The sequence below is a fragment of the Lactuca sativa genome, chromosome 1, assembly GCF_002870075.4.
Source record: "Lactuca sativa cultivar Salinas chromosome 1, Lsat_Salinas_v11, whole genome shotgun sequence".
NCBI lineage: Eukaryota > Viridiplantae > Streptophyta > Magnoliopsida > Asterales > Asteraceae > Lactuca > Lactuca sativa.
Window position 1 is genome coordinate 182,191,036 of NC_056623.2, and position 72,089 is coordinate 182,263,124.

At 36.2% G+C, this 72,089-nt stretch overlaps 1 protein-coding gene across 1 annotated transcript; it reads right to left on the bottom strand.

The window, feature by feature from the left end:
- Window positions 1-30,628: 30,628 nt before the first annotated feature.
- LOC111910824 (protein HIGH CHLOROPHYLL FLUORESCENCE PHENOTYPE 173, chloroplastic) lies at window positions 30,629-39,294 on the bottom strand. The gene is made up of 16 exons (XM_023906642.3): window positions 39,136-39,294; window positions 38,354-38,581; window positions 37,827-37,988; window positions 37,293-37,343; window positions 36,781-36,915; window positions 36,664-36,687; window positions 36,100-36,211; window positions 35,278-35,403; window positions 34,398-34,447; window positions 33,958-34,116; window positions 33,271-33,366; window positions 33,077-33,192; window positions 32,349-32,472; window positions 32,158-32,271; window positions 31,802-31,882; window positions 30,629-30,883 (listed from the first exon to the last, which is right to left on the bottom strand). Exons 1-16 carry the CDS (start codon window positions 39,199-39,201, stop codon window positions 30,737-30,739), a joined length of 1,791 nt encoding a protein of 596 aa, XP_023762410.1. The 5' UTR covers window positions 39,202-39,294; the 3' UTR covers window positions 30,629-30,736.
- Window positions 39,295-72,089: the final 32,795 nt, after the last annotated feature.

The following is a 72,089-nucleotide window of genomic DNA, read 5'->3' on the forward strand; positions in this document are numbered from 1 at the left end:
CAAGCTATCCAAACTTCCAATTCATGCAATCCACAAAACAAATAGCCACTTGGGCTGTCTCCCTTTCTGACAACGATGCGAGACTTACCCTTTTTCAACATTGTTGCTGCTTCTGCATCTCGGGACGATTCTCCCCCACTTAGCTTTGACTAAGTCTTCACAATACATGATAATTTGGAGAATTCCTGACCCTTATCACTTTCCGACGATTGATCCGATCACAATTAACTCTTCTACACTAGTACTCCATTACTAGCCAATCCCAATTGATCACACACTCCTACGAGCCAGATGATCACTCCCTGAATCCCAACTGAACTACAACAGCTAAAACAACCTCTACTCTCTGAGCTGGCAACAACTACTTCCCAATACATAGTATGTGCTCATCCGTGCTGAATAATATCCCCAATCCCTGCAACCAATTGTCCCTAAGCTGGAATACAACTTAATCATGGGTCACGAGTCTGCTCGTTTCTTCGAGCTCGAAAACTGAAAGGCACAATCCCTGCCCCTAGAAACGACAGCCCAATCCATCAATTAACCCTTCCACATCCATCCGCCATAACCCTAGCTGAACATAATCAAACATGTAACAATCATATCACCAACACTCATACCCGGCCCAATCACCGTAGAGCTGGAATACCAGGCACGTCTACGACGGGTCCAGTCATCCCTAGGATGGAATACCCTCGTATCACGCACACGTTTGGCCCAATCAACCCTCAGGTTGGAATACCAAACATGTCAGGTTCAATCAATCATAGGGTCCGGTCATCCTCATGATGGAATACCCTAGATTGGAATACTTCAATGAACATAACTCGGGTCTACTCATAACCTGAGCTCCAAATCCAAACTCCAACACCCATAAAGTCATTGACTTGGTGACTTATATGACACACTAGAACCCAGTACTCAAAGTACAACAATCTACTTCCATGGACAAGAGGCCGTAACTCTTGCATGAACCCATTAAAACCTCCAAGATGGCAACTGTCCCCGAACAATCTCGATCACCTCCCCCCGGATGATCTTACCGATATGTTCCTCTGACAACACCGGCCTATCCTGGATGCCAGCTCTCGATCCTGACCTGGATCCGGTCTCAAGACATCTCGTAACCACCATTTTGGTAATACACCAGAAAGGTCTCTGATAGCCCATATAACGATAGGGAACCTACTCGCAACCAAACCCTAGGGGTTGTGACTCCCTTGATACGCATATGGGTCTCGTGCTTTCAGTAGCACGGGCCCATACTACCTTCCACACCTACCCATATTTGTCTCGAGTATCATCACAACACCCTGAAAACATACATAGACATAGCGGGCGCTCAATCCTCACTCCTAGAGGAGTACTAAATATCTCATAACTGACCTACCGCTCCCACACAGCCCACCCATCCATGAAACTTCCACCAACCCTGTAACACTAGTGTATGCTAGTCATACATAACGCTGGACCCTATAGACTTTCGAATATCCAATCCTACCCTAAGCTCCCAATCATACAAGACCAGAACATAAGGCTAAATCCAACATTCTCAGGCTATAAGATCTTAGTTATGTATAACCGTGATGCATACACTAAATAACTACAGTAATGATGTCAATTTCATATAAAGAGAACCCTAGGCTAGCAGGCATCATATAATCAGGTAATTCTATCATGCAATTCCTGAAGATCCCTAGCCTAGTACTAGTATGTTGTTCTAACATATCACATAACCAAATAACAATATGGTATTTTGGGGTCTACTTACTGGCTCCGACTGATCGTACACCCTGCATCCTCCTTTACTTATTTTGAAAACCATTTTAAAATTTATTTCGAAAACCTTTCCTTGATTTGAGACTGGATTCACACGAATGTTCCTCCAATTCACTCAAACCAAGGCTCTGATACCAACTTGTAACACTCAAAAATTTCAAACCAATTTTAACTTTCAAAGCAAATCAAATTCCATTAGTTATTACAAAAAGGTTTCCAAATAGTTTATTATCAGAGTATCCCAGAATCAACATCATAAAGATGAGGAGCGGTACGATCACGCCTTTGCCTTGCCACGATCTCCTGATGTACCTGAAACAATAACTGGAAATTGTAAGCCCGAAGGCTTAGTGAGTTACCCCCAAAATACCCATACACGTACAACCATACACATACAACAATGAACAACATATTATGGGTCCAGTCAACCATCGGGTTGGAATACCCCTGGCCCTCAACCATCAGGTTGGAATGCCAATATACTACGAGTCCACTCATCCTTGGGATGGAATACTCTCGTCCCACAACCATCGGGTTGGAATGCCCACCTACTATGAGTCTAATCATCCTACCGGGATGGAATACTCCTGGCCCACAACCATCAGGTTGGAATGCCCACCTACTATGAGTCCAATCATCCTACCGGGATGGAATACTCATGGCCCACAACCATCTGGTTGGAATGCCCACATACTAACAAACATGTACACCTATCGGATAACCATATAACAGTCTATAGAGACAACATACTAGGGCCCTGTCATCCTTGGGATGGAATACCCTCCACTACCAATCAACCAAGTGCACATATAACATGTAATCTCCTACCAGCATACAGACAATCAGACCTAACTATAGGTCACTAAGCATAACCACATCCAATCTACCAGGATACTGATCTATCATGTCACAAACGTAACTATCTCAAATACAAATCAAAGGGTCAGCCTTGGTGCCTTAGACCGTTGAGTATAGTGAGAATAACTCACCTTGCAAAAGCCGAACTGAAGAGATGAGATCAAAACTCCCGATCACCTCCACGAATACCACCGCCTAGAACTTCATTGAAACCATAACCATCAGAGCCCAAATTAACAAACCACCCCTTTGAAGCCAAACTGGTCAACTCTTGGTCAAAGTCACAGTTCTACTCAAAGTCAACCTTCCTAGTTGACCCGAATCGCCGAGTCATCCTAGTGACTTGCCGAGTTCATGAACTCAAAACCCCACAATTTGCGACTGGACTCGCCGAGTCACCCCATGACTCATCGAGTTCTTCAATCGGAGTCCTAGCCTGTCCAACTCACTGAGTCACCACTCAACTCACTGTTTTGCATCATAACCAGTTAGGTTTGGGTTTGCGACACAACTCGTCGAGTCCAAGAACAGACTCACCGAGTCTACTTAAGTCATCCCTATTCAGACGATTTCAGACCATCTCACTGCTTCCAACTCATAGATCTGGACTCCTAGGGCTATTTTCACATGTAAAGTTTCCAACTTTACGTGTATTCAAGCCAATATAGGCTCAACACAAGCTAGAAAGAAGGTTCAAGACAAGAATGCAAAAGGCTGATGTTTTATGCTTCTATGGACCAAAACCAGCCTAGATCTGAAGTTGCAACCTCAGATCTAGTCCCTACCCCCGAAATGGATCCCAATCAAGGTAAAAAGCCCCAAAACCTTAACCATGAATAGATCTAAAAGGGAAAAGCTCAAGGTAACATCTTGTTACCTCATAAATGTGCCCAAAATAAAGTAGATTTCGGATCTACAAGGATTCTTTGATGCTAGCCTCTTGATCTACAAGCTTCCTTATCTATATTCCTCCTCCAAAGCTCAAATCTCTTCAAAAATGGAAGCTCACATGATTTTAGGGTTTAATGACTCTCAAGGGTAACAAGGAGGCTGAGGGGAGGACATAAGGTCCATTAAATAGGGTGCATCTTTACATGGAATCCGTACCTTAGGAAGCTAGATCTACAGTATGGAGCTTGAAGACGACTTAAAAATGTCTGGATAAGAAATGGACTGCATGAACTCGACGATTCGCATAGCTGACTCGGTGATTCGAATGAAGATTGCCCGTATTTGATTCTGCATGGACTCGGCGAGTCAGTAAGAGAACTCGACGAGTCAGTTATGGTTTTCCCCCGACATCTAGACACGCAAAGACTCGATGAGTTGGTTGGAAACTCGGCGAGTCAATTAGGGTTTTGGTGATTTCTGAGTTCTTAAGGATCTCGAGGAGTTGGTAGCTGCACTCGACGAGTCGGGTCAACATGGACTGTTGAATTTGACCGTCGACTTTGACTTTGACTACGCCTTGATCAGTTTGACTTCTGGGGGTATTTTGGTAACTTGGGGATTTATGGAAGTGAACAATTGGTGGATGTAGGTGTTGGACTTGGAGTTGCATTTGCTGTAGTTTGATTTATCACTTCGAGCTGCTTGTGAGGTGAGTTTTCCTCACTATATCCACTGGCTCTAAGGCACCAATGCCGACCCTTTTTGGATTTGTATTCGGGTTATTGCATGATATGCTTATTGATTTACATCCTGGTAGTTAGGATGTTGATATGCTTAGTGACCTGGTTAGGTCGGTATCCTGGTATATATGATGATGTTATGTTATTGATCAGTTAGGTGTGTATCCTGATTAGAGGATGTTGCTATGATTAGTGATCTGTTAGATCAGTTTAACTGTTATATATGCTAGCATATGATATTTATGTGCACATGATTGTTTGATTGGGGGTTGGGTTGAGGGGTTCCTGCTTTGTGCTGAAGGCCAATATACCCAGGGCGGTTTGGATAGATTGAAGGCCCTGCAAGGCGGTCCAGTCAGGCTGAAGGCCCGACGAGCGGTTCAGATAGACTGTAGGCCCTACGAGGCGGTCCAGATGTGCCGAAGGCTCGGAGAGCGGTCCAGATAGGCTGAAGGCCTGCGAGGCGGTCCAGTCAGGCTGAAGGCTCATTATGTATGCTATTTGCTTATATGTTATTGATTTGTTTTATGACGTTGGTATTTTGGGGGCAACTCACTAAGCCTTCAAGCTTACATTTATCGATTATTATTTTAGGTACTTCTGATGATTGCAGGAAGGCGAAGGCGTGATCGTACACCTCCTTATGTTTACATATTTTGATTCTATGATACTCTGACATTATACTATTTTGAAAACAAATTTTGTAATAATCATTGGTTTTGAAGTGTTTTTAAAAGTTTAAATTTGTCATGATTTTTATGGATGTTATAGGTGACTGAGGCTTCACTGCTTTGTGCGTAAGCCGACGGGCCGGGGGATTCCAACCCGATGGTTTAGGGCCTAGGGTATTCCATCCCGAGGATGACTGGACCCATAGTATGTTGGCATTGCAACCCGATGGTTGAGGGGCCTAGGGTATTCCAACCCGATGGTTGATTGGACCCATAGTTTATTGGCATTCCAACCCGAAGGTTGAGGGGCCTGGGGTATTCCAACCCTATGGTTGATTGGACCCATAATATACTGTTATTGTATATGTGTTATTTGTTGTGTTGGTATTTTAGGGTAAATTCACTAATCTTTGGGCTTACAGTGTTGGGTTATGTTTCAGCCTTGATGATCGTGAGAAGGCAAATGCTTGATCGTGCACCTCCTCATGTTGTGTTTTGCAATTTTTGGGAAAACTCTAATATTTACATTGTTTTGAAAATAACAATAAACAATTATGATTTCTTGTTGGTTGAAAAAGTTTTAAATTTTAATGAATTTTACAGATGTTACAGAGTTTTACTCTGACGGCTGAACCAAGTGCAACTGTCCAGGGGCAGGATCATGATCCTAACGATTTTGACGATCAATCGGAATTTGAGGAAGTTGTTGCTAAAATTGATCCCATTTACGATCAAAGCTTTCCTCCATAAACAAAGTGGACTAAATATCATCCAAAATCCCAAGTGATTGGAGACATTTTCTCAGGGGTTCTAACACATACATAGCAAAAAGCGAAACATAATGCTTTATTTTCCAAATTAGAATTTTGCATGTGTAATTCTTTTGTTTCTAAAATTAAACCTAAAACCATTAACATTGCGCTTGATCATGCAAATTGGGTTCAGGATATACAAGAGGATTTAAATGAGTTTGAAAGGAATAAAGTATGGAGATTGGTTCCCACTCTATAAAATGCTTTGGTTGTTGGTATAAAGTGGGTGTTCAGAAATAAAATGGATAAGGAAGTAAACGTGTGACAACCGTCAAAATTCGAGTCAGTTATAGAATTGATAAACTTAGTTTCACATGTAGGCATGACACATACTAGACTTATTAACTAGAAGCTAAGTTATAACCTTCTAGATACTTGGAAACAAGTATAATCGAAGGATAGTGTACTTGGATTTCACATTGGTATGTGAATTCCACAACTAGTTAACTGTAATGACTATCCATATTCGATTCATTCCTTGACTTGAACACCTTTTCATGAATCTTATACACACATCATGCATTTTGACCTAGTAGTAGAAATTAGGTTCGAGTCTCGTTGGAACTTAAGTCAAAGTTGAAAGCTAGGACTAGTATACTTGATTCCTCAATTTCACTTGAATCTCGAAACCACTAAATAGAATGCCAATAAACCGATAAAATAAGTTACAAATATTATTTATAACTATAAAAGAGTTATAATACCATAAGATAAATTTAAGTCTCAAAGATTCTATTGATTTTGATAACCAAAGATTTACAAACTCTCAAAAACCCTAAACGCCCTAAAAACCAAAATTTATGAAATTTAACCTTAAAAATTCTATAAAAATAGTTATGAACCTTATAATATGATATTATAATAATTAAAATTATGAAAATGCATTCAAGGAAAATAAAATTTAACTCATTAACATTTACCCTTAATTTATAAATCAAAGTTTTATGAATAAAAACTTGATTTTAGTGCACATTTATATAAAAATTGAGATATTTTATAAAAAAACTTCAATTTTATAAAATAAAATGAATGAGAAAGGGGTATTACACCTCAAAAATTGAACCCCTCTCCTCATTTCACTCTCATTCTCCAACACACACATCTCTTCTTTCTCTCTCTAAAAACTTCTCTCTTACTTCTCTCTAAAACTGATGAACATAGATGCAGAATCTATGGGAGAAAATTTTCCATTTGATAATTCATGAGTCAACATGCATCTCAGTATTTTGATAGATGATTTTGGTGGAGTATAACCCTAAAAAGATGACGAGAGAGATGAGTTATCTAGAGAGATAGAATCCCTCTTTTCTCTCTTTTCTTCTCTCTAAAACTCCCATTCCTTCTCTTCCTTTTGCCCACGAAAATTTCCAGCAAAAAACCACCATTTTGCATAAAAATATTTATCATCCATAAGGGCTCATCAAGGTAAATGCACCTAACTAAATCATGTATGCAAGTTTCTACTATTTTCTTATGATTTAATGTGCAGATTACTTCAAAAACCAACATTTACTTCATCTTCTTCAAATTTGTTTCCTTTTGGTTAAAATGGCTTTTATAACATCATGGATGTGTTTTAACACCATGCATGCAGAAAAACATGGTTGCATGTTCATGATCTTAACACAAAAATAGGTTTTCATGTTAAGAACATAAAACTCATTTTTAAGAGTTCTTGAGAAATAAGATTTTTGTATTTTAATGCATGTATGTAAATTGTGATTTTTAAATATATTTGATCTCCGGAAACATGACCATAACATGCATGGATCATGATTTCATAAAATATTTCAAAATATTTACTCAAAGAAATGATGAAAACTCACTTTTCTAACCAATCATCAAGCATGCAATCTGCCAAATTTCTTTACCTAACTTTAAACTGCCATATCTCACTCATTTGTTAACCAAAATTCGAGATTATTATCTTGAAATATAATATTGTGAGTTAGACTTGAAGCCCATCTAACCTCACTGGAAAATTCCAATATTTTGATTTTTAGCAATTTTTACAAAACTATTGCTCAAACAACACCTTTTTGTGAATACAAGTTTTGTATTGCATGTTCAAAGGTCTTATTCCTCACTAAAAATCTAGGAAAAATTAATTTGAGAACTTATCATCATGTATTAAGAGGGACAAAAAGATCTTGATTCAAAAGTCTTTGGAATTGCAAAAATTCTCAAAGTAACATCAATAATCTTTACCAAAATCACAAGAACCACGTTTTCTCTATAATTTATAGAGCCTTTAGGCATGTTTTTTGACATCAAAAATAAGAAAACAGTTTTTATTTGTTATTAAATTATATGAAGATACATTCTGGAAATTTTCAGCTCAATATATATTTTATTTATTTTTACATGAAAATAATAAGAAAATAGAGTGTTAACGAATATAAAATACTTGAACTAGTGAATAAGTTCTGGAAAAATTCATGAATGACCTATACTATAAAAAATCACCCCCCCATGAAGTTTGAAATTTTTTTATTACTGTTTACTATTAGTTTTTATTTTATTGTTATTAAGCACAAATAAATAACAAAAGTTGGGTTCCAAGTTATAAAAGTCATATTTATTATTTCTAGTAGCCTCTATATATTATATAAGCTTCATAGAAAATTTTGATGAATTTTCCATAACCTTTTACTATTTTTCCAAGATTTATTGTGTATTAAAAGAATTAAATAATTGAAAAATAGTTAAACTTATCCAAAATTCACAAACACTTACCAGGAAATCTTTTATTACATTATAACTATAAATAAAAATTTTGGAGATTTATCTTAAGTGTTTACTATTTATTTCTATTTTCTTGGTATTAAACACACTTAAATTCTAAAAATAGGGATTTTCTATTCAAAAATGACTTTCAATAATTTTCCCAGATTATGTACACTGTATATGAAGTTTATAAAAAGTTTGGTAATTTTTCTTAACTTTTACTAATTATTCACAAATTAATGCTTATTTAAGTAAATAAAACAAAGAAAATATCTAAACTATTTGGAAACCAACTTTTATATTTTTCCCAGCTTTTATATATGTAATAACACTAGTAGAAAATGTTTGGGGAATTTTGAAACTGTTTTATATTTATCTCTATTTTTATAGAATAAATACACAAAAATCAGAAAAATAATGTTAAACTATTTGAAAATACATCTTATTATTTTTTCCAGATTATGTAAGTTGTGATGTCTTGGTAAGGACAAAGACGAACTAAGACCAATTGTGTGAAGTGTTTATCTTGCTAAGAATCCACACTAACTCTTGAATATGTATTTGTCAATGAATGGTTCATGACAACAGAATCTTATATGTCAAGAGGTCAGTGGGAGTCTTAAAGATCTTGACAAGTTTCAAGAACTAACCAAGAATAAATCTATTATAAATCTATGAGTTCTCAGTTGTTTGCATAAAGCAAAGCACCTGGATCAATGAAAGTTTCATTGATTAGTATGGGTGAGCTGCTTAACAACTTGGAAAACATGGTAGGCCCTTGTGGTGGCAAGAAATTAAGATGGAACAAGTTCAGTCCATATGAGTTTGGATTTGTCATTAACCTTGTCTTATGATTATGGTTTGACAAATTCACATGGATAGGAACACATACACCATAAAATCTAAGTGTCATAAGGTTTCTCTCCAATTCATGAAAATGAATGTGAGGAAACGCTTTCACTAAGTAGATTTTAAATAGTTAGCAATTTTCACATATGCATTCTCAAATTCGATTATGATTACGGCATCCCTCTTCATAGTTTGAATTGTGAGAAATGGCAAAGGTCTAAACATTTGGGACTTATTGATGTAAGTTCTAAAATTGTTTAGACACACATGTGAGCTATCTAAGGAAAGGTGTATGAGTTTGAGAAGACTATATAAAGTCTTATCAAAGCATCTCGTATCAGAAATGTGAACTTTGGAAAGGAAGTCAATAAGTATTGATTTCTAGAAGTCCAGCTGATTTCTGAATATATGTCAAAGCTAGTGGTAGCATAAGTGTTATGCTACTAAGATAATAATTATTATGCTAGTGGGAGCATAATTATTATGGTAAGTGTTGCAAGTTAGCAATGTTAATTATAGAAAAACAAAAGGTTTCAAATCGCAAAGTTGCAGGGTTTGAAAATATGTTTTGTTATAATTAAGGGAGAGGAAATTATACTTCATTTCAAAATCTAAAAGCTTAGATTGAGTTTTTAATCAAATTTAGTCAAATATATATATATGAATGTTATGTTGGAATGGTTCAACATAAGGAAATTCTATATATGGAAATGTTAATTGCGTTCTCAAAATTTGATTATAATTACAACATTCCTCTTCATAATTTGAATTATGAGAACATGGCAAATAGAAATATTGTAGCAAAATGCTGGTCAAGTATCATGTCTTTATGAATCGTGTCCAATATGCTTCGGGTATAGGATCGATTACATGTGCTATAATATTCATCTGTTCTAAATTTTCCAAATGCCTAGGGCATTAAGAGGGAAAAAGGACTAGAATCGGATATGACTAAAGTGGTTAACAATTGTTAAGGACAATCTAAGGTTTGCCAAGGATTGGTTGTTTGTAGTTGGAAGTATAAAAATGGATGGACCATATTGACACACTCTGAGAAGAGATAAATCTTGTTCAGAAGTGATAGTCAAAATGGGAACATGGAAATGTTTCCATAAGTGGAAGTTATTCTTTACATCTGTGTAAGATTAGGAAACTTAATGCAAGAAGGATGTTCAAAAGAATGTACTTTGAATTTGAGACTTTGTTTCCATGGGATTTCTCTCCATTGGAATACTTTGTAATGTCTGTTGCCAAGTCTCTGTGACTTTTGTGCATAGGCATTACAAGAGGATCATTTCATATAAGTTTAGAATCTAACAGATTACAGTAAATGGCAAGAATTTGATATTCTTACATTTACGGTAAGGATTTGGAATTATGAAACGAGTTTCATTGAAATGTTGTCAATTGATATATTTCACAAAGTAAGGATCATAGATAAACATAGTGTACATGCTTGGAGCATGGGGCATCTATTGTTTTAATTGAAGTATTAGGTTGATTATACGAAACATTATACAATGAATAATGAGTAATCAATATGGCACTCAAATGTTTTAAGGCCATATAGGATTAGTATTATTCTTGTGTTTCACTTTTCATGTTTTAACTTCCCAAATAACTAGGTTATTCAAACCATCCATAGTCGATCATACTTTGGAAGTAGGTATTGAGGCAAGACAGTTTGTCTAGGTGTTTTAGACATAGCACAAGTTTGTTGTAGTGTTCATGAGTACTCCTGGAAAAAGATTCGAGTATTGGATTCAACCCATGCTCATCTGAATCACTTCATAGACGACAATATCTTATATTCTTGAAACCAAGACATGTGAGTTGTAATTTACAAGTCGGTTGCACATTGACATATGTAAACGCAACAGTAAATTGGTGTTATAAAACATATTGTTGTGTGTGATTTGATGAGTAAGTACAAGCAAGCATTTGAGTTGAAGTTGATCCGTTCCTTTTACCCCATGTGGTTAAAAGCGATATCTGTGGGCCCCTCGATGATTTAGTGATGACGCCCCTAAGTGCCTGACCAAGCCAGGACTGATTTGATTTGTTCAATTAGTCGGTTGTTGTGACAACCCAAAAAAATTTGTCTTGTAAGTCCAGCCAATCAATCGAGAGTCAGACTCGTTTTTGCTATCTTTTAGCATTGTTTAGGGTATGTTTGAGTGTTCTAAGCCTAGTACATTCAAGTTTTGGGTTGAGGGATGAGTTAGCTTAGGTTCATCATGTTGCACTCGAGCCAAGCACTCCATTAAGAGGAGTGTATGGCCGCACACATGAGTGTACGGCCATACACCCAAGATGGCCGTGAACTCATCCCCCCATAAGTATCATATCCCCTCATTTTCTTCATTTCTTACACTTTCACCTCAAGAACTTCCATTCTCTCTCAACTATCATCAAGAACACTCCTTCTAATCTTCAAAAGTGGTAAGTGATTCTTCCATCTTTCTTGATATCCTCCTTAGTTTTATAACATCTCATGATTCATCTATGAAAACATCTCTTTATGATAGATATTCAAACCTTCATCCATTTCACCAAGAACACCAAGAACACACACTAGTTCTTGGTGGCCGTGAACCCCCTTCAAGCTTCCAAATCGTAAGCATCCTTTCCATATACTTAGTATACATTAGAAACTCGTAATTAACACCCTAGAAACAACCATTTTAGCATGAACAACAAGAGTGTACGACCGTACACCCTTGCATGGCCGTAAACCATTGTTTGGTGCATGTCTTGGCCACAAACTCATCTCATGTTCCAACATAGGATTATGAACCATTAATGGATACTATATACGGCTGTAAACACCTCTTTTTCATGCTTCTTCCATGAGTGTATGGCCGTACACTCCTTGACCGTACACCCCTTGTCCGTATACTCCCTTGTGTGGCCGTAAACTTCCTTTAGTCAATCACATGTGATTGTAACACTTAGTTCAAGTGTTTCCTAGTCCCTAAGGGTGTTTCCTTGCATGTTAGTTGTTTAAAACACTAATTACATGCCTATATATGTCATTATATGTCATTTAGGACTCGTTTGTGTCTTGGGAATTCATTCATGGAACTTCTCATCCTTACACGAATCTGTAATTGAATCACCCACATAAGGTGAGTCCATACCCCTATAATCAATCTTTTAAATGTTTGAAATGCTTTTAAGGGGGGAATACAAGTTGAACACAATGATATTGTGTAAATTTTATTTGTGATAACCATCAGTTTAAAGGATTTCTTATGCTTTTATAAGTGATCAAAACAATTTCAAAAACTCTTTTTGAAGCTATGTTACTTTATTGTTTATAAAACACCGTTTTTAAAGTACAATCATAACTCAGTAGATAAATGAGTCTTTTAATCAAGTCAGTAACAATTCAAGTAAACATACTAGTAAACTATAATAGGTATAGTTTAGGGGTTCAGTACATACTATAACTAGGACAGGGAGGAACATACTATAAAGAGAAACAGGGAGGAACATACAATATACTATAACAGAAGAACAAATCATGATTAACACACTTATACTAATAATTCCCAGTAACCTAGGAAGGGAAAGTGTCATTAACTCACTGTTCTAAAAAAAATGATAATAAAAGTGGTATAAGGATATATATATATATATATATATATATATATATATATATATATATATATATATGTATATATATATATATGCCATGATTTATATATATATATATATATATATATATGTATATATATATGCCATGATTTATATATATATATATATATATATATATATATATATATATATATATATATATATATATATATGGGGTACATCTACAAAGTACCAAACAATAATAAATAAAACACATAACTTCCTAGTAACATGAACATTCACTTAGAAAGGGGCCTATAATGCTAACTTTATGATTCCTTAGTGCATACATCATGGATATATATTAATCGGGCCCGATAGACAGTAGAGTGTATGTTTTTCGCTTCATTTCATGTTCCTTGTTTGGTTGTGGGCTTAGAGCAGATGCACCCGGTCTACTATCTATCCGATCTTAGTTATATATATATTCCATATATACCAAGTAATCATAAGGAGTACCAGGTATGGGTCAGGTCATAGTATACAAATTTTATACACCGTTTTCTAGTTCAAAAACATACTTTTCAGATAGAACATGTAGTAGACTAAACTAGAAACTTATCAATAAAAGGGTTTAATCCATTTTATTAAACCAAAATAACTTAAAGGACCTTTAGTGGTTAATTCTATAATACCTTAGTTTGTACATCAGGGTTATATATAATTAATACCCGATAGGTAGTTGGATGTGTGCTTTCCGCCTTACTTCCTGTTCTTTGTTTGGTTGTGGGCTTAAGTCAGATTCACACGATTAACTATTTATTCGATATTAGATTATATATAGCTTGTATAAACTAAGTGATTATAGAAGGAACTATTGTGGTTACCATTTTTACTAAAGGAAATAAGGGTTTTTCTTAAAGAATGTTTTCATCAAATAAAGGAACTATTACAGTTAACTCCGTAAGTACCAAATGAATATGCCAAGGTTGTTTACAATGAAGATCTAACAAACAACAGAATGTGTGCTTTCCGCCTCATTCCCTGTTCCTTGTTTGGTTGTGGGCTTAGGGCAGATTCACATAATCGATTGTCTGTTTACTCTAAATTGTATATAACTTGTATCCATTTAGTACTCATAGAAGGAATTGTAGAGTCATTTTTACTTATCTTTCATTACATCAGAAGATATAGGATTTTCTGATTCATCATCAAATGTCAATTACACTTAACACATTTCAAAAAACTATCTAATTACTAAAACTCACAGCATCCTTCAGCCCTATGCGCCTTGCATGCTGGAGATGCTTAACCCTATCACTCTTTGCCACGAGGGGATCTGTTGGGTTCTCATCTGATGATACCCTCTTTGCCACGAGGAGTCCTTCTTCTATTCGATGTATGATGAAGTGGCATTTTTTGTCGATGTGCCTGGATCTCCCGTGATCCCTTGGTTCCTTGGCTAAGGCAACTGCACTTTCACTATCACAGAAAATCTCTATAGGCTCCTTTATATCTGGTACAACTCCAATGACTCCAATGAAGTTCTTTAGCCATATAGCCTCCTTTTTTGGCTCGCTTGCCGCTATATACTCTAATTCGCAAGTTGAATCAGCCACTGTCTCCTTCTTGGAACTTTTCCAAGAAATTGCTCTTCCGTTTAAGGTAAAGACCCAGCCTGACCGAGAGCGGAAATTATCCCTATCAGTTTGGAAGATGGCATCACTATACCCTAATACTCTCAAGTCATCACTCCCACCGAGGGTAAGGACCCAGTCCTTAGTCATCCGCGGGTACTTGAGAATGTTCTTTACCGCAGTCTAGTGAGCCTTGCCAGGGTTCCCCTGATATCTGCTGACCATGCTCAATGCAAAGGCCACATCAGGACGAGTACAAGTCATAGCATACATGATCGAGCCTACAACGGAAGCATATGGAACTTGATTCATCTCTGCTATCTCATCCTCTGTACTTGGGCTTTGAGTCTTTCTCAGTCTGGCGTTACACTAGATCAGTAACTCTCCTTTCTTGGAATTCTGCATGCTAAACCTATTAAGCACCTTCTCCAAGTAGGTACTCTGACTAAGTCCAATTAGTCTTTTACTCCTGTCTCTCAAAATCCTTATCCCTATGATATAGGCAGCTTCTCCAAGGTCCTTCATAGCGAAACACTTCCCAAGCCAGGACTTCACTTCCTGGAGAGTTGGGATGTCATTTCCTATGAGTAGTATGTCATCCACATACAATACCAAAAATCTAACTATACTCCCACTAGCCTTGATATATACACAAGATTCATCTTCACTTCTCGAAAAGCCAAACTGTTTGACTTTCTCATCGAAACAAAGATTCCATCTGCGAGGTGCTTGCTTTAATCCATAGATGGATTTCTCAAGCTTACACACTCTATTAGGGTGCACTATACTGACAAAAACCTCTAGCTGACTCATGTAAACATCCTCAACCAACTTTCCATTAAGGAAGGCGGTTTTGCCATCCATTTGTCATATTTCATAATCATGAAATGCAACAAAGGCTAACATAACCCTAATAGACTTAATCTTCATTACTGGTGAAAAGGTCTCATCATAATCAACTCCCGAAGTTTGATAAAAACCCTTTGCAACCGGTTGCACCTTATAAGTGTGTACATTACCATCCATGTCGGTCCTCTTCTTGAAGATCCATTTTCACCCGTCTGTCTTACGACCTGGTACATTGTCAACCAAGTTCCAAACTTGATTGTCATACATGGATTGTATCCTGCTGTCCATAGCCTTTTTCCACTTAGCAGCCTCAGGGCCTGCCATGGCTTCCGTGTAGTTGTTAGGTTCATCGAGACTTACCAGTGTGCTATCACTGATAAGTGTATCACCTTCCGCAGTAATATGGAAACCATAGTAATGCTCAGGTGCATTCCTAACTCTCCTGGAACGCCTTAGAGGTACAGATTCTTTTGTTGAATCAACAGGAGTTTCCTCCTCAGGTTGATTGATAGGGTTTGAGGTTCCTTCACCACTTGACTCTTGAATTTCTTCAAGGTCATTTTGCCTCCCACTGTTTCCTTGGCTTATGAACTCTCTCTCGCGAAAGACTCCTCTCCTTGCTACAAAGACCACATTATCACTGGGTCTGTAGAAAAGGTAACCAAAGGATTTATGTGGGTAGCCGATGAAAATACACCTCTCACTTTGAGGTTCGAGCTTATCGTGAGACTCGTGCCTCACAAAAGCCTTGCAACCCCAAATCTTGATGTGGTCCAGATTGGGAACTTTTCCGGTCCACGTCTCATGAGGTGTTTTGGCAACCTTCTTTGTATGGACTAGATTAAGGATATGCGCGGCAATCTCAAAGGCATACCCCCAAAATGAGATTGGTAGCGAAGCTCGACTCATCATGGAATGAACCATAACCAACAAGGTTCGATTGCGCCTCTCAACCACACCATTAGGCTGTGGTGTCCTGGGAGGTGTCAATTGTGAGATAATCTCACATTCCTTAAGATAGTCAAGGAACTCTGTACTAAGATACTCACCACCTCGATCGGATCAAAGCATCTTAATGTTCTTGCCCAAATGATTCTCCACTTCCTGTTTAAACTCATTGAATCTTTCAAAGGTCTCTGACTTATGCTTGATTAAGTAGACATATCCATATCTGCTAAAATCATCAGTAAAAGTCACATAGAAGCGGTTAGAATCCCTTGTGGCGGTTCTGAAGGGTCCACACACATCAGTATGTATGAGATCCAACAAACCCTCACCTCTAGCACAAGTACTACTGAAGGGTGACTTTGTCATTTTCCCAAGCAAACAAGATTCACAACTATCATCTGACTTTAGGTCAAATGATTCCAAGACTCCATCCTTTTGGAGTTGGCCTATGCGTTTCTTGCTTACATGTCCAAGACGACGGTGCCATATTGATGCTTTATCCAAGCTAGTGGAAGAATCGATACACAATACATTATTTCCTAGGTTATCAACAACCGACACAGTTTCATACACACCATCACAAGGTAATGCTTTAAAATAAATAACATTATTAAAGAAAGCATTAATACCACCACATTCATTATCAAACGAAAAGGTAAACCCTTTTTTATACAAACCATGAAAGGAAATAATATTTCTCGACATTTCAGACGAGTAACAACACTTATTCAAATCTAACACTAACCCACTACTTAGCAACAAAGAATAAACTCCAATCTTGGTGACAGGTGAAGCTTTCATATTCCCCATGATCAAGTTTATCTTCCTATGCTCCACATTCTCACTTCTTCTTAGTCCCTGCAAATCAGTACATATGTGAATACCACAACCTATATCAAGGACCCAAGAATTAGAATGGGGTGAGTTATTAGACGTTATAGTGTATATATCTGCATGGTTGGGTTTTGCTTTCCCATCCTTAAAATTTTTCAGGTACTTTGGGCAGTTTCGCTTCCACTGCGACTTTTCATGGCAATAGAAGCATTCAGCCTCTTTAGGGTTGGCAGAAGGAGTGAAGAAATCTTTCTTGGTTCCACTTGAAGAGGACCCATCAAGGGGATTTCCATTGGTACCTTTCGAAGGGCTCTTCCTCTTCTTTCCTTTGCCTTGCCCGATTGCCAAGACAGGGGCCGCGGTAGGAGTAGGAGTGGTATCAACCGATTTACTCTTAAGACCAATTTGTGTGGTCTTCAAGAGTCCTTGAAGTTTGCTGAGTGTAACTTCCTCCTTGTTCATGTGGTATGTCATTCGGAATTGATCATAACACGAATGTAAGGAGTGCAAAATGATGTTAATTACCAACTCCTCGGGGAAGTTCACATTCAGTTTCAGCAAACGGTCCACATACCTTTGCATTTTCTGCATGTGGCCCGTGATGGGTTCACCATCCTTCATCCGAGTTGTTATCATGGAGGAGATGATTTCATACCGCTCTTGACGAGCACTCTGATGGTAGCGGTCCATCAAATCTTGGTGTATCTCAAAAGGGTAGTAGTCTTCATAGGACTTTTGGAGCTCGGCTATCATTGTGGCCAACATGATACATGTCACTTTGGTAGCATCTCTCTCATGTTCCTGGTATTCAACGATCTCATCAGGAGTAGCAGACGACTCAAGTTCCTTAAGCTCCTTGTCGAGGACATATTCCTTGTCCTCATACCGAGTGACCATCCTGATGTTCCTGATCCAATTCATAAAGTTGGATCCATTGAAGATGACTCTCCCACAAAGGTTCATGAGAGAGAAGGAGCCGGTAGGGTTTGAGCCAGAAGCAGCATTGTTGGAAGACATCTAAAAAAGAAGAAAGACAAGTTTAGATTAGATATAAATATGGTCCTTAATAAGACACCCAAATGTAATATTAAGGCTAGGACCCAACATAATATTTTATAACTTAGAAGAGCGATGTCGTAATCCAAGCTATAAAATATTTGAAGGTAGGTGAATGACGATTCACCAATTTCCACCATGAAAATCGAAATAAATTATTAGGTTTTAATTGGTTTCGAAACTCCTAGATTCTTTGAGATTCATTGAACTTTTCAATGGTATATTTCAATCTCGAGTGTGCCCTTCAAGTTTTGTGACTGGGATGCCGAGGATCACAAAACAAGGTGTGAAGTAACCATGCAAATTACTTAGTACCCTTAATGTTTATCACTCAATCGATGTGCTGGTTAACCACACGCGCTCCATCGACATATGATAAACCTTAAGTCACCCTTTGCCTACCTTGTTAAGTCCAGGTTAGTGTGCCGGTTAACCACACATGCTCCACTAACGACTTAATCAAAGTGCAAAGTGTAATTTCATGGGTTAGCACCTTATTCATATTTTCTTAAATTCTCGCTCAGTACACTAAACGTCTGCTTGGGTATACAGGAGGTCATGGTGAAGACTCGTAGAGAATTGAGTAAATGGAGGAAATGAAAAGGCTTATGATAGTGAATGACACCTATCGGAAGATATCGTAAGAGTGGTGTCTTGCCTTTAGTATATGTCTGGTAAAATAATGGAACGTTTAGAGGGGTACGATACGTTTGAAGTACACCTGCGATTGGCAGGATGATGGAACGATTGGTGTAATTCTTGAAGTTGTCCTATAATCTGTAATTTCCATCACCAATTAAGTTGAAGCATGATTGATGATAGAAGATACGCATGGAAGGAGTCCTAGTAGAGTCTAGGAAATTTTGTATTATTAATTGGAAACATTCGTATGTGTTAAATTGTTTTGTGATTTTAGGACTTGGGGACTGCGAGACAATACTTGGGACGAGTATGAGTAGGTGTGAATAGTAGTAGAGATATATACTACTGGAAGCACAGGACTCACACTTGGATCAGGGAAAGTCGCAAGGTTACCAAGAAGCTTGTAATTGAGTTCGTTTTTATTCAAGTATGTCATTACCATTGTTTTGGTAATGACTAAAAAGATTACTGATATCCTGACCCTAGTGGTCATATGAAATTGAGTCCGACTACGATGAGTTTGTTACGTGGTTCAGAGAACCGAGTTCAATGTAGCATTTGACTTAAGTCAGAAGATTGGAATCATTTTGCAAGCCTTATTTCGTTGATGATTCCGGGACGTAATCATCCTAAGGGGGAGATAATTGTAACGCCCATAAATCCGGGCTAGTCAATTTAGAGACGATAAGCGTCAAAAATGACTTTTTGATGGAAGATTATTTAGAAGGTGTAATCTTAACTAAGTTGTAGTATATGTTACAAGGATTTCATGTATATAAAGAACGTCGAAATCCGAATTATAACAAAGAAGTTATGACCTGTCGAAGTTTCGCGACAGAACCGGCACGACACAACGCGTCGTAAATAGTGAATTTACGTTAGAGTTATATTTATCCAAAACAATCTAAATGAGAATTGAAGATCTCATCGATAGTAGTGCAACGACGGAAAGACGGACGAAAACGGACGTCAGACGAAGGAGTTATGAGTTTATAACGGAGTTTTTCTGTCCCGGTCTACTAAAAATAATATATAAGTAATATAATTATAATATATTAAAAATAAAGTCAAAATTAGTGAAAGTTATGAATTTCTGAAGTTCGGGGCGCGAACCCCAAAGCTATTTCAGAGACCACGACGTGGCAGCAGTGGCCACGACGTGACAGGACTTCTGACGCATTCTGGAGCCTGACAGAGCAAGTGGACGATGACGCATGCAGTGACGATCAAGCCCAGGACGTGGAAAAAGGTGCCACGACGTGGCAAGGGCAGATTTTGCCCTATAAATAGATTTGAAGGGCCAACCGTTTAGGGTTGCTATTTTATCTTTTCTCTCTCCTATTTTATCTCGATTTACGTGTAAGAAATATCCTGCAGCCCTGGTATCAACCCCGAGACCCGAAGCAAGTCCCGAAGCTCGAAGATCCCGAGAAGAAAAAGAGTTTCCGAGCCGCAGCTCTGCCCGCGAGAAGCCCGGTGTGTGAAGTGATCCCGATTTCACCGAAGAATACTACTCGTAGAGCCGTAGTGCTGCCCGATCATCTTCTGATCAAGTGAGTGTGTGGTTACTTTCTTCTTACACATAAATATTAAGTATTTGCTATGAAATACGTGTTATTTGTTTATATATATTGTTGTTTATATCTGTGAGTGTATAGTCCCTTTCATAAACATGATTTTAATATAAGTATTGTTTGGAGGTATTAATTATATGTTTTGTGTGAGTGTGTAGTTACTTTCTTCTACCGCATAGATATGAAGTATTTGCTATGAAATACATGTTATGTGTTTATACGTTGTTTGTTTACTTGATATGGATGTTGAATGAATGTTTTATACAGGTTTTTAAATGATTTAAATTATATGTGAGATTATATATCTACGAATATGTCGGGTAAAACATGGGTAGATAAGTGATGTGGTATGAAAGATGTTATAGATAATCTTAGCAGATGCGCTTATAGCACAATACTAGCAGATGTGCCAAATAGAGAATATCATAATACTAGCAGATACGCTTATAGGATAATCCTGGCAGATGCGCTTATAGGATAATGTCGGCAGATGCGCCAAATAGAGAATGTCATAATCTTAGCAGATGCGCCAAATAGAAAATGTCATAATACTAGCAGATGCGCTTATAGGATAATCCTGGAAGATGCGCTTATAGGATAATGTCGGCAGATGAGCCAAATAGAGAATGTCATAATACTAGCAGATGCGCCAAATAGAGAATGTCGTAATACTAGCAGATGCGCTTATAGGATAATCCTGGCAGATGCGCTTATAGGATAATGTCGCCACTATGTCGGCAGATGCGCCAAATAGAGAATGTCATAATACTAGCAGATGCGCTTATAGGATAATCCTGGCAGATGCGCTTATATGATAATGTCAGTAAATGCACCAAATAGAGAATGTCATAATCTTAGCAGATGCACCAAATAGACAATGTCATAATACTAGCAGATGCGCTTATAGGATAATCCTGGCAGATGCGCTTATATGATAATGTCAGTAGATGCACCAAATAGAGAATGTCATAATCTTAGCAGATGCGCCAAATAGAGAATGTCATAATACTAGCAGATGCGCTTATAGGATAATCCTGGCAGATGCCCTTATAGGATAATGTCGACAAATGCGCCAAATAGAGAATGTCATAATCTTAGCAAATGCGTTAAATAGAGAATGTCATAATACTAGCAGATGCGCTTATACGATAACATCGGCAGATGCGCCTAAAAGAGAATGTCATAAACCTGGTAGTCGCGCCTCATGTAGCAATGGACTTTATGCCAATTCCTTAGGTCAACCCTTAGGAACGAATGAATAAAGGATAGATGATTCTTAGGGTAAAATCCTAAGAAATAAAGAAGATAATGGGGATTGGTAATTGGGTTGATTGTTTGATAATTGAATATAATAATTATATTATTGTGGGATGAAAACCCTATATGCTCACCAGGCTCCCAAGCCTGACCCACTCAGTTTTCTTTGTATCACAGGTATCAATGCGAAGATTTATTTCACTGAGAGATTAAAGGAGATGTAAATCATTAGTGTAAATAAATGTAAGTTTTGTTTATGCTTATGTGTCTGTATCGGAACATGACATCCCGAGATTTTGTTATTTAATGAAAATACATTCTCTTTGAGAAATGTTTTGATAAATGGTTATCATATTTCGTTTTTTTTTGGGACAAATTCCGCAACTCTTTTAATCAAAGGATTACTCTGATTTTATAAAGCAAAGCATAAACAAATCGGTCTTTTCTGGCCAAGAAATTGGGGATGTCACAGTTGGTATCAGAGCATTAGTTTAAGCGAACTAGGAATTTGTAGGATTTCTAGACTTAAACTTAGAATGCTAAGTAATGATCGTGAGGATTGTGTCTAAAATATGTTAGGTGGTACACTTAAATTGACACAAGCACTAGTTTATATTAGGAAGGATGCCTAATATGCTTTTATGTGCTAAATGTTATATGTTGCCATATATGATATTATTTGTTCGGATCTATGGTCTGTTGTCGACTGGATCTGGAAACCTTATGTGTGTAGGATTCTAAGCGTTTGGCTACGATATTAGAACTAGCATGTAAACGTTTCGAAGCGATTAGGAGAGTCATACGTTTATCGTAAATAAAGCTTTCTTATCTTAAATTCTCGCTCAGTACACTGAACGTCTGCTTGGGTATACAAGAGGTCATGGTGAAGATTCGTAGAGAATTGAGTAAATGGAGGAAATGAAAAGCCTTATGATAGTGAATGACACCTATCGGAAGATATCGTAAGAATGGTGTCTTGCCTTTAGTATATGTCTGGTAAAATAATGGAACGTTTAGAGGGGTACGATACGTTTGAAGTACACCTGCGATTGGCAGGATGATGGAACGATTGGTGTAATTCTTGAAGTTGTCCCATAATATGTAATTTCCATCACCAATTGAGTTGAAGCATGATTGATGATAAAAGATACGCATGGAAGGAGTCCTAGTAGAGTCTAGGAAGATTTGTATTATTAATTGGAAACATTCGTATGTGTTAAATTGTTTTGTGATTTTAGGACTTGGGGACTGCGAGACAATACTTGGGACGAGTATGAGTAGGTGTGAATAGTAGTAGATATATATACTACTGGAAGCACAGGACTCACACTTGGATCAGGGAAAATCTCAAGGTTACCAAGAAGCTTGTAATTGAGTTCGTTTTTATTCAAGTATGTCATTACCATTGTTTCGGTAATGACTAAAAAGATTACTGATATCCTGACCCTAGTGGTCATATCAAATTGAGTCCGACTACGATGATTTTGTTACGTGGTTCAGAGAACCGATTTCAATGTAGCATTTGACTTAAGTCAGAAGATTGGAATCATTTTGCAAGCCTTATTTCGTTGATGATTCTGGGACGTAATCATCCTAAGGGGGAGATAATTGTAACGCCCGTAGATCCGGGCTAGTCAATTTAGAGACGATAAGCGTCAAAAATGAATTTTTGATGGAAGATTATTTAGAAGGAGTAATCTTAATTAAGTTGTAGTATATGTTACAAGGATTCCGTGCATATAAAGAACGTCGAAATCCGAATTATAACGAAGAAGTTATGACCTGTCAAAGTTTCGTGACAGAACCGACACGACACATCGCGACGTAAATAGTGAATTTACGTTAGAGTTATATTTATCCAAAAAAATCTAAATGAGAATTTAAGATCTCATCGATAGTAGTGCAACGACTGAAAGACGGACGAAAACGGACTTCAGACAAAGGAGTTATGAGTTTATAACGGAGTTTTCCTGTCCCGGTCTACTAACAATAATATATAAGTAATATAATTATAATATATTAAAAATAAAGTCAAAATTAGCTAATGGAGTCTAACAAGATTTATATATCATAATCTCACCTTCGCGTCGATATAAAGAACGTCGAAAACGGAGTTCGTATGAGAAAGTTATGAATTTCTGAAGTTCGGGGCGCGAACCCCAAAGCTGTGTCAGAGACCACGACGTGGAAGCAGTGGCCACGACGTGACAGGACTTCTGACGCATTCTGGAGCCTGACAGAGCAAGTGGATGATGACGCATGCAGTGACGATCAAGCCTACGACGTGGAAAAAGGTGCCACGACGTGGCAAGGGCAGATTTTGCCCTATAAATAGATTTGAAGGGCTAGCCATTTAGGGTTGCTATTTTCTCTTTTCTCTCCCCCGTTTTACCTCGATTTACGTGCAAGAAATATCCTGAAGCCCCGGTATCAACCCCGAGACCCGAAGCAAGTCCCGAAGATCCCGAGAAGAAAAAGAGTTTCCGAGCCGAAGCTCTGCCCGCGAGAAACCCGGTGTGTGAAGTGATCCCGGTTTCATCGAAGAATACTACTCGTAGAGCCGTAGTGCTGCCCGATCATCTTCTAATCAAGTGAGTGCGTGGTTACTTTCTTCTTACACATAAATATTAAGTATTTGCTATGAAATATGTGTTATGTGCTTATATATATTGTTGTTTATATATGTGAGTGTATAGTCCCTTTCATAAACACGATTTTAATATAAGTATTGTTTGGAGGTATTAATTATATGTTTTGTGTGAGTGTGTAGTTACTTTCTTCTACCGCATAGATATGAAGTATTTGCTATGAAATACATGTTATGTGTTTATATGTTGTTTGTTTACTTGAGATGGATGTTGAATGAATGTTTTATACAGGTTTTTAAATGATTTAAATTATATATGAGATTATATATCTATGAATATGTCGGGTAAAACATGGGTAGATAAGTGATGTGGTATGAAAGATGTTATAGATAATCTTAGCAGAAGCGCTTATAGCATAATACTAGCAGATGCGCCAAATAGAGAATGTCATAATACTAGCAGATGCGCTTATAGGATAATCCTGGCAGATGCACTTATAGGATAATGTCGGCAGATGTGCCAAATAGAGAATGTCATAATCTTAGCAGATGCGCCAAATAGAGAATGACATAATACTAGCAGCTGCGCTTATAGGATAATCCTGGCAGATGCGCTTATAGGATAATGTCGGCAGATGCGCCAAATAGAGAATGTCATAATACTAGCAGATGCGCTTATAGGATAATCCTGGCAGATGCGCTTATAGGATAATGTCAGCAGATGTGCCAAATAGAGAATGTCATAATCTTAGCAGATGCGCCAAATAGAGAATGTCATAATACTAGTAGATGTGCTTATAGGATAATCCTGGCAGATGCGCTTATAGGATAATGTCGGTAGATGCGCCAAATAGAGAATGTCATAATCTTAGTAGATGCACTAAATAGAGAATGTCATAATACTAGCAGATGCGCTTATAGGATAATCCTGACATATGCGCTTATAGGATAATGTCGGCAGATGCGCCAAATAGAGAATGTCATAATCTTAGCAGATGCGTTAAATAGAAAATGTCATAATACTAGCAGATGCGCTTATAGGATAACATCGGCAGATATGCCTAAAAGAGAATGTCATAAACCTGGCAGTCGCGCCTCATGTAGCAATGGACTTTATGCCAATTCCTTAGGTTAACCCTTAGGAACGAATGAATAAAGGATAGATGATTCTTAGGGTAAAATCCTAAGAAATAAAGAAGAAAATGGGGATGGGTAATTGGGTTGATTGTTTGATAATTTAATATAATAATTATATTATTGTGGGATGAAAACCCTATATTCTCACAAGGCTCCCAAGACTGACCCACTTAGTTTTCTTTGTATCACAGGTATCAATGCGAAGATTTATTTCACTGAGAGATTAAAGGAGATGTAAATCATTAGTGTAAATAAATGTAAGTTTTGTTTATGCTTATGTTTCTGTATCGGAACATGACATCCCGAGATTTTGTTATTTAATGAAAATACATTCTCTTTGAGAAATATTTTGATAAATGGTTATCATATTTTTTTTTTGGGAGAAATTCTGCAACTCTTTTAATCAAAGGATTACTCTGATTTTATACAGCAAAGCATAAACAAATCGGTCTTTTCTGGCCGAGAAATTGGGGATGTCACATAACGACCCTTCACCGGTCAAGGAAGCGGTGGGTGAGAGTGGACACCCATTAAGCTGCCATTTTATAGGCAACAACCTTATACCCTCTTATAGACCGGCTTCGCGAATGAGACCTACTAACGGTACACGACTTGTTCTTATACATATATAATAATTATTAAACTTATAATATTATAAAGTACAAGGGTTGAATTTTAACTTTTAAAATTCTAGGGGTTGGAACTAAAGTTTTAAAGTGACTTTACATGTTCCTAAATTTGAGGGCAAGTTTTGTAACTTTCAAAACTTTTCATCTTTCATAACTTATGAGTTAATGGTTTATTAAAACGAGAAACTTTTCATTTTACGTAACTTATGTGTTTCTTTAATGGACTTTAAAAGAATGACTTTTGGTAATCCATAACTTGAGGATAAATTATGGATTCCATTAAAACACATAATGATCAAGAATTAAACTAACAAGCAAGTTACAAATAATTTCTATGATCTTCTAAACTCATAAGTTCATGAACATGCATATCAACAATTTCAAGAATCATAAATAAACCATATAAAACTTTAAATTTTGATGATAGCCATTGAAAATGGATTAGCATAACCATTACACCACCTAAAACAAGTTTTATAAGACCAAAACAGTTCAAGGTAATGTTTCTAGTCCATTTCCAGCAGCAAAACTCGAAAATCTGCATTCTGGGGCTCCTACTCGTTGAGTGCGCGAACCTACTCGACGAGTAGGATGATTTTACACATGAACTCGTCGAGTCCCCCCATGGACTCGGCGAGTTCACTTAGCAGATTGCACATCTTTGAGTTTTTCCAACAAGTTTGCATCAAGTATCAAGAAAACAAGCCTAGGCTCTGATACCACTAAAGGGTTTTGAGCATTCTAACACTCCTAATGTGTACATGCAACCCTACAAACCTTGGATCTATGTTTTAATATGATACATGCAAATTTGCTTTTCCAAGGTTCTTAACCTAACTAGCATGACATGGGGAAATTTTAAACATAAATGCTAGTAGAAGAACATACCTTTTTGTTGTTTGGATTCCTTGAGAACCTTGTAAGCCTAGCACCTCAAGTGTGATGCCTCAAATGTCTCACGCAACACCACAACACTTGGAATAACCTTGAGAGAAGTTCACTAACACTCAAAATTTGGCTAGCCTTCTTGTACTTGCTTGTAGTAGGGCCGATTTTTGCTAGTCAAGAGATCTTTATATAGTAGTGACACAAGTAGGGTTACACTATGTAAACCCTAATTGTCATGGCTTTCCATATTCTATGATCCATGGGTTTGTAACCTCCATTGACTATCCATGGAGCACCTTATGGGTTTTAGCCCAATCCATACAAACCATGGATCATTAGCCCACTATACAAGAATAAATGATTTACACAATCAACCCCATATATTTAATTAGTCTCTTTTTGATCATTTAATTAATTCCAAATTAATTTTTTGATCAATACTGACTAAATAATATTATTAATATATTAGAACTTATAATATATTAATAAACCTTAAGTGCCCTTTCTCTCATTTAGTATATCCAAGTGGTGCAATGTCATGCAACCCAAATGGACCATGCTAACCGGGTCAAGTAGATTACAGAAATAGTTATGAACTTAGACACCTAATCCAAAATATAATTGGTATGTACTTGACCCAAGAGTAGCATGGTCCATTTAGGTTGCATATCACCACGACAATTTGATAGGATGGACTTTTGAAAAGAGGTTATTTATGAGTTATTAATATATTATAAGTTTTAATATATTAATATGAAATTATATTATTTAATTAGTATTGATCAAGAATTAATTTGGAATTAATTTAGTGATCAAAAGAGACTAATTAAATGTAAGGGGATTGATTAGGTAAATCAATCATTCTTATGGTGTGGGCTTATGGTTATTTAGGATGGGCTAAACCAATATGGTAGTCCATGGATAGTCCATGGAGGTTTTAACCCATGGATCCAAAGTAAGATGAAAAGTCATTCACATTAGGGTTTATATGGATGTAACCCTAGTCCTAGCCACACTATATAAGAAGACCCTAGGCTACTAAAATCGACACCTAATGATCTTTGGAAGACCATAACTGATTTTTAGTGTGCATAAACTCTCTCAAATGTCATCCTTTGTCTAAGGTGTGTTGTGAACTATTTGAGGTGTCACACTTGGGGCACTAAGCTCTTAAAGGCCAAATTCAACAAGTTCTACAAGCTACATAAAGAGGTAATAAATATTTACAACAAGTTTCATTATAAAAAAACTAGGTTTAAAATTTAATCTGACAGTAGTTTTGTGGATAATGACTAATGGAATAGAACACATTATTAATCACTTAATAAATATTTAGTTATTTATATAAAGTAATGCATTGAAAAAGTCTAGAATTTTTATTTAAAAGTTATTTATAAAGATAATGAAAAGTATAAAAGAAAACAAGTACTATTACTTAATTGAAAATTTGCAAGTGAAAATTTATTAAGAATACATTAGTAATTAAAAATTAGTGAATTTATTTACATGTTGAAAACAATATAAATATATTAATATGTACATTAATATCTACTTGATTTATCATCTGATATTCAGTTTATTAAATAAAGAATGATACAATATTTTATAAATCGGTTTGAACAGACCGGTTAAATGAAGGATAAGAGCGATCCGATAATAATTGGTTTTATTTCAATTTAAAATGATTTGATGAAAAAAAAAATAACACATTCATATTCTTTCATAAAAGACAAAACTTCAAAATGGTTCTTGTGGTTTTTAAAAATATCAAGTTTAATCCCTAAGTTCAAAAAACCTCACAGATGGTCCCTGTGGTTTCAAAACTTTTAACAAATGGTCATTTTCACTAACTCCGTTAGTTTTTGGCCGTTAAGTGAAGAGCATTTCTGTCAATTCACAAAAGAGGGACCATTTATGAAGTTTTATCTTATTTAAAAAAAAAGAAAAAAACATAATTATTTAATATTAAAGGGTCCCACCCTCTCTCTCTCTCTCGTATGGATGAGTGAACAATGTTTGACTGAAAAAGTCAAAATTGGATCGAGACCTTTCTTAATTGCTCCATACACAATCTCTAATTCTTCCACCCTCCTTCTCACATCTGGTTTCGGTTCTTCTGCTAATGGAAACTATAATGAATCACACAATTCGTTTACAAAACAAGCAGATCTCTCAATCCCTTCAATCTTATTCAAGAGTCCACAAGCATTTCTCATCCTTTTCTTCTTCGTCTCCTTCAAACACACATACACACACATTTCCTTTTATCACATTAACTTCATCGAAAAAGATGCTACAAGGATCGGTGTATCATTAGACGTACACAACCCCACCGAACCTGGTCAAATGTAGTTCTAGAATCATTCTAGTCAGAGAAAAATCAAAAGACACTTCTTGATTTAAACAAAGATCAAAAGAAATGAAGAACAAGAACACAAAACAAAGAGAGCATGACATTACTCAGGTGGTTGAATTCTTCTGAAATGGATGAATTTGAAAGTCTCTAAAACACAAACTCACAAGATTTTTGAAACGAATGAGAAGAAGATCATCCTTGAAAGCTACAATCGAAAACGCACACATACACACACCTATTAATCGAGTCATCTGAGATAAACAAAAGACATTCATGGTTCGATTTCACCCTTAAAATCGATTTCAGATTCGGATTTGATTTGATATTGCATTAGGGTTTACCAGGTTTGAATCTTGAGAAATCGATGGTAGTTGAATCTTGACTGATTCAAAATTACCACAAAACCCTCCCAAACACCAAAGTCGTTGCCTTTGTCGTCGGACTTAAGGGTTACAGACACCCATCAGAGCTCTTGTACATGAAATGTGGGATTTTGGGTAATTATGTTGAAGCTTTCATGTTGGAGTTTCATCAGGAAATGGAAGTGTGTGTGTGTGTGTGAGAGAGAGGGAGCGGTGGGTGGGACCCGTTAATGTTATATATATATATATATATATATATATATATATATATATATATATATATATATATATATATATATATATATATATAAGGTAAAACTTCAAAAATGGTCCTGTGGAAATTAAATGACAGAATTGCCCTTCACTTAACAGCCAAAAGCTAATGGAGTTAGTGAAAAAGACCATTTGTTAAAAGTTTTAAAACCACAGGGACCATCTGTGAGGTTTTTTGAACTTATGGATTAAACTTGATATTTTTGAAAACCACAGGGACCATTTTTGAAGTTTTGTCTTCATAAAATATCGCCAAAAACATATGTTAAACCAACCGCATTTGCTAAATCCGGATGATCAAGGAAACAAAGCATATGCCTACTAATTCATAATATAATTATAATTTATTGTTTGTTTATATATGTTTATTACATTGCTGTCATTTTTAATTTTCATATAACAATATCATTTCTATGATTGATTATGTTTCTTTTTCCACTCTATTCAAATATATATTGCATTTTACAAAATCCTATATTCATAAAAATGTAACTATTAATTTTAACTAATCAATAGTATTTTTCTTTCTTACCCGTGGTTTCCACGGGTTGTAACTTAATTGGAGGGTATACCGTAATATATTTCTATTCATCATTGACTATATATATATATATATATATATATATATATATATATATATATATATATATATATATATATATATATATATATATATATATACAAATGTTACAGTTTAGTAGCACGACAAACATACAATACATATAATAAAGTTTCCTAGTCTAATAGATGGATTTGGAAAAGATTAGAGGACATTGATTCTTAAGAAATCATGGATACCAGTTACACAGAAACAGGTGTCCTTTCCAGCATTTCTTTCCCCGTGATGCCATCTTTTAAAGATTGAAAGTAAACATCATAGTCCTTCTCAGGTGGTGGGTTTTCAGGGTCCACTGTGTATTGCTCGCTAAACGGTACCACACACTTCACCTGCAACCCAATTATAGAAAAATATGTCAGATGTCAGATATATACAGCACATCAGAATCACATATAATAACATCATCTACAAACTATGATACATTTTCGTATGCATCTAATCTAATCTACAAATCTTGGATTTTGGAATCAGATAAGGAATGAAATGAAAAAAATGTTGTTTCTTTTTCATTGGGATGCACTGATAATATTGAAAGAATGTGATTCCTTCCATTTTGTTACTGGGCTATTTTTTTTTCCTTTCCATCGCTTAAAAATGGAATATAGTCTATTTGTATCTATGTAATGTTTAGTGACAGAAATGTTTTTTTAAAAAGTTTTATAATTTCAATTAAATTACCATTTTATTCTCAAAAAGTAACTAGAAAATATCCTGAGCTTTTATTATGTTTATTTTTTATTTTTGAGAATAGAGAACTCATTAGGTGTAATTAAATAACTGAGTTAAAACTATGCACTGTATTTACATATAATACGAAAAATTCATATGAAAATTAATTTCATTCCAAATATGTTCATGGAATTTAATGATTAATTCCATTACTTAGTGCACTAGATTCTTTCGGCATACAATTCCATCCAATGAAACACAGTAGAACCACTCAATACGACGTAGTTTTGAGTACTTAAAACCACCCTCTTGAATTTCTTCCAATAAACCATTCAGTCAATCCTACATCGTTTTTGATGATTGTATAGTTCCAGAAAAACCACCAAAATAAGAGCATGTTTAGAATCCATAAAATATCTATTATGGGTATTTTATGATTATGATTGGGGGATAATGGGGGTACTATGTGAAATGGTTTATAAAACTCTAGGTGAAAACAATTAGATCTTAAATTGATATTGGATTTCACAAATGAGAAGGAAAAAAAATATGAGTATTAAAGGTGATAAGAATATAACCTCAAAGGTCTTGTCACATGCATACGGGCTTTCAAGAGCAGCAACACAAATTCTAGCAACCTCTTCTCTCGATATCTTCCCCTGCATAACCAACACATACTAAGACTGTTTGTTTTTTACTTAATGACCTTAATGGGTTAAGCCCTTAATCTGGACAGCTATACATGGTTGCTTTTTTTTTACTTAATCAAAAAAAAAAAACGGCTCGATGGACACACCAATCTTTTACCGATTTCCCCTTTCTTGTTTTCCTTGCAACTCCTCTCAGGTTAAAATCGATGAATATTGATGAAATGTTTTTGTTGGAATGTAAGGGTAAAATGGTCATTGAGTCGAATAAGTGAGAAAGTACATACTGTGATATTGTCTCCTTGATCAAATATGAGGTCAGCTCCTGCAGGTTCCTCAGTTAGTGCACAAGGCCTGACTATTGTATACGGAATCCCACTTTCCCTTATCAAATCCTCACCCTGTCATCAAATCAACCAAACCATGCATGTTAATGTTAATTTTAATGTTGCTGCAGTAGCAAGTAAGAGTACAGAACCTTCAATTTGAATGTTAGAATGGATCCAAGTTCTTTGTTCAATCTGACAGCTGGTGGTTGTTTACTTAGATCAAGTCCAGGTCTTTCAGGTCGTGTAACCCCTGCAGATCCCACATGCACCAATCTGTCCAATCATAACATCTAAAATTAAGTAATTAAAACATTAACCCAAACCACAAACAAGTTTTCTAGGGCATTTACGTCTTTTGCACACACAATAGATAAAGAACGAACCCCTGTCCACCCTAGTTTTACTTTTACCTTTTTGGGTGGGACAAAAAACTTTCAATGACAAAATGAAGAAGAAGAAGAAGAAAAACTTAAATGAATTTCCTTCCTTTATTACAGATCATATACTATATACATGTATTTATAAAACTCTAATGCTAACATGAACTGTACCAAACCTTCTAACCAGCTGTTATAACCACTATTAATTTAACTAACTACCAGTAGCATAAACATAACACTAATACATTATTTCCGAGCAGGGAATTCATGTATTTTGCACACAAGAGAGAATGAGAATGAACCCCAGCCTCACCTTTTACTGTGGGACGAAAATTTGCAAATTTCAATTTTGTCTCATAGTACAAGGTCACCATGTTCTGACATGTGTCCAAATAACAAATGGGGCCTAAGTAACAGTTGAAAGAAAATATAGAAATATATATATATATATATATATATATATATATATATATATATATATATATATATATTTAAACCTTGGAGTGATGGGATCTGCTATATATGCACGTATGCTTGATACTGGAAGCTCAAAGGGACCTTCTACAAAAGTTGGATTCAGTTTCCCATCGTATTCAAATTTGCTGAACATTAGCTGCACATGTTTTAATTGTTAGCGGATTCCTTAAAAGAAAAAAAAAACAATGAAGGAAGAAAAATTAGGGAAGCATGCCTGTAATGATATGATTTGACTTGGATCAAAGGCTAGGGCATCTACCACCGTTTTTGCCCGAAATATCGGTCTTAAAGAAGAAAATGCCAACCGTATCTACATTACACATTTTTAGTTTATATTTAAGATTAACTGCCAAAAGGAACATATAATTTTAGTTGTCCAATTGGACTCAATTTGACCAATAGAATGCCTACTGTCATTACTTTTAGGAAGGTTGTTCAGTTGACCAAAATTTCTAATAGGAAATGAAAAAAAAAAAAAAAAAAAAAAAACCCATTGCATAATAATGGAAGGGGAAAATACAAACACTATTTAAAGTAGTGACTAAACCATTATACTTTTTTCGACCTTTCCGGTTTGGAAAAGGGCAACATACAACGTAGGTTCACCATTTTATCAATTCAGCCAGTAAACTATTGTTTTTTAAGGTTATTACAAGAATAGGTCAATGGAAAAACCAATAAAATGGTGAAAGCCTGTTGTATTTTCCCCTGATATCAAAACAAAACCTCGGTAAGAAGGTAGAATTTATTTTTCCAAGTGGTCAAAGAAAGTAGTAAGTGAAAAGAATAGCTAAGTGGCTAAAATCTAAATGGATAAAATGGTGAAAGGTTTTGTGTATTTTTCATAAAAAAAAACAAAGTGTATGAGTATGAGTATGAGTATGAGTATGAGTTGACTTACAGATTGCCATTGGTCTTTAACAGTGTCAAAACCTATCGTATAACCAACCGTATCCCAATCACGACTAGTGCGAACAATAAGCTTATAACGACGCCCATCACCTTTAACCCTCAACTCCAAACCATCATATCCACACAGATTTTCCGCCACGTCAAAGTTCTACAAACACTCAAATCTTTAGATGTTTCTTTTTCAATTAATGGACATACACAAACAAGATTTAATCTGGCCATACGTGTTTGTTTCGTTTTTACAGGAAAGAACGGCATAATAGATAAAGTTATCAAGTCCTAGCTTATCTTTTTTTCTTTTTTAAATTTGCCCTAGTTTATTTTTTCTTTTCATGTCGTAGTTATCTTTTACACACCATTTATCTAGATACTCACTTTACCCAAATGGCCAAATAATTGAGGGAGACAAAAAGTAAAACAATGGGTTACCTTGGTCCTGATACTAGTAAAACCCCCATTGTTTGCCGTGGAAACAATACCTACCAGACAAGACACACACCACATAATTAGATGAAAGAAGAGTGATTGCATAAAGCGCTGTCTAGATATACCATGTTCCAAAATATTTGAGAAAATGTCGGAAAAGAGAAGGAAAAAAAATATTCAATGAAAAAGGTGTAAAAGGTTAGGACTTAATGGGGAAAGCCTCATATCCTTGACTCTCTATTAAGTTGCTCTTTCTACATTAAGTAAAGAAAAAACCCTCATATATAGCTTACCAGATTAAGTTGTGTCCCCATTAAGTGAAAAAGAAACAGCACCTAACTTTTCCACCAATCAAAACCATTTTTTTATTTTTTGAAAAATGAAGTAAACAATATCTTATTGAAAATGAACAAGTGCCAAGTATGACGATTCTTTCTGTAATTACATCTCCATGATTTATCCAAACCACTTAATTCTTAAAAGACATGACAAAACAGGTTGTACTTAAGATGGAACAAACAAGTGGGACAGGGGCTCTCTTTCAATCTCTACTCTGTGCAAAAGACGTGATTATTCTTTGTTCCACCTTATTGGGTTTGGGTCATGTTAGTGTGTATATTGTATTATGTTTATATGGTGCAGCCCATTTGTATTTTGTATTGGCTTAGCCCATTTGTATCAATTTGTACGTGTATATATATTGATATCAATGAGATGATTTGGTTATGGGAAAATACTCTGTCCTATCCTACAAAGCAAATTGACAATTGTTTGTAGCGGGCGATGACCACAGAAGATAATTAGTTGATGAAAATATAAAGAATCTAAACTCAACGTGTTTTAGTTCTACTTCACAAAAACAAAATATTATTTTTCAACGAACCTTTAAAAAGACCTGTTGGACCACCGGTTTCACTACCATTTGGGACTATTAGGAAGGAACTTTCACTAACTCCTCCCATCACAACATCATCTAACGCACCCCAAGGCAAGACTCTCGATGAACCATCTACAAAACAAAACAAAACAAAAAAAAACATTGTCCTCAAGTGCCTATATAAAGAAACAAACTATCAATCATTTTGGAGTAAATTACACGAATGGTCCCTATGGTTTGGGGTAATTTGCGTGTTTGGTCCCTGACTTATTTTTTTAACTCGGAAGGACCCTACTATTTGTTTTTGTTATACGCTTGGTCCCTACTGTTTGTTTTTGTTACGTGCTTGGTCCCTGTCTTACCTAAAAATACTATTATTTAAATAGGGAAAAAATGGTAAGGTATGGAAGGACCAAGCGTGTAACAGAAACAAATACTAGGGACCTTCCGAGTTAAAAAAATAAGTTAGGGACCAAACGTGCAAATTACCCTAAACCATAGGGACCATTCGTGTAATTTACTCATCATTTTGATATGTATGGTCAAACAAGTTATTTTGGTGCAAGATCCAATAGTACTGCATGTTTCCTTTTTTTTTTTTTCTCCTATCAAGTATTTTCTGGAATCTGGATACAAGATTTTTAATTGCAACAGGTTCCAATAAGTAATAATCCTTCATGAGTTGGTGTGGTGTTTTCCCTTTTATACTTTGACTATAAATGAAACACTTGTATTTGCAACTATTTTTGGGAGATAATATGAACTTCAAATGTATTTCTAAAAATGGAACACCTGTTGTATAAACTATAACTTCATGCAAAAGCATACCTTCAAAGCCAAAGACTAATTTCCCACTTCTAAGTCCAACATTGTCCTTTAATGCCTTAATTAGATTTTGCATTCCAATGTACTCCACCATTTCAGGGGAATCGCCCTTTATCTGCTTGCATCAATTAGGTCAACATGAACATGAGATGAAATGAATTTGCAAACCAACCAACCTTCCCAAATCCCCATTTGTTACTTACTGCTTTTGACGTTGTCAATGGACAAATCTTGCATCTTTGCAAAAGGCATGAATGCCCTCCCCCTTGTCATCATTATTATCAAAAAGAGCCCTAGAAAGCCTGTCTAAGTTCATTTCAGTCATGTCCTCTCCAGTCCCATGTGACAAACACAGCCTTTAAACAGTTGTTACACTAGACTGGACAGAAGGGATAGGATGGGACAGGATCGAAAAAGCTTTGAATGAGGAGGGCATTCACGTCTTTTGAACAAACAAGAGATAATTCACGTCAAACACAGTAGTACAACCTGTGTTATATCCTGTCTTGTCCTGTCATGCTTAAAAAAGAAATGGCAAACTTTTTTTCCAAGCAATAAGTTGTTTACCTCTGGCTCAAAGAATTTGATCCCCTGCAAAGTAACATATGGTTTTAGTTACTTTGTATTATGATCAAGATCAACCCAAATACAAGATACAAAATTAAGAAAAATGTTGCTAGTTACTTGACTGTATTTGGCCCGATCAGGAGTATCTCCTTCTTTTGGACCAACGATGACTGAAACTGCATTAATCACTTTCTTAACTCCTTTGAAGTAATCAGGAAGTAGAGTGCTTGCTTTTGTTATATCTCCAACAACCTAGAAAATTTTAACAAAATAAAACAAGGCTAAATGCCACAAATAGCAATGTATTTTTGTTTATTATAGCATCTTGCTTTTATTTCTTTCTATTTCAACATCGTACTTTCAATTTTTTTTCATTCTACACAGTTATAGCCTTGTACTTTTATTTTTGTTTTTCTTATTAGAACATTGTACTTTGAAAATCTACTCATATCATTATAGCAGTAAAACTTGCTTTGTATTTGGATGACATTATCAAATCACAATGTTGTAATAGGAGGGAATGGGAGGATAATATATATAATAAACAAATCAATGGAAGTACATTGCTATTTCTTGCATTTAACCCGAGAAAATATTAATGAAGTTCAAAATCTTGTGAAACAACTAACCAAATCGATATCCGGGCCTAGCATTTTTTCTGCTTTCTCTTTATTTCTGACCTGAAAAAAAGCAAATAGGTTCATGAACACAACAAAAGAAACAAGATCTAATATTATATAAAATAAAGAGCAAATAGAAGGGAACACCAACGCACTTTACTCGGCAATGGACTTCAATTTTTACCATATATTCTTTACTGATGATACCAACATATAATCAGAAACTTGTAACCATCTTACAAGTTGCATGTTACATACATATTGCTATTATTTAATAAACGAATGTGATTACAAGTTACAACGCAATTGTGGGTAAGTTTCTGTTACTGTAATTTTGTTACTATTATGTGTAAAGGAAAAGCAAGCACATTGCTATATCATGTGCATTGGGCACACAATAAAGTACATGTTGATATAATGGGTGTAACTGTAAGTACGTTGCTGTTATGTGTAAACATAAAGTAGATGGTCTGCATCAGTAAAAAGAGTAAAGTAGGTTGCTATTTCTGAAATTTATGGAAAATAAATCACAAAAAAATGTACCAGTACTCTAACGGGCAAGCCTTTCTTGCGCAAGACATCAACTACTCTTCTCCCAACACCACCAGTAGCACCCGCCACTAAAATTATTCCAGACGCATCCATTGACTTTTCAGCTTCGCTAGCTGATGGACTCGAGAAACTCGCAATTAGGCTTTCAAAGATCTATCCACCGAACAAAATTGTAAAAAACTTATCAACGAAAAATTGCAATATAACCCATTTTTATGAATGTAATATTCAATCACAAATATATTTTTTCTTTTTAAATTTCACCATTTTAATTAAATTATAATTCATTTTCTAAAAATAACTAGAAAAAAAATAGTTCTAATATTTTTTTGGCTTTTAACGAGATTTTTATTATGTATAACTTTTTATTTCTATAAATAACAAATACATTAATTATATATTTAAATTATATATAAGTGCTTAAACCGTAAAAGTGACAAAGTATGGTGGTTTTTTATGTACTTTGCCCTAGAAACCAAACATGACCCATGAAAAAAGCAGCAAGGAACGAATTGAACCTTAATAGGTGATGGAGGTCCATTAAAGAAGTACAATGTCTTCACAAATCTGCCAAAGTCCCAACCTTGATTTCGAGATTCTGCGTATATGGTCTTCTTGTAGGTTCTCGAATAATATATTTTATGTTGATGAGAGATGGGGTTAATTCTGTCATTTACTTTAAGAAATGGATTAGAAAGTCTTGGTGATGACAACCTACTCCTAGAAAATCTTGTAGATGAAAAGCTCTGCAAATCACCATTTTCAACATTTGTTATAGCCCTCACAAATGCTTCACACTCAAACTTAATCTAAGCTTTAGGTAAACTGAATCAATAAACCAAAAACAATTTCAAAACTAGAAAAATCATTTCTCGCATCATAAATGAGAAAACCCCAGAAACGTTAAGGTATCAAACCATTGAAAATAATAACAAACAAAATTCAATTTGAGTTGGTGAATCTTTGTAAAAATTTCAACCCATTTACCAATTCGGATATATACAATTCAAAGTCCCAAACAACCGGAGCTGGTAAAGTTCAAATTATCAACTGATTTTGCTGCAATTCGAATTTTAAATAATGACACTTCATATGTAAAGGCCATCGAGCATAGTTGATCGTCTTCTTTGCTAAGGCAGAAGCCATAAGTCACATAGAGAGGTAACCTGCCTTTACCTCATGAGGAACAGTACTTATGTTGGAAAAATAAATAATAATCCACAACGCGTACACAAAAACACAGTTAAATATACAAGGGATGGAAGTGAATGAGCTTCAAAGTAGAAATATGGGATATTACCTCACAATCAAGGAACTTGAAGGACGAGAATGATGGGTTTGTTGTGGGACTATAACAGCACTCCATTTTTCTCTAAGTGTATGAAGATCAGAAGCTAAAATTTGAGCTATATTTGTATGATCCGAGTCTAGAAGGACCAAACTCAGACCACACATTACCCGGCAAGTTAAGGAAATATCTAGTATCCTTTTAAAAAAAAGGTACAGTGTTGGGAAAAAAAAATAGGAATTACCAGGCGATATAAATCAATATTATTGTTTAATAGAAAATTATTAGATGGAACCGTAAAATTGGTCATTATGAGTTTCATAAAAATTGTGGATAGTGTATAAAAAGTTTTCAACTTGGATAGAAATTTCAAAATCGAATAATTTCCATGAATTTAGTCTATGAAGAACTTGAATTGACCGTTTTGTCCTTATTATATATTTTTTGTATTTTTCATATTTCTTTAAGAATTTTATTAATTAAAAGTAAAAGAAAATGACCGTTCATTCACTCCTCTCCTTTGTGCTCACAAGAAAACCAAATACTATTTGTTTTCTCTTGACCCTTTCTCTTTCACCTTCATTTACTCTCTCCGACGAAACCAAGTTGTTGACGTCGTCCTTGCCCCCACCGATGACCCATTTCCGACAATCTTCTTCTTCCTTTGTTGGTAAAACACACACATTTCAACATACAATATTTTGCAAAGTGATTGTTCCCACTACACTAGTTATAATTGTAACCAGAATCACCTTTCAATTTCAATTCGTTCTCATTCTCATTTGAACTTTCTACCTCTTTCTTCCCAATTTTCGTACCTTCCTTCACACTTTTTCCGGACGTTGACACTCCCTTAGTCTCATAACTATTCTTGAACTTTCCATTGAATGGATTTCTGAAAAACTTCTTGACTTTATTATTCAAATAGTATGCAACGACTTCATCATCAGAATTGAACAAGAATCCTTTTTCACCATTTTTAGCTTCTTCATCGGTTTCAACTTCCTTTGCATAAACTTTCGATACCAAAGCTAATGGTCCACCTAAACTTGATTTGTTTTCATCAACAATATCTTTAACCTCATTTTCATGAGCTTTCAAGATGATGTAAAGATTTGATAGTGAGTAACCATCAAAGTTTTCTTGTGTTTTAATCATCAAACTTATGTTACGCCATTCCTTTCTTAATCCCATAAGAAAGGTCAAATTGAGCTCCAGTGTCGGACGAGTAACTCCATAACGAGAACATTTGAAGAACAGTTCATTCAATCGATCATAATATGATTCAATTGACTCACCTTCCTTCTGCTTGAACTCACCTAACTCCAACAAACATTGCGTGACTGAGGGGACGATGTGGGAGGCCACAAATGAGTCATATGTTCTTTAAATAGGGAGCAAAACCCTGAAAATTAGGGTTTCATAAACAGCCGTCAACTCGTCGAGTTGGGGTCTTCCAACTCGTCGAGTAGACCTTGAAAGATACGCGGCTTAATATGCTTCTACACGACGATTTGGAGCCTTCCAACTCGTCGAGTTGCCCTAAAAATATAAATAATAAGCTTTTAAATTCATACCCTGAAGATTGGGATGTTACATAACCGAAGTTGGATTTGAATTGTTGTAAGACTGTGATGGGATTGTAGCACTCACCAGACTGAAGTAGACGAAGTTGGGGCGGGGCGGTCATGAGTAAAAAAGGGGGAAATTAGTTGTGCCTTAGGCACGTCGGCCAAGATTGTCGAGGAGTATTTTCCATGTTTTAGGTTGAGGACCATTGGGGTCTGTAGCGGAGTCAGGCATGTATAGCTCTAGGCGATTAGGACCTATAAGCGAGGCAGCTCCGTAGTATTGATTGGTAGGACCCGTGGGCGAGACCCATGTGATTTGGGAAATACAGGTGGGACCTGGTCGAGATCGTTGGGTCAAGGATTTGGATCTTAATTGCAAAATCTAGTGGGTGGTTAGTGTGTGATGCAGAAAGGTTTATAGGTTGGGTAGCCTTGTTATTTGGACTATTGGGGAAGCTGCTGGTTGGATCAGGTGCGAGACTGGTAGTCTCAGCATTGGTTTGGGAACCTTTATATCTCGGTCTAGCAAGGATTGCCGTTATCAGCAGGTCTTGGGTGAGATGCAAGTGCGGATTTATGAATCTCGGTTCAGGAGTTGAGTATTGGGTCGGTTTATGGGTAAGATCTCGAGTCGGGTATCGCGAGTGTTTTGTGCAAAATTTTCATTTCTGTGGGTTGAGGATTGGGGTATCTATATGCCGAGGGCATCGATCAAAGGGTTCAAGGGTAATGGATGGATTCAGTTTTGGATGATAGGCCAGCTTGTCACAACTAGCAAATTAGGGTTATGATTTCCATCCTTGTACAAGAAAACTCCTTTATGAAACCCTATAACACTTGTCACACCCCGAAACCCAGGGCGGAAACGTTCCGGGGCGGAGGTGACTTCATGTTGAATATCATAACCAATGTACATAGTAAGCAAAGTAAACAACCATTACATTACATATGAAATTTACAATTGTTTAAAAGTAAAATGTTACAAGCGTTATACATGAAGGGTTTTGGTCCTAAGAACATCCTATGTGCTCATACAAACCCTAATGCTTGGATCTAGGTTTCTCTATTGTACATGCAAGTTATCCAAGACTATAAACCCTAATTCTAGCATACAAGTAATCATATTAACATGAGAATAGGTTTATAATATTACCTTGATTGTTATGTAGCAATAACAATCCCAAATCTCCTTGTATTGACTTTGGAAGGCTTAGAGTCACAAGTGTCACTCCTCTAATTGTTCACAAACACCATAAGCAAGAGGATGAAGAGGAGAGAGGATAGAGGTTGCACAAAAACGTGTGAAACCCTAGAAGATTGCTTGTCCACGTTTTTGGTCCTTAAGGGGTATATATATAGTGAGGCAATTAGGGTTATCTAACAAGGAAACCCTAATTTGGATGCTTAAGCCCTAAGCAACCCATGGAGCCCTTTCCTTAAGGCCTCGGACGATTTCATATGGGCTTCCCCCATAGAATTCGTCCACCTTATAATAAAAGGCAATCCATGGCCCAAATTGCAATTATCTTATAATTACAATTCCAGTCCCTTAAGTTTAATTAATCTCTTTTAGTCACAAAACTAATTACCAATTAATTACTGACTAATATTAATTAAACAATATGATTTCTCCTTTAATATATCATTCTCATAATATATTAATAAATCATATTTAATCCTTTCTCTCCATAATTCATCCTATCAAGTTGCTTTGGCGAAGGCAACCCAAAAGGACCATGCACCATCGGGTCAAGTACATACCAAAATGGTTATGGACTTAGACACTAATCCAACAGTCTCCCACTTGGATAAGTCTAATAACTATTATGCGTATGACTTCAGATCCTGATCTGCAATCGTAGCTTTCCAAAGCCGCTGTCAACTCTGATCATATCAGATACGCGTGTCCTTAGATAAGGGATCATATATTCCTCCATTCTAGATATCATATGAGATATGATTTCAAATCATTCTCTTTGTACTATATCTCGATTCCTGATTTATGACGACTGACTAATTGAACAAATCAAATTAGCCCTAGCCCGACCGAGCATTTACATTTGTCATCACTAAACCATCGAGGGGCCCAAAGATATCGCTTTTATCCTACTTTGGATAAAAGGAACGGATAAACTTTGATACAATGCTTGCTTGCACTCACTCACCGAATCACACACAACAATATGTTTTATAAAACCAAGTTACTAGTGCGTTTACATATTATCAATGTGTAACCGATTTGCAAGATACAACTCACACATCTCGGTTTCAAGAATATAAGATGTTATCGTCTCACCAATCACTCGTGATGCAATTCATGGAGTGATCCAAGTGAGCGTGGGTTTTAATCCAATGCTCAAATCATATTCATAAGCACTCATGAACGTTGTAGCAAACATTTGCTTATGTCTAATACACTTTAGACAATCCACACACCAATTCACGACAGTCTTCATTCATATCTACTTCCAACATATGAACGACTGTGGCCCGTTCGAATAATTCGATTATTCTTAATAAATTCAATTATTCTGGAAGTCAAAACATGCAAACGTGAAACACAAGAATAATACTAATCCCATATGGCCTCAAACCTTTGAGTATAAATAAAACTACTTTTATTTATCACCATATCGATTACTCATTATTTGTCGTTTCGGGTAATCAACTTCATACTTGAATTACTACACTTGTCCCATGCTCTTAGCATGCACATATCAAATTCTTGTTACTTATAAAATATGCTAGATTCTAACATTCTATGCAATGATCCTTTCGTAATGTCACTGCACCAAAGTCACAAAGACTATTGCCAATGATATTACAAAGTCCTCTATCGGACATTGTTACAAGACAATTCCTTAGATATGATGTCTCTCACTCAAAGTACATTCCTTTGAACATCTTTTTGCATAAAAGTTTCTAATCTAGACACAGATTTTCAATATTCAATTCCCAATATGGACATGCTTCCATATTTTCCATATGACAACTCATTCTTAATTGAATCTTATCTATTCATAATGATGTCGATATGGTCTATCCAATATGGAAACATTTCCATAATTTCCATATGACAACTCATTCTTAATAGAATCTTTTCTATTCATAATAATGTCGATATGGTCCATTCAATACCATGCTTCCAACTACTCACAAGCAACCAATCCTCGTCGAACTTTGGATTGTCCTTTGATAGTTGTTTAATTATTTTAGTCAAAACCAATTCTAATCCCTTTTCCCTCTAAATGCGCTCGACATTTGGAAAATTTTAGAATGTTCAAACATTAAAGCATTTGCAATCGATCCTATACTCGAAGCATATGGGACACGACGCATAATGTTTTAGTTGCTATGTTCTCAAAATTCGAATTGTGAAGAGGAATGCCGTAATCATAATCGAAATTTTTAAGAACTGTCACACCCCCAAACCAAGGATGGCGGAAACGTCCAGGGGTGGAGGACTTCATGTACAGTATCACAACAACGTGTATAATAGTGCTCAAAGTAAATACAACCATCATAAATATAATTGAAAAAGTTACATCAAAGTATATGTTTACATGTTTCAAAATCAATTACAATATGATGACAAAAATAAATTGTTGACGGTTTAACGTCCCATCCTCAAAGCGCTGAAGTTTTCCTGTTTCACTGATTTCCTGAGAATGCAAGTAGTTTTGAAAAAGAGTGTCAACAATTAAGTTGGTGAGTTCATAAGAGTTTTGTTTGGAGTAAAAACCGTTTTCCTTCTTAAAATCGATGAAGTTTGATTTCCAGAAAATCCAATATTTTCTTAGTTAAGTGTAAACAGAATAATCCTAAATGATACATTGATGTATTCTAGATTTACCCGTAGATTTCCCCTATAATTGTCCAGCTTATATAAGTTATATAAGATTTAGGTTAGATAAAACGTCGAATGTAATGGGTCCGCCCTAGGTCCACAACCAAACAAGGAACAGGAGATAAGGCGGGCACCACCAATTCCAAGCCAATCTAGACTAAATTCTTGTATGACTCAAGCATATACGCTCAACGATTATAGTTGAAGTCTAACCATATGAAAATCTATTGTGATTATAACCTATACATATCATAGTTCACCGGGGAGTAATAGGGATTAGGGAACCTGAACTATGCATATGAATAGCTTATCAAAAGTGATGGTGATGGTGAGTGTAACCTATACAATGTGTTAATGTGAATATAACCTATACATATCATAGTTCACCGGGGAATAATAGAGATTAGTGAACCTGAACTATGCATATGAATAGCTTATCGAAAGTGATGTGAATATAACCTATATGATGTGTTAATGTGAATATAACCTATACATATCATAGTTCACCGGGGAATAATAGAGATTAGTGAACCTGAACTATGCATATGAATAGCTTATCGAAAGTGATGTGAATATAACCTATATGATGTGTTAATGTGAATATAACCTATACATATCATAGTTCACCGGGGAATAATAGAGATTAGCGAACCTGAACTATGCATATGAATAGCTTATCGAAAGTGATGTGAATATAACCTATATGATGTGTTAATGTGAATATAACCTATACATATCATAGTTCACCGGGGAATAATAGAGATTAGTGAACCTGAACTATGCATATGAATAGCTTATCGAAAGTGATGGTGAATTCCTTTCTTGTAATTAAGTTCCTAGAGTAGATGAAACATAAACTATACCTATTATAGTTTATTACATTGTTTGTAATATGTATTTACCATAACTATACCAATTATAACTAACGAGTTCGTTTGTGGGGGTATAATGGCTTAACTATACTTATTATAGATTATCTTAATCGTCCATAGCGGCAATAACTCTTATGTAAGTGTAAGACCTTTAATATTGTGTTTGTTATATGAATGACCCTAAACTATACCTATTATAGTTTATCGATTGATTTCGTGGGAAATGAGCATAGGCTTTACTTGTCATAATTTATCAATATTTATATTTTAATGGATATAGCCTCGTAGTATCGTATATATATATATATATATATATATATATATATATATATATATATATATATATATATATATATATATATATTTGTCATACTTGTGAAGATGTAAATCCATGTGTTTTCTGATGTATGTCTATGTAGGAATACAAAATTTGTCATATATTGCAACTACACATAATCAACTAACGATGTATACCTTGCTCGACATGTTACAAGGTGAAATGAAATTCATTGTGTTTTTCTGTTAATAACCTTTTCTGTAACTGATATTGGAAAAATTGTAGAAAAATCATAAAATGTCCAAATCAGGTTCTGTAACTTTTGAGAGTTTGGAAAATGAGTCTAGTTTGTTCATAATTTTTATTATAATTTTTAATGATCTCTAACTTGGGTGAAAAAGTCCATAATCACAGACTGGTCCGGATTGATGTTTGAAATGATAGGCGGTTTTGTAAAAATCACCATAAATTGTAGAAAAATCGTATGGAGATGTGCAAGTAGTCATTTTAAAGCTAAGAAGTGGAACTACATGCACCTAAAACAGTTTTGAAAACAAAAATATTTAAGATGTCCAAAACAGTCCGTGAATGGAGTGAAACTTTTCTGATGAAAGCTGTTAGAAGAATGTAGTTATGTTCTAAGCATTTTAACTTGTATTCCCCCCCTAAAAACTTGAGAAAACGTGAAAATGTAGGGGTATGAACTCACCTTAAGTGTTTTCAGTAGGTAAGTGTTGAAGAAGAGAAGTGTTCAACCCAAGAACACTTGAAGAATCACTTGAAGATTCGAAGCTCTAACACAAATATTATGGAGTTTGTGTAAGATACCCATGATTTGGGTGGAAATAATTGAGATAATCATAACGGAAATGGATTATGCTTACCAAATGTGGAGGAAAAACTCAAGATCAGCCCTTCAATCTCGAATTTCTAGAGAGAGAAAGTGAGAGAAAAGAGTTTGATCTTCTTGTGAAATGAGAGCAAATGAGAGAAAATGAGGAGAGAGGATGATTATCCAGCTCTCAAAAACGTGGGGATGGCTTGTAAAAAGGGGTAAAAGGTACAAGGTATGGTGGGGAGGAGTATGGGTTGTCATGGAGTGGGTATGGGGGTTGCTTGCGTCATAAAGTAAAGCAAAGTCAACACTCCATCTCTTTGTACTTTACCCACTTGCTTTTAATACTTAAATAAAGATTTTTATGAAAATATGATTAAATTGTGAATATTTAGGGTTTATTATGTTAAAATATGATTTTGGGTGAAAACCCCGCGTTAAAATAATTAAAAACGGGCCTTAAAAGTAAAACTATGCGAAAACCGGGAGAAATTGACCTTCCAGCGAGACCTCTCGGTCCTAGGCCGAGGTTCGGTCCCTAGGCCGAGGCTCGGTCCATGCTGATGCTGAGTCGGAAACGAAGGCGCGAGCCAGAAGAAGGAGCGAAGGCGAAGGGCGAGGGTCCGGTCCGAAGCCTCGGTCCGAAGGGTCAGCAGGGAAGCTTCGGTTCGGAGTTAAGAAGCGAGAATGGCAGAACCGAACGGACTGTAGTGAACAGTAATGAACAGTACCTTCGGTTCGGTTAGTGAACAGTACCTTCGGTTCGGATCAGCAGCCTTCTTCATCAGGAGGGTTCGGTTCCTAAGAGGGGTTTCGGTTCCTAAGAGGGGTTTCGGTTCCTAAGGTCCGTTTTTCGCGTAGACTTCCGTTTTTGGGCTGTTTTCGCCAAATTCGAGGGTCGGGATGCCCCGAGTGATTATGGAAAGTTGGGAGAGATTTCGAGGGAGATTTGGGAGAGATTCCTCGTTCTCAAAGAGATTTGGGAGAGATTTGACGTACTTGGAGAGATTTCGCATACGAAGAGATACGTGAGAGAGATTTCACATACTTAGAGAGATTTGGGAGAGATTTGACATTCTTGGAGAGATTTGGGAGAGATTTGACATACTTGGAGAGATTTCGCATACAAAGAGATATGTGAGAGAGATTTCACATACTTAGAGAGATTTGGGAGAGATTTGACATACTTGGAGAGATTTGGGAGAGATTTGACATACTTGGAGAGATTTGGGAGAGATTTGACATACTTGGAGAGATTTCGCATACAAAGAGATATGTGAGAGAGATTTCACATACTTAGAGAGATTTGGGAGAGATTTGACATACTTGGAGAGATTTGGGAGAGATTTGACATACTTGGAGAGATTTCGCATACAAAGAGATATGTGGGAGAGATTTCACCTACAAAGAGATATGTGAGAGAGATTTCACATACTTAGAGATATGTGGGAGAGGTTTCACATACTTAGAGATATGTGGGAGAGGTTTCACATACTTAGAGATATGTGGGAGAGGTTTCACATACTTAGAGATATATGGGAGAGGTTTCACATACTTAGAGATATATGGGAGAGGTTTCACATACTTAGAGATATGTGGGAGAGGTTTCACTGGTGACCTTTCTGAGTGTCCGGCTACGCACTGCAAGGTCCGTAAACCCAGTTAAGCCTTGATTAGGGATCTTGCATACTCCCGATGAGTATGTAACATTGTCGTATCGGTTTGGCTTTCTACGTACCACCGTTTCAGGTTAAGGAGATTTAGGTGAACGCACTTTTCAATTTATGATCTCTCATTAGAATAGAGAGTTGTTTAGAAGTTACTTAACGTAAACTCTAGTACTCACGGCAAATTGGGTTGACCGGTTTGACTTGTTGACTTTTGTTGACTTTGACTTGACCGAAAATTGACGGTTGTCACATCATCCCCCCGTTAGAGGGAATTTCGTCCCGAAATTTGAATTTAGGCAAGGAGTTTGAAAATGACTAAGGTCGGCTCTACATTATTTTGATTCTGACTAAGAGACGAGTTATCATACATGAAACTTAGCTTATACACATTATGATATAACCAATACTGGGCGGATAGTAAAATGTGTGATTCTATTTCAGTTTCACATCCCAACGAGGAAAAGAAACTAAGTCAGAATTCTCACATTTTATTATCTACCAGGTATTTGTTATATATAACTGGGGAATGTATAAGCGAGGAAATCATAACAAATAACTTAGTAATTCTTCTTAATGAATTAGAGTTCCTAGTCAGGGCTAACATTGAACCTAGATGTATTTTAACCGCTCACCTATAAAGTAGAAGTATGTTCTCGAAAGTTGACCTACATCCCTATGATGCAGTCCCATTGCGGAGTCGAAGCAATTCCTAGAATGGTCTTATGACGGCCTTGGAATTTCCTATTGTTTATGCTCCCAGTTTAATCTTTGGCATTACAACTATGCATGCTTAAATCAATGTTAGACTTAATTAAATAAAGAAATTTGGAATTTAAACGTCGGTGTTAGAAACACGTACTAATATTTGCAGGCAGTTCCGGGGTGGTCTCTCCTTCGGTGATCGCAAGTACCCTTCCACCACCACTGGCATCCCTTGCTCTTGGGCAGTTCCTTTTAAAGTGGCCTGTTTCTCCACATTTGTAACAGGCTGGGCTTACTCCAGAGCCGGGGAACTGGTTGATGGGTCGTACCGGTGCCTTACAGAAACGGGTAGTGTGCCCTTTTCTATTGCAGTTCATGCAATGCAATTCTCTACAAGCCCCAGTGTGATGGAAGCTACACTTGTTACATTTCGGGAGGGTTCCAGCATATTGCTTTATGGGAGTGGGTGTGGTGAGGGTTGTGGCAGCATGAATCGCGACAATTGGCGTGGTTGTCGAAGTGTCACGGCTGGCTCGATGGTCGATGAGTTGTTGTGCCAACTCCTTGGCGCTGTCGAAGGTAGTTGGTCTTGAGGCCAATACACTATCATGAATCTGGGATGATAGCCCCCAAAGGTATCGTTCTATCTTCTTCTCCTCTGGGGTGACCATTGCAGGACAGAGGAGTGCTAGGTCATTGAATCGGGCAGTATAAGCTTCGAGATCCATTCCCGACATTTTGAGGTTCCAGAGTTCCTCTTCTAGTTTTTGCACTTCGCCTCTTGGGCAATACTCCTTTAGCATTAAAGCTTTTAGATCCTCCCAGCTTATAGAGTTAGCCACGGCAGGAGTAAGTGACTTAACTCGGCTATTCCACCAAGTAAGAGCTTTTCTTGTAAAAGTGAATGCCGCATACTTGACTTTGCTCGCTTCGAGACAAGCGCAGATTTCAAAGACTGCTTCGGTCCTTTCAAACCATTGCATCAGCGCGATGACGCCCCCGCTTCCGTCGAAAGAATCAGGTTTGCCATTTGTGAAGTCTTTGTAAGAACACTCCTTAGTGCGTCCTGTGCTGTCCCCCTGATTCGAGTTAGTATTCCTGGATCCGAAGCCGCCGGATCCATCTGTACCCATTTGTGACATTGCTGCCGCCACTGCTGCTGTTACGGCAGCTTGAAACATTATGGGATCAAACTGCGGAGGGGGCGGTGCTGTGCTCCCGGAGGGTCTGGACTTTTTCTTTGGCGGCATAGTCCTGTCATAAGTTGGTAGAGACGTACAAACGATAAGTTTTTAATAATAGAGACAAGTCAGAAGTTATCAAGCCAGACTTGTCTGTATCATGTTCTGTTTTAAAAGTATTTTGTATGTATTTCGCAACAAAGTCCTCGTGAATGAATTTTAGTGGTGGTGACTCAAATGCAACTAGTGATTTGTTTCGCCTGATCCCTTTTTAAAATTACTTGATATATATTAAGAATTTCTTAGAGTTACCATATGTATATTGTTTGTAGTATAGGGTTCGAGGATAATAGGTCTACATCTCATTAACGTAAGGAAGATTTTGGGCAATGCTACGGTTCCCTTGAATAGTGTAGTCTCCGGATTCTGAAGGATTCGAATGTCTCCACTTAACAACCTAGGTCGGTCGTGTTCTTCTTTCCAGGTTTCCAAGCACTCCACCCAAGGAGGCGTTGGGTAGGTTCTCCACTTCAGGGTTGGGGTCAGGACCATCAGCAAAGCCTTCAGCTTGATGACCATCCAAAGGGATTCGGTACTCACTCTATGGCTCCTCTCCGAGCCATTCAGTATTGCCGTGGTTAAGGTAGTACGGGTCGTTGTGGAGAAGAAACTCAGCCATAATATCCTTGCGAGAAATGGAGATATAAGAAATAACTAAGTAGACGTACTAATTAGATAATTATAAGGTGATCTTTATCAGGTACTTCAATATATTATTTAGTGCATACTAGTCACATGTACTTGGGACAGGATAGACCTTCGAATAAGCGATCCTAACTCTAAATCCCCAATCCAACGAGAACAGGAAGTAAAGCAAAGATTCACAGATTCTAAGCCTATGACGTCCTGGATACATATAGTTTTATTGTATCCTCTAGGCAGTTATTGACCTATTGATAAAATCTATTTAGTTCTCAAATAAGTAATTATAATGATTCCAAATACCCCTATGGTATTTCATTGTGGTAGTGTTGGTAAGTTTTTAGACTTGTTGCAACTCCTACGACCATTCCTGGGCATATGGTAATCATTTCTGGGTGAGACATAGTTGATCAGGCTATGTCATTCCCAGTCCTGACTATACATCCCCAAGCCTACTCGTATTGTTCAACAATTACTACTTTTGTCCCATCCCATCGTGATACTAACCCTAGTGTGTGTGTGCACATGCTCTTACTTTTACCGAAGAATTATTTGTTTCTAAAAGTATAGTTGTTTTGAAAACTTTTAAATCAGAGACTTTCGGTCCCAATGTATTTATAGTTTGTATATCTTATGTGGTTCGATATACTGAGTTCACTATAAACAATGCTCTGATACCAATCTGTCACACCCCCAAACCAAGGATGGCGGAAACGTCCAGGGGTGGAGGACTTCATGTACAGTATCACAACAACGTGTATAATAGTGCTCAAAGTAAATACAACCATCATAAATATAATTGAAAAAGTTACATCAAAGTATATGTTTACATGTTTCAAAATCAATTACAATATGATGACAAAAATAAATTGTTGACGGTTTAACGTCCCATCCTCAAAGCGCTGAAGTTTTCCTGTTTCACTGATTTCCTGAGAATGCAAGTAGTTTTGAAAAAGAGTGTCAACAATTAAGTTGGTGAGTTCATAAGAGTTTTGTTTGGAGTAAAAACCGTTTTCCTTCTTAAAATCGATGAAGTTTGATTTCCAGAAAATCCAATATTTTCTTAGTTAAGTGTAAACAGAATAATCCTAAATGATACATTGATGTATTCTAGATTTACCCGTAGATTTCCCCTATAATTGTCCAGCTTATATAAGTTATATAAGATTTAGGTTAGATAAAACGTCGAATGTAATGGGTCCGCCCTAGGTCCACAACCAAACAAGGAACAGGAGATAAGGCGGGCACCACCAATTCCAAGCCAATCTAGACTAAATTCTTGTATGACTCAAGCATATACGCTCAACGATTATAGTTGAAGTCTAACCATATGAAAATCTATTGTGATTATAACCTATACATATCATAGTTCACCGGGGAGTAATAGGGATTAGGGAACCTGAACTATGCATATGAATAACTTATCAAAAGTGATGGTGATGGTGAGTGTAACCTATACAATGTGTTAATGTGAATATAACCTATACATATCATAGTTCACCGGGGAATAATAGAGATTAGTGAACCTGAACTATGCATATGAATAGCTTATCGAAAGTGATGTGAATATAACCTATATGATGTGTTAATGTGAATATAACCTATACATATCATAGTTCACCGGGGAATAATAGAGATTAGTGAACCTGAACTATGCATATGAATAGCTTATCGAAAGTGATGTGAATATAACCTATATGATGTGTTAATGTGAATATAACCTATACATATCATAGTTCACCGGGGAATAATAGAGATTAGCGAACCTGAACTATGCATATGAATAGCTTATCGAAAGTGATGTGAATATAACCTATATGATGTGTTAATGTGAATATAACCTATACATATCATAGTTCACCGGGGAATAATAGAGATTAGTGAACCTGAACTATGCATATGAATAGCTTATCGAAAGTGATGGTGAATTCCTTTCTTGTAATTAAGTTCCTAGAGTAGATGAAACATAAACTATACCTATTATAGTTTATTACATTGTTTGTAATATGTATTTACCATAACTATACCAATTATAACTAACGAGTTCGTTTGTGGGGGTATAATGGCTTAACTATACTTATTATAGATTATCTTAATCGTCCATAGCGGCAATAACTCTTATGTAAGTGTAAGACCTTTAATATTGTGTTTGTTATATGAATGACCCTAAACTATACCTATTATAGTTTATCGATTGATTTCGTGGGAAATGAGCATAGGCCTTACTTGTCATAATTTATCAATATTTATATTTTAATGGATATAGCCTCGTAGTATCGTATATATATATATATATATATATATATATATATATATATATATATATATATATATATATATATATTTGTCATACTTGTGAAGATGTAAATCCATGTGTTTTCTGATGTATGTCTATGTAGGAATACAAAATTTGTCATATATTGCAACTACACATAATCAACTAACGATGTATACCTTGCTCGACATGTTACAAGGTGAAATGAAATTCATTGTGTTTTTCTGTTAATAACCTTTTCTGTAACTGATATTGGAAAAATTGTAGAAAAATCATAAAATGTCCAAATCAGGTTCTGTAACTTCTGAGAGTTTGGAAAATGAGTCTAGTTTGTTCATAATTTTTATTATAATTTTTAATGATCTCTAACTTGGGTGAAAAAGTCCATAATCACAGACTGGTCCGGATTGATGTTTGAAATGATAGGCGGTTTTGTAAAAATCACCATAAATTGTAGAAAAATCGTATGGAGATGTGCAAGTAGTCATTTTAAAGCTAAGAAGTGGAACTACATGCACCTAAAACAGTTTTGAAAACAAAAATATTTAAGATGTCCAAAACAGTCCGTGAATGGAGTGAAACTTTTCTGATGAAAGCTGTTAGAAGAATGTAGTTATGTTCTAAGCATTTTAACTTGTATTCCCCCCCTAAAAACTTGAGAAAACGTGAAAATGTAGGGGTATGAACTCACCTTAAGTGTTTTCAGTAGGTAAGTGTTGAAGAAGAGAAGTGTTCAACCCAAGAACACTTGAAGAATCACTTGAAGATTCGAAGCTCTAACACAAATATTATGGAGTTTGTGTAAGATACCCATGATTTGGGTGGAAATAATTGAGATAATCATAACGGAAATGGATTATGCTTACCAAATGTGGAGGAAAAACTCAAGATCAGCCCTTCAATCTCGAATTTCTAGAGAGAGAAAGTGAGAGAAAAGAGTTTGATCTTCTTGTGAAATGAGAGCAAATGAGAGAAAATGAGGAGAGAGGATGATTATCCAGCTCTCAAAAACGTGGGGATGGCTTGTAAAAAGGGGTAAAAGGTACAAGGTATGGTGGGGAGGAGTATGGGTTGTCATGGAGTGGGTATGGGGGTTGCTTGCGTCATAAAGTAAAGCAAAGTCAACACTCCATCTCTTTGTACTTTACCCACTTGCTTTTAATACTTAAATAAAGATTTTTATGAAAATATGATTAAATTGTGAATATTTAGGGTTTATTATGTTAAAATATGATTTTGGGTGAAAACCCCGCGTTAAAATAATTAAAAACGGGCCTTAAAAGTAAAACTATGCGAAAACCGGGAGAAATTGACCTTCCAGCGAGACCTCTCGGTCCTAGGCCGAGGTTCGGTCCCTAGGCCGAGGCTCGGTCCATGCTGATGCTGAGTCGGAAACGAAGGCGCGAGCCAGAAGAAGGAGCGAAGGCGAAGGGCGAGGGTCCGGTCCGAAGCCTCGGTCCGAAGGGTCAGCAGGGAAGCTTCGGTTCGGAGTTAAGAAGCGAGAATGGCAGAACCGAACGGACTGTAGTGAACAGTAATGAACAGTACCTTCGGTTCGGTTAGTGAACAGTACCTTCGGTTCGGATCAGCAGCCTTCTTCATCAGGAGGGTTCGGTTCCTAAGAGGGGTTTCGGTTCCTAAGAGGGGTTTCGGTTCCTAAGGTCCGTTTTTCGCGTAGACTTCCGTTTTTGGGCTGTTTTCGCCAAATTCGAGGGTCGGGATGCCCCGAGTGATTATGGAAAGTTGGGAGAGATTTCGAGGGAGATTTGGGAGAGATTCCTCGTTCTCAAAGAGATTTGGGAGAGATTTGACGTACTTGGAGAGATTTCGCATACGAAGAGATACGTGAGAGAGATTTCACATACTTAGAGAGATTTGGGAGAGATTTGACATTCTTGGAGAGATTTGGGAGAGATTTGACATACTTGGAGAGATTTCGCATACAAAGAGATATGTGAGAGAGATTTCACATACTTAGAGAGATTTGGGAGAGATTTGACATACTTGGAGAGATTTGGGAGAGATTTGACATACTTGGAGAGATTTGGGAGAGATTTGACATACTTGGAGAGATTTCGCATACAAAGAGATATGTGAGAGAGATTTCACATACTTAGAGAGATTTGGGAGAGATTTGACATACTTGGAGAGATTTGGGAGAGATTTGACATACTTGGAGAGATTTCGCATACAAAGAGATATGTGGGAGAGATTTCACCTACAAAGAGATATGTGAGAGAGATTTCACATACTTAGAGATATGTGGGAGAGGTTTCACATACTTAGAGATATGTGGGAGAGGTTTCACATACTTAGAGATATGTGGGAGAGGTTTCACATACTTAGAGATATATGGGAGAGGTTTCACATACTTAGAGATATATGGGAGAGGTTTCACATACTTAGAGATATGTGGGAGAGGTTTCACTGGTGACCTTTCTGAGTGTCCGGCTACGCACTGCAAGGTCCGTAAACCCAGTTAAGCCTTGATTAGGGATCTTGCATACTCCCGATGAGTATGTAACATTGTCGTATCGGTTTGGCTTTCTACGTACCACCGTTTCAGGTTAAGGAGATTTAGGTGAACGCACTTTTCAATTTATGATCTCTCATTAGAATAGAGAGTTGTTTAGAAGTTACTTAACGTAAACTCTAGTACTCACGGCAAATTGGGTTGACCGGTTTGACTTGTTGACTTTTGTTGACTTTGACTTGACCGAAAATTGACGGTTGTCACAAGAACACACTATGTACTTTTGACTAAATTTATTAACATTTCTCAACCTAAGCCTTTAGATTTGAAATGAAGCATAATATTCTCTCCCTTAATTATAGCAAAACAACTTTACAACCCTTACGACTTTGCAAGGTATAACTCTTGTTTTCTATAATTAATATTGCCAACTTGCAATACGTGCCTTAATAATCATACAATCATAACATTTTTGCTCCCAATATCATGATGATTACTATAAAACATAACACTTATGCTCCCACTAGCTTTGACATGTATTCAGAAACAGCTTAACTTTTAGAAAAACAATGCTTATTGAATTTCTTAAGTTCATGTTTCTAATATTTAGTGCTTTGATAATCTTTTATCAAGGCTTCTAGACTTATACACATTTGCCTTAGATAGTTCATATGTGTGTGTAAACAATTGCCAAACCTCACAATTCAAATTATGGAAAGGGATACCGTAACCATAATCGAATTCGAGAATGCAATTTTACAATCACTATCTTCTTAAAATCTTTCTTAGTGAAAGCATTTCCTCACAATCATTTTCATGAAGGAGGAAATCTTATGACACTTAGATTTAACGGTGTATTTGTTCCTATCCATGTGAATTTGTCAAAACCAAAGTTTACTACAAATTCAAACTCATATGGATCGAACTTTCTTGATCTCGATTTCTTGCCTTTATGGTAGCACAGCTGCCCACCATGTCTTCCAAGTAGTTAAGCATCTCACCTTTTCTTATCAATGTACTTTCCATTGATCAAGGTCCTTGCCTTTTATGCATTCAAATGAGAACTCATAGAACTCATATGCATAATTAACTCAATTGGAACGGCATAGAAACAAAGTGATGTCAACACGATAGGTTGTAAACCTCAACTCATGTGCTAGTGATGATTGATAAGGTCTATTTGATTTGTTCTTGAAACTTTTCAAGACCATTAAGACTCCCACTGACTCCTTGACATATAAGATCCTTTTTTCAATAAACATTTGTTGACAAACAAATATTCAAGAGTTAGTGTAGCTTTTATCAAGACTCTTCATAAATTGGTTCTAGTTGGTCTTTGTCTTATCCAAGAAATCACAACTTTCCACATTTGATGAATGTTATAAACCTTTCATACTTTTCACTCATTGTCACAATCTTAACTTTAAGACTTGTTATTGGAACGAAGTATGATTGACTTCTTGATTTAACCATTTCTTCAATCCTTGATTCCTCTTCTTAAACATACAATTGTACTAAGACTCACTTAGAGGATCAATTGAGATATGGTTCTTAATCATTAAGACCTATCATAAAGCATAAAAGGTACTCTCCCTTCTTCTTAGAATGGAGAAACTTTTATCTTTCTGCCTACTTGATTCTTCTTATTCGTTCTGCTATTGATTTAAACCTTTTTAATCAATTCAGAATTACACTTAATCTTGTAAGTATAATCATATTTACTAAACCTTTAGTAAATCATGACAAATATCATTGTTACTTTTATGGTGGACTTGATCAACACGCATGTGACAACTCGATATTTCAAGACAATACGATGGAATGCAAGTCAAATTCAGGTCAAAATTTAACTTTCCAAAAATCTTATTTGGGTTAAATAAAGTAGTAGGAATCGTATCAAGGTTTTCATACATATAAAGAACCCAAAAATCCGAGTTATAACGAAGAAGTTATGACCAACCGAAGATTCTCGGCAAAACCAACAATACTGATAGACGTAAAATACGAAGTTTCAATACAATAGTTTTTAGCCTTAGGTATCTAAATAAAAGTTTTAGATATCATTAAACCGTAAACGTGCATAAAAAGAACGTCCAAATCTTACTTCGTATGAGGAAGTTGTGATTTATCTAAGTTACAGATATAACAGTAGACAGCTAAAAACTCGAAATAGAAATCGAGAGACTTTTAGCCGACACAATCTAAATGAGAATCGAAGGGCTCAACAACACTAGCGCAATGGTAAAAAGTCTGACGAAAACGGACGTCGGATAAAGAAGTTATGAATTTTTGAAGAAATTCCTTAATCACGTCATTTTATTAAATAAATAATAAGAATAATTTCATAATTTGCCAACGGAATCTAAACGAAAGTTGGAGATCTTAGTCTCACCTACGCGTGGATAAAAAGAACGTCGAAAACGGAGTTCGTATGAAGGAGATATGAATTTTAGAAGTTTATTTAAAATAAATATAAATTTAAATATAAATTCTTGGTAATATCCGAAGGGGAGTCAGCAGATAGGACCCTCGTACGCCCTGCGTACCCTCGTACGCCCCGCGTACTCAAATCAAGGGCCTCGGATCGTCCACGTCGCCCCTACTCCTCTATGCTCTCCCATCCGAAGTGCGTAAGCGATGACGTCCCAGTATGCGCTGCGTACCCTCGTTTTCCGTGCCCGTTCAAACCCGAAGCCCTGGTCATTTTGCTCAAGTCCCGAAGGTCGATTTTACTCCCGAGATTCCCGAGAATCCCGAGAAAAATCTGTTTCCCGAGACGAAACTCTGCCCGGTTTTCCATCTCGCTTTCTTCAATCAATCAAGTGAGTTCATACCCCTATAATCCACACTTTTACATGTTTTATAAATGTTTTTATAAGCTTTTAAGGGGGAGAATACAAGTAAAACACACGATGATTATTGTATGTTATATAAAGTTTCATTTTACACTATTTATCAACGGAATCGCATGTGATTTATAACTATTATAAGGAAGCTTTCATATGCAAAATGTATCACGATAATATCATATCTTTTGAAATGAAAAGTGTTGTTATTGTATAAATCAAACACACTGCTTATACTATATATATATGTGTGTCCATCTTAGGCACTACAAAAAATTATACCTTTCATAACAAGCGAGCATTTCACTAGGGATCATCATACAAACGAGACACTCTTTTACAAAACTATAATAAGTATAGTTTTGTGAGAACATCACGAACTTTTATATACTAGAAATACTATTGCAAGGAGATACATTCATATACAAGAATAAACGAATATTTTCATAGATACTTCAAATAGTTTTCACAAACGTTTTTACATGTTGAAACACTTTTAGAAACTGTCTTACAAACTGTAGGTTTCCTTTTGAGTCTGTTATATTTGTGCTTCAAACAAAGGTTTTCTCACATTTAAATTGTCTTGTCAAACGGTTTTCGAATCGATTTATAAACTGACATCAAGTCATAAATTCTTATTAAACTTTTCAAAGGTTTTACAAAACTTCTTTTATGTTTTTATATTATAAAATGCATGCCTCTATATGTATAGTTATATAAGAAATGTTTAAAATACTTAGGAAGACTATCCACCCTGTTTCCTTTTCCTCGATTTGGATGTGGTCTGGTGGGATATCGGGTACTCTTCCGAAGGTCGTTTAAATATTAGTTATATATCATGTGTACATATATGGTCATAAATGTTCAATCAGTTAATTCAGTTCCGATACTCTTGGGTAACAAGGGTGTATAAACCTACTTGGACACTCATCAATTACATTCTAGTAAACTATTATAGGAATAGTTTAGGGTATACAAAACATTATCTCTATTACAAGAAATTACACCAGAGTCAGTTCATTCATGAGTCTAGACTACATGCTATATGAAAGGATACTCTTACAGAGTTTCCGCTTACATGAATACGTGTACATAGATATGCTTAGCTGAGTACATTTACATAGGTCATATATGACGAGTTACTACTACATATGATATGTGTAGATACTGTTATATAGATCACCTTCTTATCTTTACCTTGTGATGCAATCACATAATCGACGAGATGAATTGGACTTTATATCCTAGTACCAAAGGATACCTTGAGGGACTAACCATTCCTATAGCCACTGTTAGCTACAGAGGATGATGACGTATCTACGGATGTCTACGGTTGATCAGTTTATGGCGAGTTTCCACGTCATGTGTATCTTTACTTAAGGGACTAACTATTCCTAAACCCAGCTGTTAGAAACAGAGGTAAATGCACATCTACGGATGTCCACGGTTGATCAGTTTACGGCGAGTTTTCACGTCGTGTGTATCTTAGTACCAAAGGATACAACATAAGTTATTATTACTTTTAGAGTTTTATAAATAGTTAAACAGGGAAAAACCGTCACATTTTCAAGTGATGCGTACTTTCAAAACAGTCAGGTCTTAGTAAAAGACTACTTTCAAAACATTCGGGTCTTGGTAGAAGACTACTTTTATACTAGTAGGAAATATGGGATTTTCTAGAGTTTTCATACTTATACTAAATGTTTCATAAATCATTCACCAGTCTTTCATATCAACAAATCAAAGCAATGACATTAAATACTTATGAACTCACCATCTTAAATGCTGACCTTCACTTTCAAAATAACTTGTATTCTCAGGTCACAAATAGACAGGTGCCGATGCTAAGTTTATAGAAAACGGAGCAGTCAAGACTCGTCTTTTATTTTGATCAGTTATCTTGTTGTCTTGTACTATGAAAGAAAACACTTGTAACTATAATTATACTATTAATGCAATGGATGATGTTGTTGCTTGTTTACTACTTTACATTTGTTGTGATGCATACATGAAGTCCTCCGCCCCAGAACGTTTCAGCCGTTTTCGGTTTTGGGGTGTGACAGATTGGTATCAGAGCATTGTTTATAGTGAATTGAGTATATCAACCCATAAAAGATATACTAACTATAAATACAATGGGATTAAAAATACTCTGGTTTAGAGTTTATACTTTAAATAAAAAATATTTAAGTAAGTATACGTGCCTGCATTCATACTAAAATCAGTGTCACTAGGACAGTACAAAAGAATTACGATTGTTGGGCAACACAAGTGGGCTTAGAGACATATGGTCAAAACTGGGAAGATATAGCCTGATCACCTATATTATCCGAGGGTTGACTAGCATGTGCCTAAGTTTAATTGGGTGGTTGCAACAATGCTAAAATCTTACCAACCCTACCACAATGAGAGCAATAGAACATAACATTAAAATTTAAAATACTATAGGAGTATTTGGTGTTACTATAAGTACTTTATACTTGAGAACTAAAACGGGATCTTCATCACTAAGTTGATAGTTGCTAAGTGGATACACTAAGGCTATATGTAATTAGGATGTTATAGACTTAGAATCTGTGAAAATTTTACTTCACCCCTATTCTGTGTGAATACGGAGTTAAGGTCACTTATTTGAAGGTCTATCCTGTTAAATTACACATAGCTGGTATGCACTTCACAAATAGCGATGTAACTAATGAAGGTTTTCTAAATAATTATCTAGATAGTTCGTCTAATAATTATTCTCTTACCCTTAAATTCTCGCATAGAAAACATAGCTGGACTCCATCCCCACGGCAACCAATATCTTCCGAGCGAAGCAATAGCTGGTTGGTTTGGAGAAGAACCAGAGAATGATCATCCTATCCCTTTGAATGATCATCATGATGAAACCTTTCAGACGATGCTAATTTCGAACTAGAGGTTGAGAACCTACCCCGAGCAACTCCCTTTCCAATTCCTAACCCTTGTCCGACTTTTCAAGGCCTGACGCCTGAGTCGGTAGAATGCTTGAAAACATGGAGCCAAGGACAAGATCAGCCCATGCCATTTATTGGCGACCGAAACTTTTACGACCTGAGCAATGGGGGCTCAGCACGCAGAATCTTGCCAATCTTGGTCCGCAGAATGGCCCGAAATGAGATTCAAGGCAGGACAGCCCTACATCAGATTACAGAAGTTGTCGCCGATGCAAGAATGCATACCCTCCGCACCATTCATCTAGAAGATGCTCACGAGAGATCAAAAAGAAACCATGAGAAACTGCTGCAAGCACTAGCTGAAAACCCGAGCCAAAGTCATAGAGCTCCAAGTACGCCAGGGAGTGTACGAGAGATACCTGCTTACTATGGAACGTCAACTAACCGAACTAAGGGTTCACCGTGAGGGTGACTATCGCCAGTAAGAGATACCTTACTTCCTTCTTTGTTTTAAAGAACCGTGTTCATGTCTATGTTCTGTGTAGTACTTTCTATGTGACTACCTTGCACTGTGAGTACTTTTGGTTAGGTCTTTATGATGACAAGAGTTGTCTCCTATGGATATGATGTAAGGCCTTTTACAAGGTCATTTTCCCAAACTTTTACGTCATAAATATCAAAGGTATTGACAGTCGGCTAACTTCTGTGTCATTCTTTATTCAAGTACGCTTATCATACTTTCATTGGAATCTATCTTATTTGTGCTTTAGTCAAGTCATTTGACCATAGTAATTTAACTCCGGAAACATTTCCAAGTCTCCTTTAATGGTTGGATCATGTTATTCACCAACCAACGATACCTCGGCTTGAACGACAAGCGTCTTGAGACCATTCTATGAACTTACTTCCACTCATTCTAGGACTACATCCTAGGGATGTAGGTCAACCCTTCATAAACACACTTCCACTCAGTACTAGGACTGCATCATAGGGATGTAGGTCAAACTTTAGAGAACATAATTTTACTCTTTACTTGAACAGGCGAAGTACACCTAGAGTCAACCAGAATCGCTCACAAATTTATTTCCTCTTCGTGAAATAGAATCATGTCGTTATCCGGAATCAATCAGCCGAGCAATGAAACCCCTATCCTCCATATCGATGCCGCTACATTTCAAGCTGCAGTAGCAGCTGCTGTGACAACTTTCCTTACACACATCAACTCAGGCAACGCAATCAAGGCTGAAAAAGGAACCGTGAGTTCCGATGGTAGTACCAAACCGAGAAACCAACAAATGGCAACAGTCATGGAATTGCGAAGCCTAAAGACCGAAAGGAAGAGACGATATCGTAAAGTCCTAAGGAATCATAAGAGAGCCCAAGGACTTGCCATGCCACAGCCACCAGTGGCAACTCCGGCAGGACGCTTTAGGAAGCAATTTCCAAGGTGGAGTAATGGGGAAGGCACTCATGTCCACATAACACTGACTAAGCACCGCAATCCCGTCACCAATACAAGTACTAGCCAGTCATGTCACCAATGCGGTGAAATAGGGCACTTCAAGAAGGATTGCCCTATAGCAAAGAACTCTGGCGCAGAGGGGAAGATCCTCATGATCACAGCTTCAGGAGAGCCTACTCCGGAACCCTCGTTAATGTAACTTAGGCGTGTCATTGTAACAGACTTATAAACCATCCAAAACTAGTGCAACCAGAGTCTTATCTTTTGCGGGATCCCGTCGGTATAGGGATGCTCGTGCTGCGTATACTTGCCTTTCGAAGCATACCTTATTCGTAGCAATAGTCTTGTAGAAGTCTAAAGTACCGTAACTCTGTTGATGGTTGCACGGTTGTGTTTTGTCTGTAAACATCTTTTGTTCAAATCTAATGTCTTTAAGTTTCCTTATGATTCCGACATTATCATACCACTTGATTCAATTCTATCCTCACAAAAGCAGCTTCATACGTACATCTCTTCCTCCGAAATCGTCTTTCTAGCAAAACCGTCATTCCGGAACAACAAAGTACTCGTGCATAGAGCACCTCATGTTTCTCATCCTTTCTAAAGAAAAACTCAGCAAACCGCCCCGAAGTACCACTCGTGCAGTACGTCAAGTTCAATCCAAAGACCCACAGTTTCAAGCTTATTTATATAGGACTCGTATACCTGAGACTGTAATTGGTGAACCTGGTATGGGTTCTACTATGAACTTCAGGACGGAGACTGCCCAAGACTACGGGTGATCGTGCTGCCATGCAAATAACTTAGAAGCCCAACTCATGCCCTTTCTGTCGATTGGGACGAGAAAGTCAGATAGAACAAAAGTACCTACCCTTTTTCCTTAATTCATGAGTATTCATAATTTATTTTAGATCTTCACGACATCTAATCAACCACAAGATTCTGACTTCATAATCAGTATGAATTGGTTTTGTTCTTATACAAGAGGAAAGGTCACTGCCTATACCTCAAGACAGCTTAAGACGCAGGAAGTTAACTATACAACACATAATCGTGAGTCAGGGGCAGCGGTAATTGTTTGGAAGATCTGGAGGCACTACTTGTAGGATACAAGATGTACTATTCTCACAGTCCACAAAAATATTCAACATACGTTCGACCAAGAAGAGTTGTCATGCCAGTGAAGTCAAACGAAAGAAGCAAAGTCGTGTCCTAATAGTGAAAGGTCCGCTGGAATGCCAAGCGAGGGACCGAGTTCACTTAAGAACACGAGAAGCAAATAAAACTTCTATCCGTAGCATGTTTACCAATTCGGTTTAAACTCTAATTTCGGGACGAAATTCCCTCTAACGGGGGGATGATGTGACAACCCAATATTTCAAGACAATACGATGGAATGCAAGTCAAATTCAGGTCAAAATTTAACTTTCCAAAAATCTTATTTGGGTTAAATAAAGTAGTAGGAATCGTATCAAGGTTTTCATACATATAAAGAACCCAAAAATCCGAGTTATAACGAAGAAGTTATGACCAACCGAAGATTCTCGGCAAAACCAGCAATACTGATAGACGTAAAATACGAAGTTTCAATACAATAGTTTTTAGCCTTAGGTATCTAAATAAAAGTTTTAGATATCATTAAACCGTAAACGTACATAAAAAGAACATCCAAATCTTACTTCGTATGAGGAAGTTGTGATTTATCTAAGTTACAGATATAACAGTAGACAGCTAAAAACTCGAAATAGAAATCGAGAGACTTTTAGCCGACACAATCTAAATGAGAATCGAAGGGCTCAACAATACTAGCGCAACGGTAAAAAGTCTGACGAAAACGGACGTCGGATAAAGAAGTTATGAATTTTTGAAGAAATTCCTTAATCACGTCATTTTATTAAATAAATAATAAAAATAATTTCATAATTTGCCAACGGAATCTAAACGAAAGTTGTAGATCTTAGTCTCACCTACGCGTGGATATAAAGAACGTCGAAAACGGAGTTCGTATGAAGGAGATATGAATTTTAGAAGTTTATTTAAAATAAATATAAATTTAAATATAAATTCTTGGTAATATCCGAAGGGGAGTCAGCAGATAGGACCCTCGTACGCCCTGCGTACCCTCGTACGCCCCGCGTACTCAAATCAAGGGCCTCGGATCGTCCACGTCGCCCCTACTCCTCTATGCTCTCCCATCCGAAGTGCGTAAGCGATGACATCCCAGTACGCGCTGCGTACCCTCGTACGCCCAGCGTACCGAGGCGGTTCAGCACCCCTATAAAAGGGATGCGAGGGTTTCCGAAAAACTTGCTCATTTCTTCTCTTTTCTCTTAAGTTTTGCCTCGTTTTCCGTGCCTGTTCAAACCCGAAGCCCTGGTCATTTTGCTCAAGTCCCGAAGGTCGATTTTACTCCCGAGATTCCCGAGAATCCTGAGAAAAATCTGTTTCCCGAGACGAAACTCTGCCCGGTTTTCCATCTCGCTTTCTTCAATCAATCAAGTGAGTTCATACCCATATAATCCACACTTTTACATGTTTTATAAATGTTTTTATAAGCTTTTAAGGGGGAGAATACAAGTAAAACACACGATGATTATTGTATGTTATATAAAGTTTCATTTTACACTGTTTATCAACGGAATCGCATGTGATTTATAACTATTATAAGGAAGCTTTCATATGCAAAATGTATCACGATAATATCATATCTTTTGAAATGAAAAGTGTTGTTATTGTATAAATCAAACACACTGCTTATACTGTATATATATGTGTGTCCATCTTAGGCACTACAAAAAATTATACCTTTCATAACAAGCGAGCATTTCACTAGGGATCATCATACAAACGAGACACACTTTTACAAAACTATAATAAGTATAGTTTTGTGAGAACATCACGAACTTTTATATACTAGAAATACTATTGCAAGGAGATACATTCATATACAAGAATAAACGAATATTTTCATAGATACTTCAAATAGTTTTCACAAACGTTTTTACATGTTGAAACACTTTTAGAAACTGTCTTACAAACTGTAGGTTTCCTTTTGAGTCTGTTATATTTGTGCTTCAAACAAAGGTTTTCTCACATTTAAATTGTCTTGTCAAACGGTTTTCGAATCGATTTATAAACTGACATCAAGTCATAAATTCTTATTAAACTTTTCAAAGGTTTTACAAAACTTCTTTTATGTTTTTATATTATAAAATGCATGCCTCTATATGTATAGTTATATAAGAAATGTTTAAAATACTTAGGAAGACTATCCACCCTGTTTCCTTTTCCTCGATTTGGATGTGGTCTGGTGGGATATCGGGTACTCTTCCGAAGGTCGTTTAAATATTAGTTATATATCATGTGTACATATATGGTCATAAATGTTCAATCAGTTAATTCAGTTCCGATACTCTTGGGTAACAAGGGTGTATAAACCTACTTGGACACTCATCAATTACATTCTAGTAAACTATTATAGGAATAGTTTAGGGTATACAAAACATTATCTCTATTACAAGAAATTACACCAGAGTCAGTTCATTCATGAGTCTAGACTACATGCTATATGAAAGGATACTCTTACAGAGTTTCCGCTTACATGAATACGTGTACATAGATATGCTTAGCTGAGTACATTTACATAGGTCATATATGACGAGTTACTACTACATATGATATGTGTAGATACTGTTATATAGATCACCTTCTTATCTTTACCTTGTGATGCAATCACATAATCGACGAGATGAATTGGACTTTATATCCTAGTACCAAAGGATACCTTGAGGGACTAACCATTCCTATAGCCACTGTTAGCTACAGAGGATGATGACGTATCTACGGATGTCTACAGTTGATCAGTTTATGGCGAGTTTCCACGTCATGTGTATCTTTACTTAAGGGACTAACTATTCCTAAACCCAGCTGTTAGCAACAGAGGTAAATGCACATCTACGGATGTCCACGGTTGATCAGTTTACGGCGAGTTTTCACGTCGTGTGTATCTTAGTACCAAAGGATACAGCATAAGTTATTATTACTTTTAGAGTTTTATAAATAGTTAAACAGGGAAAAACCGTCACATTTTCAAGTGATGCGTACTTTCAAAACAGTCAGGTCTTAGTAAAAGACTACTTTCAAAACATTCGGGTCTTGGTAGAAGACTACTTTTATACTAGTAGGAAATATGGGATTTTCTAGAGTTTTCATACTTATACTAAATGTTTCATAAATCATTCACCAGTCTTTCATATCAACAAATCAAAGCAATGACATTAAATACTTATGAACTCACCAGCTTAAATGCTGACCTTCACTTTCAAAATAACTTGTATTCTCAGGTCACAAATAGACAGGTGCCGATGCAAATTTTATAGAAGACGGAGCAGTCAAGACTCGTCTTTTATTTTGATCAGTTATCTTGTTGTCTTGTACTATGAAAGAAAACACTTGTAACTATAATTATACTATTAATGCAATGGATGATGTTGTTGCTTGTTTACTACTTTACATTTGTTGTGATGCATACATGAAGTCCTCTGCCCCAGAACGTTTCCGCCGTTCTCGGTTTTGGAGTGTGACAACGCAACTTTGTGTGCTCGATCTCCTAGTCTTTCTCTTGACACTTTGTCAATGAATTAGTCTAATTTCCAAATATGAAATTTCTCATTCATCGTGCAACCAAGTTGTGCGATTCCAAATTTCTGTCCAATTGAAACTTGGGCGATGAGAAACTCTCCTTATTTGGTAAATTCTCGACTTTCCATAAATAACATAATAAGAACCAAATCCATTATTGTTAATAATAGAAACATTCAAACATCAAGTTTTCATACACGCCATTGCAAGGATAAATAAATAATATAAAATCAAAATTTATTTTATTCGCGGAAAAAATTTAACCTTACAATGCAATTCATTGAAAAACTATGCTAATACATCTTTCTTAGCAATCTAATTCTAACTCTAAGTAGTAGCTCAAGAATCTAATCTTCGAGAAATGCGATCGAAATCCATTCCTTCACGGTTAGATTCTGCTCACTTCTTCCTTTAAGCTCCCTTTCTTTTATTCGATCTTACAAAACATCAATTGTAATCTTATCACATTATGTATTAAGAATCTAGAATAGAAGCTTAAAAGAGTTTGTTAATGGATTTTACCTATATTAGAGCCATACGTTTCGACTCTCCCATCTCTTAGATCTCTTAGGTAAATAGGGCAGCTTCGTCTCCAATGCCCTTTCTCTTGGCAATAAAAGCAAATTGACTCTTTTGGAACATGACATGGAACTACTTCAGACGTTGCCTTTCTCTTATGATCAAACTTTTCGATCATAGCATGTCTTTCGTTGCCATTGTCTATATCCATAGAGGTCTCGAAGGCAGATTCACCAATCAACTTTGCTTTGCTATTGCGCCAAACCATTGCTGATTCAGCAACAATAAGCATATAGGTGAGATCTATAAGGGTCACGTCGCAGTTCATCATATAGTACTCTCTTACGAACTCACTATATGAGTTAGGAAGCGAATGAAGAACCCAATCAATAGCCATTTCCTCATAGACACCGGATCCCAACATTCTTAACCTATCAATGTGTGACTTCATCCCTAGGACGTGTGCACACACCGACTTTCCTTCTTTATGTTTACTTGCCAAAAGGACTTGAGTGATCTTGAACTTTTCAAGCCTTTGAACTTGTGGGTTAGGGAGAATAATTGGAGGAGGTGGAGGAAGTGAAGCATGATCTCTTGTTCCTCGATCAAATCATGGAATATCATCTTCATGTGGAATGCTTGTTCCACGGGATTTGGGAAGACCATAGTTGTCAAACTTTGACATCTACAAAATGGGAGAAAACGAATTCAATTTAGTTGATAGATTGAGTCCTTAGTAAATCACCCAAATGAAATACTAAGGCTAGGATCCAACACAATATTCTACAACTCGGGAGAGGGATGCCGTAACCCAAATTGCAGAACATTTGAAGGTAAGTGAATGACGATTCACTAATTCCACCATGAAAAACAAAAAAGAAATTTAAGTTTTAAATCTATGAAAACTCCTAGATCCTTTGAGATTCATTGAACATTTCAATGGCATGTTTAAATCTCGATATGCCCCTCTTGTTTGTGACTGGGATGCCGAGGATCACAAAGCGGGTGTGAATAACCATGCAAACTTACATGGTGCCCTCACATGTTACAGTCATCTATTCGATGTGCCGGTAAACCACACACACTCCACCGAAATATGACAAACATTGAGTCACCCTTTGCTACCTTTGCTTAGAACCATTTAGTGTGCCGGTAAACCACACACGCTCCACTAACGTCTTTGCAAGGGCACAAAGTGTAATTTCATGGAATTGCATCAATTCACTTTTGCCTAAGTAACTAAGATTGGGAATTTTATGAAAACATTTAGTTACTTTAATAATTCATTATACTTATAATGGAAGGTTTTGTCCTATCCTACCCGTTCGGCTAACGACCCTCCACTAGTCAAGAGTGCGGTGGGTAAGAGTGAATACCCATTCAATCGCTATTTTATAGGCAATTTCCTTAAACACCCCTTATAGACTAGCTTCGTGAATGAGGCCTACTAACGGTAAGACTGACTTTTACTCATACATACATATAATGTTAGACTTTTAATGTTATATATATAGTATAGGGTGTATTTTACACTTTTTAAAATACTAGGTGGTCTAATTTAACAATTATACTTTTAATTCAATTAAATTGTAAACCTAAACTTTTATGGATTTATTAAACCTCTTTTAATTATACACCTTAATTAATTAATAAAACCATAAGGGTGTGATTTGAACTTTTTCAAAACAATACTAGGGTTTTAGAATTTAACATTCTTAATTAAACTTTTAATCAACTTTTAAATTCCAAAACTTGAGAGCAAGTTTTGAAACATTTCAAAACATTAGGGTTTAGAATTTAAATATACATCAAAATTAAACAATTAATGAAAATTTAAATTCCAAAACTTGAGGGCAAGTTTTGAAACCTTTTTCAAAACATTAGGGTTTCAACTATTTAAATTTCAAAACAACAAAACCTTTGGGTTCAAATTTAAACTATAAAACCTAAAGGGGAAAACATGAAACTTTTCATAACAACAAGGATCAAATAACAAATAATCTAAATTAACATTTAATCACATAATTATCCATATTTGATTTATTTAATGATTTCTTGCAAAACAATTTACCAATTTAATCAAAATAATTAATCAATTATCACATAAGGAAACAAATATTTTATTAATTGATAAATATCTTCAATTAGATCAAGAATATACTCATATATATCAAAAAATCGGATTTATATTGATCTAATATGATAAGGTAACTATCCCAAAGCAAAACCAGCAAGAAATCCCGAGATATGCTCCATCTGACGAGTTGACTCGTCGAGTCAAGCTTGGACTCGTCGAGTCTTCATGGACTCAGCGAGTTCATCTATGGACTTGGCGAGTCCAGCCTCCAAAAACCAAAAAAAACGAATTTTTCAAACATATCAAGCATCAATACAATAGAAACCAGTCTATGCTTTGATACCACTGAAGGGTTTTGGTCTTAACCCCTGCAACTTCACGAATTAAAACCTTGTTTTCTATAATTAACATTGCTAACTTGCAACACTAAACGTAATAATCATGCTCCCACTAACATGATGATTATCAGCATAACACTTATGCTCCCACTAGCTCTGACATATTTCCAGAAATCTGCTGGACTTCTGAAATTTAGATTCATACACCCTTTCTTAGATAGCTTACATGTGTGTCTAAACAATTTTCAGAACTATGAAAAGGGATGCCGTAATCATAGTCTCAATTGCTTAGGCATTTTCCATTTCTCACAATTCCATGTTAGTGTGCCGGTTAACTACACATGCTCCACTATCGACTTTTGAAAATGCAAATAACACAATTGATATCTACATAAAATCTACTTAGTGAAAGCGTTTCCTCACCATCATTTTCATGAATCGGAGAGAAACCTTATGACACTTAGATTTTATAGTGTATGAGTTCCTATCTATGTGAATTTGTCAAAACCATAATCACAAGATAAGGTTAGTGACAAATTCAGCCTTACATGGATTAAACTTGTTCAGTCTTAGTTTCTTGTCACCTTGGTAGCACAAGGCCCACCAATGCTTCCAAGTTGAACTCTGATAACTTACATGCAAATTCAACTTATTTGAAGTAGGTACAGAAATAAGAATTATGTCAACACGATAGGTTGCAAACCTTAAGTCGTGTGCTAGTGATAAATTACAGGTTTTACTCTTGATTAAATCTTGAAACTCTTTCAGGATCTTTAAGGCTCCCATTGTCCCCTTGACATATAAGTTTCCCCAGTCAAGAACCATTCCTTGACAAAACAAATATTCAAGGGATAGCGCGAATTCTTATCAAGACTAACACTTCACACAATTGGTCTTAGTTGGTCTTTGTCTCATCCAAGACATCACAACTTACCAATCTCAAATGTACAAGAGTAGAAAACATTTTACTCTTACATTTGACTAGTGTTAATAAATCTTCCTTTATGTCACTCCAGGTTACAATCTTGGAGTATGACTCTAAGAATTGTTTTGGAACGAAATATGACTCATCTTCTTGATTTTAACCAATCCAACAATTCACGACCTCTCTTCTTAGCCATAACAATGCACTAAGACGTCCTTAGAGTATGAATTTGTGATATGGTTTCATAATCATTAAGATGATCATGAAATATGATACTAAAGTACTCTCCCATCCTTTCAAATTTGAGAAACTTTTATCTTTCCACCTAATTTTATTCTTCTCATTTGTTTTGTCATACATTGTAACCTTTCCAATGTTACAGAATTATACTTAACCTTATAAGTATAATCATATTTACTAATCTTCAGTAAATCATGACAAATCAATCTTTGTGGTGGACCTTGACCAGCGCACACCCAGTGTACCTAATTCCTTAGTCCTTCAATTGACGCACATATACATGTGATCAAAAAATTAGTCTTAATTTTCAAAGATGAAAATTCTCATTCATCATACAATACAACTTGTATGATTCCAAGTTTCTGTCTAATTGAAACTTGGGTGATGAAAAACTTTCTTCATTTGGTAAATTCAGACACTACCACAAATGAAAGAATCAAATCCACTTTCCAATATTGCTATTACTGGAAACATATAAGCAACAATTTTTCCACAGATGCCATTGTAAGGATATTTTTTAAAATAAATAAAATTAAAACCCCTTTTTTTTCTTTTATTTTAAAACTTTGCGGAAAAACTTATCCTTACAATCCAC

What these genes read in the sequence shown, in the direction of transcription:
- LOC111910824 (XM_023906642.3), bottom strand. Translation starts at nt 39,201, where the DNA reads ATGGAGTGCTGTTATAGTCCCACAACAAACCCATCATTCTCGTCCTTC. An exon ending in GCTTGCCCGTTAGAGTACTG is followed by an intron (nt 37,344 to 37,826) that starts GTACATTTTTTT and finishes GCTTTTTTTCAG; the next exon opens with GTCAGAAATAAAGAGAAAGC. An exon ending in TTCTAACATTCAAATTGAAG is followed by an intron (nt 32,272 to 32,348) that starts GTTCTGTACTCT and finishes ATTTGATGACAG; the next exon opens with GGTGAGGATTTGATAAGGGA.